This window comes from Sinocyclocheilus anshuiensis, unplaced genomic scaffold (assembly GCF_001515605.1).
Source record: "Sinocyclocheilus anshuiensis isolate Anshui unplaced genomic scaffold, SAMN03320099.WGS_v1.1 scaffold415, whole genome shotgun sequence".
In the NCBI taxonomy this organism is placed as follows: domain Eukaryota; kingdom Metazoa; phylum Chordata; class Actinopteri; order Cypriniformes; family Cyprinidae; genus Sinocyclocheilus; species Sinocyclocheilus anshuiensis.
The window spans coordinates 1,722,427-1,787,898 of record NW_015552655.1 but is presented as its reverse complement, the minus strand read 5'-3'; the positions used below and the strand labels follow the sequence as shown (position 1 = coordinate 1,787,898).

The following is a 65,472-nucleotide window of genomic DNA, read 5'->3' as shown; positions in this document are numbered from 1 at the left end:
ATATATATATATATATATATATTTATTTATTTATTTATATAATAATAATAATATAATAATTAAATATATAATAATTACAAGGGTTTTTATGGTTTTAGTTGAGGATAATAACCCTGATAAATACACACACATATACATGATATATTTTATAGTTAATATAATTTTAATTAAAGAAATACATATTAAAATGTTATATATAAGTTTTATATTGTTTTTAAATTTATTAATCATATAATTATTGTGTAACAGGGATATTATTAGGGTAAAATTTAATAACTTAAGTAAAGACAATTTAATAAATAAAGCAGATTTGTTCTTTAACACATCTTACTTGTTTGAAAGCTGCTGTTCAAATGCTCCACATTGTCTGAGTAGCTCACCACAGGTTGCAATGATTCTAGAAGAAACAAATAGAGGATTTATATACTTTTATATAACTGTACTGTACATGCATCTATAAACATAACTTTAAACTCATACTAATCACCATTAATGGCAAAAAAAAAACACCCACCTGACAGAGTTCTGGAAAGCCGTCCAATCCTCAGTGAACACCTCAGAAGTGGGCGTGTCCTCTAACTTATACTTCTTCCTGATTGATTGAAGCGTGACAGAGAAGTCTGACACGTACCTGAGAGAGAAAAGAGACAATCCGCTAGAGAGCGCAGCTGACCTGTGGGCTGTGTGTTTGTCTCTGTGTGCAAGCGTAGTAAATGAAGCGTGTATGATTCATACTTGCTGAAAAGCGCTCGCAGGGCTTTGATGAGCCCACACATGCCGAGACCATCCGTGAACTTCACACAGCGATCCACAGCAGCCGCCGCCAAACCAAACACCTTCTGAACAGAGTGTGTGAGCTCTAACACGCAGTCCAGAACCTCACCACGCTCCTAACACACACACAAATACTCAATAAAAAACACATGGCGAATGCTGTAGGGAAAAAAAAACATAGCATTTATACAATAAAACTTTTGTGAATATGTATCATTAACTACAAACTCTTATCAGCATCTGTTACAGCAGGTAATTTAGTAACTGCACAGACAGATTCAGTGAGCAATAGGTTAGATTGAGTCAGTCTGAGAATGATTCACTAAAAAGAATCACTCATAAGCTTCACTTGTTTGCAAATCACATTGAAGACAATGCTACAGAAAAAGTGTTGTTTATATACTGTCTTGGTAATATTTCTCAGTATGCTGCTTTTTATGCCTCATAGGGGTTGCACCGACTAGTCGACTTCAATGCTCTGTATATATATTATATATTTTAATGCATTCATATGAATGTAATCTTTACTGTGCTGCTTTATCTGTATCTGATTAAGAACGAGCAAAAATCTGTGAGAAACATAACGACTCAAAGACAAAAGAACTGTTAAAAATGAGCTGTTATAGGAGCAATAGCCATGTGGGCAGCGCTGTGTCATATGCCATAGCTGTGCACAAGGTGTTTATCACAGCTGCAGATTTATTTGTTCATTAATGACATCATCAGCGACTAGTCGACTTCGACTTTCATCACATAAGTCGATTTTAAAAAATCAGAAGTCGTTCAACCCCTAATGCTTCAGCTCATTTAGTTCAGATAATAAAATCACAATGCAATTAAAAAAATAATCGGAAGCCAAAGGTTCAATGCAAGATCAAAAATGAAAGCTTCTGTTTACTCACCAGAGGAACAGCACTGAGCTGGATCAGTAAGTTTGTCTCCTCTAGTTCTCCGTACTGCATCTGATAAGTCTTATAAGGCGAATAAACACATGATACCAGCTCTGCCACCTTCAAGAGGTTACACTCACCTGAAACATACACATGAAGACAAGAAAATGAGAAGAAATTAAATCTCACTCATTCACAAAAAGCATATACAAAGACTGATGACTTTCATGTTCATGTTTGTAATATTATTTAATAGTATTTATTGTTGGCCCTTACAAAATATATATATGTATTTTTTTTTATGTGTATTTATTTTTATTATAAATGATCTTTTTTAATAAATATATAAGAAAATTATGCATATTTTTACTGAAAATATATTTTTAATAAAATAAATTTGAAAAAATAACTAATTACTGTAAATATGTACTCTTGCGATTATTCTCTACAACTTCAGTCATATAACAAATGTTTAGTATATTTTTTTGAATTACAGTAATGAGGAGAAAAAAATGTATTACAGTAAACTACTGAGAATAGCAGGAATGTGCATTATAAATAATGTCATAATCCATATATATGTATATATCTATATCTATATAAAAAATGGGTCATAGACAAGATGTCCCATTTTAGTATCAAATTAACAAAAGTGATTTTAAATACATATAAAGCATAATAAATGCAAATAAAGTGTCTAACGTTTAAAATAACTTTTAAATAAATAAAATAACTAAATAATTAAATAAAATAACTTTTGTGAAAATGTCAAATTGAGAGAAATAATTTTCCATCGTCTTTTAGCGTAACAGATATATTTATGTAAAAATGAAACAACAAACTTACTCTGACCTGTACTTACTAAGATATATAAAATATACAAAACAGAATAAGGGATAATAAATGTTATAAAATTTTACATGATTAAAACTTTTTGCTGAAAAATCTGTAAAACCTAGCAGTTTGAAGGAGAGTGGCAAAGACTGGTAGAGATTTAAAATGACTATTAATTAGTTTTCGGGGCTGCACTGAGATACTTAAATAGAGTCTTTTAATGTCATCTAATGATTCTTGCTCTAAATATGCTTGACGGGGTTTTTTTGGTGAACACGCACCGAGCTGCGGCTGCATTGCTGCCTCCAGGCTGCGACTGAAGTTCGCCGCCGTCTGATGGAGCTCCAACAGCACATCCACACGACAATCGCCAGTGTAACGCTTCAGTGCCACAGCAATGCAGTCTGGGATAGTCGGCACCATCGCCCCCAACGTCTGGATCATCAGCACGGTGAGCACTTCACAGGGGTTTTTAAAGACCTGCACACACATGCACACACGTCTTAGTGTGTGTGACAGTAAGAGCATGAACGCTGTACTGCGGTGCGGATGAGAGTGTGTGTACCTGACTGCTCCACTGGAGCTGTGTGTGCCACGTAGACAGAAGTGTGTCGTAAAACTCAGAGAGCTGCTGCTTCAGAGGCGCGTCTGACTGACAGATGCTTTCCCACACGCTCAACAGTTGTGCCTAAACACACACAAGTTTATTTATTTGGAAAATTTTTATAATGCCACATCAGCAGCTAGGCAATTTTATGGTGGGAACAAAGGGACTAAAAAAAGTTGGAAAAAAACTTGATAGCACTTTATTTTACAGTCCTGTTCATACTACTATGTACTTATATTGTAATTGCATATTATAACTGGGTACTAACCCTGAACCTACACCTAAACCTAACCTTATATTGCAAGTACTTTCTTAGGTACTTTCTTAAGCACACTGTAAGTACATGTACCGTAAAATAGAGTGCAACCAAAAACATATAAAACCTTTAATGCTTAATTCAAGTTGAAAATGCATTCAGGTGATACTTTTTCAAAAACAGCAATACGTAAAACATAAAAACATCTCCAAACATAAAACTTTTGTCTTTTTACCTTAAAACCTGTGCAGTGCAGGTATAAAAATCTATTTAAAAGCCGTTTAAATATAGGTAATTTCATGATAACTCTAAAGCAATATTGTTTTTTTTTTTAAAGTTTCAAATTAAAATGTTGTACCTTGTGGCATTTATAGTAGTAAGCCAGTAACTGCGGCATTCTGTCCATTTCGGTAAAAACTCGTACAAAAAGCTTTGCTTGATCTGAAACGGATTATACAAATAAATATTAGCATCTTGGCATATTAAAGCATATTATTCTGTAAGATGATTTTTTTATTTTTGAAAGAAGTCTCTTATGCTCACTAATGTTGCATTATTTATTTGATCAAAAATACAGTAAAAACTGTAATATTGTAAAATATTATTGCAATTTGAAACAATTGTTTTCTACGTGAATTTATTTTAAAATGTAATTTATGCCTGTGATGTAAAGCTGAATTTTCAGCATCATTACTCCAGTCTTCAGTGTCACATGATCCTTCAGAAATCATTCTAACATGCTGATTTGCTGCTCAAGAAACTTTATTATTAATAGTTGTGCTGCTTCATATTTTTGTGGAAACTGTGATGTTTTTTTCCAGAATTCTTTGATGAATAGAAAGTTCAAACAGCAGTTATGAAAAACAGGAATCTTTAATAACATTATACATGTTTTTACTGTCCCTTTTGATCAATTTAATGCATCTTTGCTGAAGAAAAATATGAATTTCTTTCAAAACTAAAATCTTACTGACTCCAATTCTTTGATAAATGCGATCCCATTTAAAATGTATCTCTTTTACACATAAACCTGATGTATAACAGCACCTGTAGCCAGCGAGTTGAACGTGGAGACGATCTGTGTGCTGGTCAGAGCTTCCAGACGGTTCTTCAGAGCCTCCAGCTGAACACACTTCTCACTGTAGTCTGGTGTGTCCACCAGCATCGCCAAACTACCCTGCATGGCGGTCAGTTTACCGCTGATCACAGCCACGTCCTGCAGACAAACACATATGAACATTTCAGACTGACATCCGCCCTCGTGTGAAGTGCGTGAAGAGAAGACAGACGTGTCATACATCACCTGTGTCTTAAAAGTCTCCTCGATGTCTGCGCTGAGAGTGCTCCATTTATCAGCTTCCTGTAGCGCTTCTGCTGCTAACTGCATACGAGACTTCACCTGATCAATCTCCACCAACACCTGCCACACATCAATATAAAAAACAAACAACGGTCTACAGTACACCATAAAAAGTTAACATTTGCATAAAGCAAAAATCAGTAGGGGCTGAACTATTATATCTATATAACTATTACTATTTTTTGCTGTGAAATCTTTAATGGTTTTTATAAAGTAAACATTAATAACTGTCATATTGCTAGTAATATTTCAAGATGAACACTTACTGGACTGGAGCAACTTGATTATCCATACATTATTTTTTAGAAATGCCATGTTGAAATTTGAGTATCAAATATGATCCATCAGGCTTTTGAGGAACGTTTATCTGTTCATCTCTCAATCATCATTGTATTGGATTGCATTATTAGTTTTGAAACTACAGACCTTTTATCATAAAACTAAGCATTGAAATATTATCTTATTAAGACATCATTGGGAGTGATAGAGAGGCAACTGATATTTCTATGCATTTTATGGAAGTAGTAGTTTTTTCACATGCAATTTGTTTTAGAATATTTTGTCTAAAGATTCAATAAACTGTTCAATTTAAAAAGAGTATTTCAGACATTACATGGTTAGAGTTGGACTTGTTTGCAAAATATTCTGAAATAATACGTGTATTAAATGTACTTTAAGCTAATAATAAAAAAATTAATGAAGTTAGATATTATAGAACAGCTGCACAGATCAAAAAGTGATTTGTGTGTGTATTTATTCTTACCTGCATAGACTGCACTGTGTCCTGTTCGAATTTCTTGATGTCCTCTTTAACCAGAATCATCTGATCCTTAAGGAAAGACGCCTCCTGTTTCAGAGCTTCGATATCTCTCAATACACGCGGCATATTCTGCAGGGCCTGACTGCTGCTCTCTGCAAACACACACAGAAAGACAATCAGAGACAGACCAAACAGATATAAACTACCATTCAAAAGTTAAGAGATCAATACTTTTATTCAGCGGTGATGCGTTAAATTGATCATAAAATGACAGTAAAGACATTCATAATGTTACAGAAATTTCCATTTCAAATGAATGCTGTTCTTTTAAACTTTCTATTCATCAAAGAATTCTGTAAAGTATCACGGTTTCCACAAAAATATGAAGCAGCACAGCTGTTTTCAACACTGATAATAAAAAAAAATATTCTTGAGCAGCAAATCAGTATATTAGAATGATTTCTGAAGATCATGTGACACTGAAGACTGGAGTAATGATGCTGAAAATTCAGCTTTACATCACAGGAATAAATTACGATTAAAAATATATTCACATAGAAAACAGTTATTTTAAATTTTAATAATATTTCACAATATTACTATTTTTACTGTATTTTGGATTAAATAAATGCAGCCTTGGTGAGAAGAAGAGACAAACGCTTACTACAGACTTTTTGAGAATGCAATGACATTCAGACATTTGAAAGACTGCTTCTCACCTTCTATAGAGTTATTGACCTCTTGAATGAACAGCTGCAGCTTCATGACCAGAGTAGAAGCGTGAGCGTCTGTTTTACCAGGTGCATCTTTCTGAACCACTTTAAAAGCTCCATTCACCCAGCCCTTCACATCAAAATCATCTGCCAGGAACTTGGAGAAGTCCATTTTCACGCCTTTAGTGAGCCTACAGAGCCAGCTTCACCATCTCAAAGAGTCAAACCCATCTGCAGAGAATAAAAACGACACGTTGAAAGTGTTTAGCGGTGCATATTTTGCTCTGTTTACTCAAATGAAATCTCTCCAGCAGACCTTCACCAATCTATTCCATAATTCTTGCCCACACCAGCCTTAGACACGAACATAAAATAAACAGCCCATGAGAAAGATATAATCATGACCACGAGATACAGCTCAAGCAGTGCGATCGCTTCCTCCAGCGTTACTTTAATAGAATAAAATTGATAAACAATTCCTGAGCGTAATGTTTTCAGTTTGCACTCTGCTTCCTGGTCGCGCTCGTCCTAATATGTACCGGCGGTGAAAAAATACGGCGAAGAAACATTCCGCTTTCGAAACGTTTACTAGATAAAACCCTTTTTAAATAACCTAGTAAACTGGAACAATTGTGTATAGACGTCAGTTACTAATGTAGACAACTATTATCGTTGTTAATGTACATAAACACATGCATTACGCTGAAGTTATTAAAATAGCTTTCGTTTGAGTGACGTGGCTGTGTTGCATCTCATGTAGTTCGGGTGGGTGACAAATAAAATGAAAAAAATAAAAAAAATAAAATACAATTGAAATCCTGCAAAAGATATTTTAAAAGGTGTTTTTTTTTTTTTTTACATTTTATAAATGAATGTAATGATTTGGTGCCTTATATTCATACTGCATTACACACAGATGAAGTTCACTGATTTTATACGAAGATTCTGTATCAGCTCACTGCAGCCACCTGTAGACAAAAGATTAAATTATACCCTCGTTTAAGGTCAAATCAGGGTTGCCAACTTTTAAGTTCATCCTTAAAATAAAGGATGTAAGTTATTAACTTTTTAAATTTCACATATAAAAATCTAGTGTTTAATCATGTCTAAATATTTATTCAAATTAAAATTGTAAAAATAGGTAACCTGCAATATTCTAGATACATATTAGTAAAGAGCCATACAGGTACCTAGTGGGTAAACCATGGCATTACAAATGAAAATGATTTTTTTCCGACCACAAAATGACTCTAATTTGCCTCTTTGCATTGGAATTTAAAACCCTTGCCTTTTCTCCATTTTATGCATAGTTAATAGATTACACTATTAAGCTACTTTGCCCATTGCCCATTATAGATCAACTACCATTATCTATAAAGGTGCAAAATGCATTTACTTACACATATTTGAGAATCGAGAATAAATGAGAATACATTTCATGATATAGTTAACATGTTTGGGAATATTTCGAATAAAACAAATAAATAAAACATAAGCCTATATCAGTTACAGTGCTATTGTGGCTGCTGTGTCACATGACAAGCATGACGAGACCCCCCCCTTCACTCGTGCCCCCTCAAAAATAATGAGTGCATGACGCCCCTGAGTGAAGCTGTCGTCTATCCTACTTAAACTCATTCAAATACTAAATAATCAAATACAGTCAACTCTGGTTTGTTTGGAGAGCTCCGTGAACCACGTGACCGCGAGATCAAAGCTTGTAGCTACTCTGTTTTTCAATGGCTCTGGCTTTAACTGAAGCGCTACATTTTACGATTTACGCCACATTAAGTGCGCCAAAGCTGTATTTATTGTTTGAATTTAGTATTAAAGCTTACAAAATTTGAAAGCTGATACTTTGTTTCATATCACAAGCAGGGTTGTCACATTGGCATGAGATTTACATGTGCAGAGTGAGAGCGTGAGACAGCCTGGCAGCCAAAGGTGTGAGACTTGGCAACCCTGGTCAAATGCTGCAAGATCATCTCTTAAAATGGCATTAAAGATTATGAATGTGCTTTTTAAAGCATTTTCTTTATGTGTTCACTTATAAATCATATTCTCTATGCTTGTTTCTGAAAAAAGACAGACATGTTGAAGAAACGTTACTAATCCTAGTGTCATTTTGTAAGCCTAATCAATTTTTAACATTTTGTTGATCCCCTTGTTTTATTTTCATGCTTTTATTTAGTTCCAATGTTCATATTTTTGTGTTAAGCATGTAATCCTTTTATTTTGCTTTGCTTTCCATTTAAATTTAGACGGTCAGTTACTTCGTTGTGTGATTTTGGGCCCTGTTGTAGTCCATATTTTCAAAATGAACAAAGTATGCACTAGGTGAAATAAAATATAGTCTCTCAGCGTGTTTTTATTCATTTCAGTATGTTTTGATACTTCCTGTCCTTATCTTCCCCAAAGTTCCTGTAGCGCAACACTCCCAGAACCTCATCAGATAACCCAGAGATGTTCATAAACACATCAAAAGACTCAACCATTTTCTGTAGAAGTGTTGATAACATCAGATTAGGTAATTTTAACCCACAATTACATACATAAGGAACTTTTTTTCCCCCCAGACCTCTTGCTGTTTGCGTTTCCATCGCGGTCTAAACTCCCACCTAAACCTACCCGTCTCCACCGCCTGATCCCTAAACCCACCCATCTCCAACCCTAAACCTACCCGTCTCCACCGCCTCATCCCTAAACCCACCCATCTCCAACCCTAAACCTACCCGTCTCCACCGCCTCATCCCTAAACCCACCCAACCACGCCCCCTGGATCTTTGTTCTGCAGTGAGGGGCTACTGCCTGCGGACGGGGCGACGCAAGTCCTGTAATTCTGCAAACAGCAGCGTACTTGATAACGTCAGTCAGCTCGCCTTGGTTACTGCAATTTTCCTCACTGTATTTACAATAAGACGAAATATGATATCAAACACCACTGCCTCTTTTCGCTTTTATTTAAACATATTAATAGCCGCAGAAATGTAGTTCAGGGAACATACATTACAATGAAACGAAATATTATATCAAACAGTATTGCCTTTTCATTTTCAATTGAACATATTAATAAATTAATAGAATAAAGACCAAAGATTATCTGTTAGATTTACCAAAAACATATTACATCTTATGTTAACCACTACAGAGACATCAGAGCCAGCAGCAATTGTCAGAAGGACTAGCCGAGTTGAAACATGAGCACTGAGCGCCCGCTGATCGCCTGGAGCTCACATCTCCAAAATCAGCGAAGCACATTTTCAAAGAGGCGCTGTCTTTATAAATAAACCACAGATTTTAGTTTTAAACAACTACATTCTCACCTGAAATACTTTTAAAACTACACTTCATGACACAATAACAGTAATATTATAAAAAAAAATTATGCAAATAAATGGTGGTTGAACTACAATGCTGCGTGAACTCAACCAATCAACATGTTCAGCGCCCAAGTCCCGCCCCCGAAAGTTCCGGACCTTTGAAAAAGTACATCCTCGCGAGCAGGGACTTTCTGAGGGGCACATTTTTACCCGGAACTTTATTTAGATCCTGGTTCCTGCGGTGGAAACACACCGAGTACCACCCTAAAGTCCCTAGTTCCTGCGGTGGAAACACACCGAGTACCACCCTAAAGTCCCTAGTTCCTGCGGTGGAAACACACCGAGTACCACCCTAAAGTCCCTAGTTCCTGCGGTGGAAACACACCGAGTACCACCCTAAAGTCCCTAGTTCCTGCGGTGGAAACACACCGAGTACCACCCTAAAGTCCCTAGTTCCTGCGGTGGAAACACACCGAGTACCACCCTAAAGTCCCTAGTTCCTGCGGTGGAAACACACCGAGTACCACCCTAAAGTCCCTAGTTCCTGCGGTGGAAACACACCGAGTACCACCCTAAAGTCCCTAGTTCCTGCGGTGGAAACACACCGAGTACCACCCTAAAGTCCCTAGTTCCTGCGGTGGAAACACACCGAGTACCACCCTAAAGTCCCTAGTTCCTGCGGTGGAAACACACCGAGTACCACCCTAAAGTCCCTAGTTCCTGCGGTGGAAACACACCGAGTACCACCCTAAAGTCCCTAGTTCCTGCGGTGGAAACACACCGAGTACCACCCTAAAGTCCCTAGTTCCTGCGGTGGAAACACACCGAGTACCACCCTAAAGTCCCTAGTTCCTGCGGTGGAAACACACCGAGTACCACCCTAAAGTCCCTAGTTCCTGCGGTGGAAACACACCGAGTACCACCCTAAAGTCCCTAGTTCCTGCGGTGGAAACACACCGAGTACCACCCTAAAGTCCCTAGTTCCTGCGGTGGAAACACACCGAGTACCACCCTAAAGTCCCTAGTTCCTGCGGTGGAAACACACCGAGTACCACCCTAAAGTCCCTAGTTCCTGCGGTGGAAACACACCGAGTACCACCCTAAAGTCCCTAGTTCCTGCGGTGGAAACACACCGAGTACCACCCTAAAGTCCCTAGTTCCTGCGGTGGAAACACACCGAGTACCACCCTAAAGTCCCTAGTTCCTGCGGTGGAAACACACCGAGTACCACCCTAAAGTCCCTAGTTCCTGCGGTGGAAACACACCGAGTACCACCCTAAAGTCCCTAGTTCCTGCGGTGGAAACACACCGAGTACCACCCTAAAGTCCCTAGTTCCTGCGGTGGAAACACACCGAGTACCACCCTAAAGTCCCTAGTTCCTGCGGTGGAAACACACCGAGTACCACCCTAAAGTCCCTAGTTCCTGCGGTGGAAACACACCGAGTACCACCCTAAAGTCCCTAGTTCCTGCGGTGGAAACACACCGAGTACCACCCTAAAGTCCCTAGTTCCTGCGGTGGAAACACACCGAGTACCACCCTAAAGTCCCTAGTTCCTGCGGTGGAAACACACCGAGTACCACCCTAAAGTCCCTAGTTCCTGCGGTGGAAACACACCGAGTACCACCCTAAAGTCCCTAGTTCCTGCGGTGGAAACACACCGAGTACCACCCTAAAGTCCCTAGTTCCTGCGGTGGAAACACACCGAGTACCACCCTAAAGTCCCTAGTTCCTGCGGTGGAAACACACCGAGTACCACCCTAAAGTCCCTAGTTCCTGCGGTGGAAACACACCGAGTACCACCCTAAAGTCCCTAGTTCCTGCGGTGGAAACACACCGAGTACCACCCTAAAGTCCCTAGTTCCTGCGGTGGAAACACACCGAGTACCACCCTAAAGTCCCTAGTTCCTGCGGTGGAAACACACCGAGTACCACCCTAAAGTCCCTAGTTCCTGCGGTGGAAACACACCGAGTACCACCCTAAAGTCCCTAGTTCCTGCGGTGGAAACACACCGAGTACCACCCTAAAGTCCCTAGTTCCTGCGGTGGAAACACACCGAGTACCACCCTAAAGTCCCTAGTTCCTGCGGTGGAAACACACCGAGTACCACCCTAAAGTCCCTAGTTCCTGCGGTGGAAACACACCGAGTACCACCCTAAAGTCCCTAGTTCCTGCGGTGGAAACACACCGAGTACCACCCTAAAGTCCCTAGTTCCTGCGGTGGAAACACACCGAGTACCACCCTAAAGTCCCTAGTTCCTGCGGTGGAAACACACCGAGTACCACCCTAAAGTCCCTAGTTCCTGCGGTGGAAACACACCGAGTACCACCCTAAAGTCCCTAGTTCCTGCGGTGGAAACACACCGAGTACCACCCTAAAGTCCCTAGTTCCTGCGGTGGAAACACACCGAGTACCACCCTAAAGTCCCTAGTTCCTGCGGTGGAAACACACCGAGTACCACCCTAAAGTCCCTAGTTCCTGCGGTGGAAACACACCGAGTACCACCCTAAAGTCCCTAGTTCCTGCGGTGGAAACACACCGAGTACCACCCTAAAGTCCCTAGTTCCTGCGGTGGAAACACACCGAGTACCACCCTAAAGTCCCTAGTTCCTGCGGTGGAAACACACCGAGTACCACCCTAAAGTCCCTAGTTCCTGCGGTGGAAACACACCGAGTACCACCCTAAAGTCCCTAGTTCCTGCGGTGGAAACACACCGAGTACCACCCTAAAGTCCCTAGTTCCTGCGGTGGAAACACACCGAGTACCACCCTAAAGTCCCTAGTTCCTGCGGTGGAAACACACCGAGTACCACCCTAAAGTCCCTAGTTCCTGCGGTGGAAACACACCGAGTACCACCCTAAAGTCCCTAGTTCCTGCGGTGGAAACACACCGAGTACCACCCTAAAGTCCCTAGTTCCTGCGGTGGAAACACACCGAGTACCACCCTAAAGTCCCTAGTTCCTGCGGTGGAAACACACCGAGTACCACCCTAAAGTCCCTAGTTCCTGCGGTGGAAACACACCGAGTACCACCCTAAAGTCCCTAGTTCCTGCGGTGGAAACACACCGAGTACCACCCTAAAGTCCCTAGTTCCTGCGGTGGAAACACACCGAGTACCACCCTAAAGTCCCTAGTTCCTGCGGTGGAAACACACCGAGTACCACCCTAAAGTCCCTAGTTCCTGCGGTGGAAACACACCGAGTACCACCCTAAAGTCCCTAGTTCCTGCGGTGGAAACACACCGAGTACCACCCTAAAGTCCCTAGTTCCTGCGGTGGAAACACACCGAGTACCACCCTAAAGTCCCTAGTTCCTGCGGTGGAAACACACCGAGTACCACCCTAAAGTCCCTAGTTCCTGCGGTGGAAACACACCGAGTACCACCCTAAAGTCCCTAGTTCCTGCGGTGGAAACACACCGAGTACCACCCTAAAGTCCCTAGTTCCTGCGGTGGAAACACACCGAGTACCACCCTAAAGTCCCTAGTTCCTGCGGTGGAAACACACCGAGTACCACCCTAAAGTCCCTAGTTCCTGCGGTGGAAACACACCGAGTACCACCCTAAAGTCCCTAGTTCCTGCGGTGGAAACACACCGAGTACCACCCTAAAGTCCCTAGTTCCTGCGGTGGAAACACACCGAGTACCACCCTAAAGTCCCTAGTTCCTGCGGTGGAAACACACCGAGTACCACCCTAAAGTCCCTAGTTCCTGCGGTGGAAACACACCGAGTACCACCCTAAAGTCCCTAGTTCCTGCGGTGGAAACACACCGAGTACCATATTTCAGTTATTTCAGTTAATTTTAATTTCATTTCAAGTAACAAAATGTTTATTTTTGTTTTATATGTTTATAATAACCGATTTATTGATATTTTTCAGTGTTGAAATAAAATCTAGACCTAACTAAATTTATATTTCACTCAAATCTTTCTGCCACTATGTATTATTTATTTATTTAACTGAACTTTTACTGAAGAGTCCCTTTTCTGCCAAGAATACATTCTGGATACAGATGCTGACTAAGCATATTACATAGTTTTACAGATGATAGTTGTTTGCATCTAAAAGTACTCAGCCCTTTAAATTAACTTTTTTTTAATGTTATTTGTATCATTATTCTTTGAAATGCTACAACAGAGATTTATTAGATCTGATATCTAAATGTTTAATGCAAAACTAGCATTTGTTCTGCACAAATGCATTCATATGATATTTTTGTTTTAAAATGATAAGATTTAGACATTTAAATCCAACAATTACCATATAAAAACAGGTGTTAAATATACAGTAAAATGGTGTGGAAAAAAGGCCTCCTGTAGCGAATCCATGTGTTTTTGTAAGAAAAATATCCATGTGTGCTTCTCAAATGGAAGGCTGCATCCTACCGAGGCTGCGTCCTTCCTAGCTCAGTCCTTCAGAGACTTGTAGGCTAGAGTCCTCCTCAGCATTAAACGCTATAATGAGACAGCCTAGTACAGGGATCCTCGAATCTGGCCCACGAGATCCACTTTCCTGCAGAGTTTAGCTCTAACCCTAATCAAACACACCTGAGCATGCTAATCAATGTCTTCAGGATCATTAGAAAATCACAGGTAAGTAAGTTTGATCAGGGTTGGAGCTAAACTCTGCAGCGCATTGGCCCTCCAAGGCAAGATTCGAGGAACCCTGGCCTAGTAAGTGCGCGTGGCCACGTCACATATGTTCCCACCCTCACTGCCACAGCACGAAAATACTAATAAAACGTAGTTTTAGAAAAATACTTTGTATTACAAATATTTATATTATTTTGTTTTCTATTAATGCAATACAATGAATCACAGTCGTCTAGTCTCCCCATGGCTTAAATTATTGGCAGTTTAGCGTTTAGTAAGTAATTTACACCAAAACAAAAGATAACATCTATCCTTTCATGTCCGAAAACATTATTTTTTTGTCTTACATTGCATAATAAATTCAGACAAGCTCAGTACTGACTCGTTTTTCGTCAGTTTACTTTCATGAAATGGAATGGTACAAAGGATTGTGGGTGACTGAAGGTCGCGGAGGATACATCCCATGCATCCTTCAAATTCTTGCTGAATGAAGAACGCAAAACGAAGGTTGCCTTCCAAGGATCCTTCCAATTGAGATGGCCTTCAGCGACGTTTGATGACATGGCAGCCGAGATATGCAACCTTCGTAGGATGCAGCCTTCCGTTTGAGAAGCACCACTGAGTACGGCCCAAATTAGCATTACATCACTTGCTCACCAAAGGATCCTCTGCAGTGAATGGGTGCCGTCAGAATGAGAGTCCAAACAGCTGATAAAAACTTCACAATAATCCACACCACTCCAGTCCATCAGTTAACATCTTGTGAAGTGAAATGCTGCGTGATAGTCCTCTATCGATAATTTTGCTTTCTCCAGTGAAAAATTTACTTCAAATCTTTTTATTGGTGTTTTGTGTGACAATTCAGATTGGAATAATGATAACAAGGTAAACAATAAGAAATTTTGTGAAAAATGTATCTCATCTGAATCAAGAGAGAAATTTGCACAGATCAAACAATGTTTACAAGACAAATCAGTCCAAATTGGTCCTAAACAAATATGTGGATATAGATTACAGGGATAAAGATGGTATCAGGGGATGGACTTTTTTACTTGTGTGATATTTTTATTACCTGTTTGGACTCTCATTCTGATGGCACCCATACACTGCAGAGGATCCATTGTTGAGAAAGTGATGCTAAATGCTAAATTTCTTTAAACCTGTTCTGATGAAGAAACAAACTCATCTACATCTTGGATGAACATAAAATACAATGGAACTCAGTGGGTACCGAAATGGTTTGGTTAGCAACATTCTATAAAATATCTTATTTTAGGTTCCACAGAAACTCATGCAGGTTTAAAACAACACAAGGGTGAGTAATTAATAACGATTATCATTTTTGGCTGAACTATCCCTTTAAGATACGTTTGACAAATAAAAATTTGTCTTGATAATGTGTTGGAATATTGCAATTCATATACAAATTGCAAATGTTCAATCACAAATAGAAAATCAATTCAATTTCAATATTCATTCAATATTTACAGCTTGTTCAATTGTGTATGAACACTGCAGATCCCATGTAAACCATCTGTTATTTTCATGTCTCAGTATCTGATTCTTAGATAAAAACCACAAACCCAAGCACATCATATCAAGTGATATTAAGCTCACTAAAGTGTTGGCACACTGGCACGATGCTTACTGAATACTGGCACCATCCATTTGCCATGTGTTTACTTACTTTGCGAGACTCATTTGTGAAGACATCTGTTACTTTGTAGGGCATGCTTGAAAGCAGAACGCCTGGGTAGCACTTATCATAAGGCAGCATTAGGTGTTGTCATCCATAGATGTTATTTAGGGCAACCAATCAGATTGAACACCTCAGGGCCTCAGAAAGACTCATCAGATATCATCATTGCAAAACTGCTGTTAATCGGAAAGCCACTTGACTCAATATGGAGAAAACAGCTCTTAATAAAAGCTTGTTTTGCGTGACCTTCTGCAAGAATGTGGGGTTAGAAGGCATAAAACATACAAACAAAACTAGCCATCACTAAGCTCCCCCAAAGCCGCATGAATAAATATAGGCCTCAGTCTGATTCTCATCAAGGTATAGGCGTGGGTTTAAGAAGTGTGTAGTTTCACATTTAACCTCAACTTTAACTATCACATCAATCATAATAATATAAACCATACACTTGTATTTGTGTTTAAAACGGAACTATAGACTCACAACAATTATTTTAAAAGCTCACTGCACAACTGTACATAGTTTTTGCATTAGCTAACATGTCAAGTCAAATGTAGTGCTTTTGACAGTGCATGTTGTTTCAAAGCAGGTTTTAATGTTTATAATATCTTTATAGGTCTATCTTCATGTCTTTATTCGCATTTAGCACATTTTGCAACGATATAAACAATGAAGCCCTTGAGATTTGCTGTTTTGATCAGGTTTTGATATGCTAGTTGACATATATCAACCTATACAAGTATATTGTATTAAAATTAGATATGCGTCTATATCCAACTTTCTTTAATGACTTGGAAGATAGTTGCATTTTGCGACGATATAAATATGTAAACAATGAAGCAGGTGAGATTTGCTAGTTGAGATCTCGCATGCAGTATGTGGATAAAGTTGGATATACTTAAATATCCAACTTTTTATACAAAATAATATAGTTACATTTCGTAATAAAAATAAGAAATCTGCCAGTTTAGGCTAGTATATATCGTGCAATTTACGCGAGTGTTTGTGGATAAAGTTAGACATAATATTAGACTATGCGCATGCATCCGTATGATCCATTACACACTTGCCAGATGTTCATAATTCAATTTAAAAATGAAGGAATCTGCTACAACATGTTAACATAATTAAATATGGAGTTGTTTAGGCTTTCAAAGCAGTTAAAGCATCCAGCAGAAGTGTGATGATGTCGGTTGGTAAACGCCTGAAACGTGTCAGAGAATTTGCTGATCTGAATGCCAAAGTGTGAAAAGATTGGAGATGATGACAGAGATGCAATCTGATAAGAGATATGATGACTGATAGAGAGAGAGAGAGAGAGAGAGAGAGAGAGAGAGAGATGCGCAACTGAAGCTTTCTTTCATGTGCGTGTGAAACCAGAAACAACAACAGTCTGCGACTAGCTACAGGTAATATAAGCTTTCAATCACTTTTCTTATATTTGATTAGCACGTAACATGCTTTTATTTCTGCCAAGTGTGTTTGCTTAAGTTTTCTTTGTAGTTTTCGTTAAGCAATTTGGTTTAAAAAAAAAAAATTCTGTGGTTTCTTTTGTAATATCTCATGTACTTTCCGTACTAATTAAGTTCATAGCACTAAAGTAAAAGAAATCCCATTCTCAGTAGAAGGTGAGAGTTTAGTAGCATGTAAATGTAGTTTTATGTTCACAGACTCTTTGTAAACATAAATTATTTGGTGAATTGACAGTCATCTCAGTGTCTAATAATGGCCTCAGATATGTTCTGTTCAATGCTTTGTTAAATTAATTATAATTTAAAATTCACAGTGAAGTAATGTTGTGTGGAAGCTGCAAGAATAAACGTGACTTTTTATTGCTATTATAGTCACTGTGCAAGCTTCAGAAAATGTCAAATCAACATCACAATTAATATTCTGTGTGTGTGTGTGTGTGTGTGTGTGTGTGTGTGTGTGTGTGTACACATAAGATCTGTCACTTTTTATTGATATATATTTGTTTATTTGTTACAGGGTAAAGAGAACATGCATTGCTCTTCTTTTATCCTCACATTGGTTTGTTTCTCTCATATTCCGGTGAATTTTATAACTTGGGGTAAGATTTTCTACAATGTAATCCATTACATTACACATTTCAGGTAATATTATCAGACTACTTTTAGATTACCTTTGATCTAACTTGTTTATTATATTGATTTAAATAGAATAATCTTGTTCCATATTGATAAAAAATACATAAATATAGAGTATATATACAGTATATATATATATATATATATATATGCATATCTGCATATATATTTGAACTGCGTTTATTGTGATGTATTACATGTCGCCTATAAAAATGTGTTCAGGTGAACAGTACAGTCTGGAGTGTCTCAGTTATATATATATATACGCACTGCGTTTATTGTGATTACATGTCGCCTATAAAAATGTTTTCAGGTGATCAGTATAGTCTGGAGTGTCTCAGTAATTATTTATCCAATATCACCTGCTCTCTGAACATCTCGGCTGAGTCTCTGGGCAATGAATCGTCCTACTGGCTGCATTTCAGCACTTATGAGTGAGAATACTGCACTGAATCACAATCACATGTCAGTCAAATCACGAACATACTACCAAGCAGTCGCGTGCATGCTTGCTTGTGGTAAATGACTCTGTTTTTGTGTAGCGAAAACCATGACTGCACACTGAAGATGGGAGCACAGTCATTACTGTGCGAGTTGGATTTATCACCGCATGTGACTTTCACCGATGTGGACAGCTACAGGATCTCCCTCTATTCTGGTTACCATGGCAACAACTTCTCCGTTATACTAGATGCTGACTTCATGCCTAGTAAACACAGTAAGAGCAAGTAGCTACATGCATTTCAGAGGCACATGTGACCACAGTTCTGCTCACTGATGTTTGTGTGTGTACCTACTTAACCATATTTTGGGGACAAATTTGTACCCAAAAGTGAGCTAAACCTGACAAAATCTCCAAAAACCTCCCTTTGGGGACGTCCTCATTTGTAAAACTGGTATAACAATAAAGTAAACAAACTTTAAAAAGTTTTTTAAAATTGTAAAAATGCAGAAAGTTTCCTGTAAGGGGTAAGTTTAAGTGTAGGGTTGGTGTAGGACGATAGAATATACAGTTTGTACAGTATAAAAACCATTACGCCTATGGAATGTCCCCATTTAGATAGCTAAGTAAACGTGTGTGTGTGTGTGTGTGTGTGTGTTGTAGTTCGTCCGGTCCCTCCGTCGAACCTGTCGCTGCTCTGGGAGAAAGACAGGGCTCTTTTCCAGTGGCAGAGCGGATATGACGCAGACAGACTCCTCGTATCCCACTTACAGTACCAGCTCAGCATTTACAGTCAACACAAGGTGTGCGCTCGCTTTAAAAGTATTGATGTTGAAATTTTGGTCAAACTATTTCAGTGTTTCTGGTGCTATTGTACATGATTCACCAGCACATGTTTTATATATATATATATATATATATATATATAAAACATATATATATATATACAGTATACTGCCATTCAAAAGTTTGGGATCAGTAAGATTTTTAATATTTTTTAAAGAAGTTTCTTATGCTTATCAAGGCTGCATCCATTTGATCAAAAATACAGAATAAATGTAATTTTGTGAAATATTATTGCAATTTAAAATAAGAGTTTTCTATTTTAATATACTTTAAAATATAATTTATTCCTGTGATCACAGCTGAATTTTCAGCATCATTACTCCAGTCTTCAGTGTCACATGATCCTTCAGAAATCACTCTAATATGCTGATTTATAATTAATGTTGGAAACAGCTGTGCTGCTTAATATTTTTTGGGACCTGTAATACTTTTTATAGGATTCTTTGACAAATAAAAAGTTAAAAGGAACAGTGTTTATTCAAAATAGAAATGTTGTGTTACAATATACACTACTATTCATTTTTTCTTTCCTTTCTTTTTTTTTTTTAAAGAAATTAATACTTTTATTCAGCAAGGATGTGTTAAATGGATAAAAATTGGTAGTAAAGACTTATATTGTTAGAAAAGATTTCTATTTTGCATTAATGCTGTTCTTTTCAACGTTTTATTAATCAAAGAATCAAATAAAGTATCACAGGTTCCAAAAAGTATTAAGCAGCACAACAGTTTCAACACTGATAATAAATCAGCATATCAGAATGATTTCTGAAGGATCATGTGACACTGAAGACCGGAGGAATGGCTGATGAAAATTCAGCACTGCATCACAGAAATAAATTACATTTTAAAGTATTTATGTAATTCTTACAACTTTTGTTGTTGTTGTTCTTTCTTTAATTTTTGGCTGAACTGTTTCTTTGAAATCAACGTGAAACCACTTTATTAAAATGTTCCTGGTCATGTGCACAATTCACAAATGCTGGTTATTAAAAGAGTAGTATCTATAGTCATCAAATTCTTTTTCTCACGCTGATTTGTTTTTCTGATCTAATTTTGCTACGTGTATAGACACAACCACACAAGTTTGTTCCTCTTCTGAAATTACTTATTACAAATTAATAGACATATTTAAAACAGTTACTTTGTGTCACATTACAGAAGTGAAACAGGATGTGAACATCATTTCACATTACATGGCTACAACAATGATGAGACTTTCTATTAATTTCTATTAACACCTCTTTCTCACAAGTGTTTGTTTTACACCATGGGAGTAGTACGCAATACGTAGTACGAGTAGCACCCAGTTTCATGGTCAAGCTACACATGTTTTGCACCTGTTGACCTCATTTGTCACTCATTTCTGAGGTTCCTCTTTGAAAGTGCTCTTAAGTGACAGATGTTTGAGTTTCAGCTGTATGAGGTAGAAGCTGTTGACCAGAAGATGTATGTGGATGAGTCTAGATTTGAGCCTCACACAAATTACACAGTACGCGTGAGATCGAGGCCAGATCAAGTGGATTACAAAGGCATGTGGAGCCTGTGGGCCCCTGCGTTACACTGGAGATCAGGGGACATTCACAGTGAGTCAGTTCACAGAACACTCAAACAACTGCAAAGAAACTGTTAGTAAAATAATCCATGTGACATCAGGGGTTCAACCGTAAATTTACGAAGCTACGAGAATACTTTTTGTGCGCAAAGAAAACAATAATAACATAACTTATTCAACAGTTCTTCTCCCCGAGTTACAGAGTACCCCAGAACGTAATCAGCTTTGTTTACGTTCAGGATAAAGCGCGCGCATGCTGAACGTAAACAACGCTGATTACGTTCTGGGGTACTCTCCAAAATGGCAGAAGACGGTAACTCAGGGAGAAGAACTGTTGAATAAATTGTTATTTTTGTTTTCTTTGCACACAAAAAGTATTCTCGTAGCTTCGTAAATTTACGGTTGAACCCCTGATGTCACATGGACTATATTACCGATGTCCTTGCTATGTTTTTGTGCGTTGATCGTGGTAGTACCCTTGCTGTCTATGGGAGGGTCAGAGAGCTCTCAGATTCCATCAAAAATATCTTAATTTGTGTTCCAAAGATGAACAAAGGTCTTACGGGTTTGGAACGACATGAGGGTGAGTAATTAATGACAGAATTTTCATTTTTGGGTGAACTATCCCTTTAATATTACATACTGTGATTAAGATTCTTCTCCCATTGTGTGTTTAAGAAGAGACTCCAGGAGGATCTTTCCATATTGCCTGGTATCTACTGCTATTGCCATTGCCACTGGTCCTTCTGTCCTGTATCCCATATTCTAGGTTAGAAACATCATCTGCAGCATCCTGAAATGTTCTGATTTCTTTTGTCTGTAAATAAATGACAGGATATTTGTGTTGTAGATGGAGGAAGAATGATTATATACCATCACCAGCCCCTTATTTCAGAGAATGGGATGTAGATGTTCAGGTAACTTCCAAAAAACGAAGAAAAAACGGAATCATTCACATTCGTTAAAAGTGCTTATGCATGAAGTGCGGTTTATGAGTGTCACTGAATCATTCTCTCAACCAGTTTGTTTAAATATGCAGACTCATTCAAGAACGAAACCATTGAATCTCTTTATAAATAAATCACTGAATCATTTAGGAACGAAAAACACCACTATTGTTGTTTTGTATTGGCATTGTTCAGAACAATTTTCATTGGCACAATATTATGTCTAAAATGTAATTTACATAATATTAAGTTCTTGTTTACTGAATTATTCTATGAACTGCTGGTTTTTTTATTTTCTGATGAGCACAGGTTTAATAGTTTAAAGTTTTCAAAAAGCACCTAACTAAATTGTAAGCAATAATATTAGTGATGCTTGACTTATTCAATTTAGATGGCAAATTAATGAATAAATCAGTAAGTAATACACAAACTCTAGCAAGTTCTTATCACTTTTTTCCATACATGAAGATACATAGAAAGTCTTTTAGATTTACATGCCAAGAAATCTGTCTGGACCAATGATGTTGTTGTTAACTAAAACTATAACTAATTGAAATAAAATAAAATATAATACAAATGTTAGATGAAAAAAGGAAATTAAATTAAGTACTAAAATTCCTCAAATTAAAACTGAACAAAATTACTAAAACTTTAATTTAACATGAAAACTGAAAATGTAATAATAAAAGCTCATCCAAAACTTAATAAATACTATAAGAGTTTATAAATAATGCTAAAATATCACTAGTCTTGGCTTTTCATCATTGTCTATAAATGATTATAGGAAACCTTACAGATCAGATATGAGAAAGATATCAAATATGGTTTTGCGGTCTTACCAGATAAAAGATATCAAACCTGTTTCTGACTTTGCAAACCCATTTGGGAATTTGAAGACCACAGAATTAATTTAGAAAACAATTGTAGAATGTTATTCTTAAATGCAGGCACACATTAGAAACACATGCTATTTTATGTTTTTCAAACGAAAGAGCATTTTGTGGGCATCTAAATTTAAGTCTTCATTCTTGCACTGTTTGGCATGAGCTTTGATAATTAGCTTAATGATGATTTCTAGTGTTAGAATGAAGAAGATCTAAAGATTTGCATGGGTGCAAACAGTTATTCTCGGTTCTGACCGAAACAAACTATCATTCTACTAATACATGACTGTTAATAGTCTGATTGTGTTTGTATTTTCAGATCCGTTCAATGCTGTCAGGTAAGATGAGAGATATGATGCACGGGGAGGAGTCTCTCCAGATTGACATTCTGACAGAGAGCACAGACACGCCCCCTCAGCCCACCAGCTTAAACTATGAGAATATGCGAGAGATCGACGAGCGTGAGTCTCCCAGCATGCCGCAGTCTCCTGTGGGTTCAGACGTCGACTCAGGCTGCTGGATTCGCGATTTTGTCACAACCGAGAGAGGAAGCATCACATGCAGTGAGGACTACTGCACACTCTCCAATTCACACACTTATGCAGTCTAACATGTGCATGCAAGCTACTGTTCAAAAGTTTGGGGTCAATAAGATTTTTTAAAGAAATTAGCTTTATTCAGCAAGGACACTAACATTAATCAGAAGTGACATTACAGGCATTTATGTTCAAATATTTCAAATAAACTACCTAGTCAATAAAGAAGTCTGAAAAAAGTATGAAGCAGCACAACTGATTTCAGCTTTGATAAAAGTAAGAAATGTTTCTTGAGCAGCAAATCAAGCATATTAGAATGACTTCATGTGACACTGAAGACTGGAGTAATGATGCTGAAAATTCAGCTTTGATCACAGCAATAAATTATATTTTAAAATATATTAAAATAGAAAAGTTATTTTAATTTGTAATAATATCTCACAACATTAAATGAAGCCTTGGTGAGCATAAAAGTCTCAAAAACATTTAAAATCTTACCAACCCCTTTTTGAGCAGTAGTGTACATGTGGCACAAGTTTGGAAACGAGGCTAAATTTGAACAATATGGAATGTATTTTCATTTTTACATAATTACGTAATGTGCTTATATACTACATGTGCTTTTGCTCTTTGCACAAAAGCATAAAAATAAATGTATCCACACATGCTTACCTGCTTTTTGCTTTAATAAACAAATCCTGCTAAATAGCTGAATCATAGCAGTTTATTTAACACAAATTACATAAAGCAATCAAGTAAACACAGTATATAATCAGACATTTGAAAAGACAAAGCTTAGGCATTTTAAGGCAAAAACTAAATAAAAAAAGAAGTAAACAAAGTACTTGTTTGCAAAGTTTAAAAATTAATTTTTTTTATGTACTAAGCGTACTTTTTTGAATTATATTTTTATGTTTAAAGGTGTTCTACAATGCTTTCAGTTCAATGCTATAGTTTTTTGTAAATATGAATGTTTAAATGACCATTAAAGCTATATAAATAAAAATGCAATATGTATGATTTCTGATATATCAACATTCACTATCAAGGATGGCTTTGGCCGTCACATCTCACCCTTTTTCTGTTTTTAGCGAGTCATGAGCATTAAGTCGCTGTGCCAATTTTAAACACCCCTCCATCAAGCTGTTTTTAAACAACGCATCCGATATATAAGAAACACATCTGATCAGGATACACACACACACACACAGTCTGCAAACACATTTTGTAGAAAGAGCTTTATTAAACATACAGACACAATCAGTGTGAACGCAGGACACGTTCCCATCAAACAAACAAGAACCCATGTACAGCATGTTTAAGAGAATTGGACTCTGGTTCTGCTGCTCACGGGAGCATTTATTCTGGACTTTATTCGACGAATCAGCATTAGACAATCCTAGACAGATCTAAGACCACGTGGCTGGTCAAATACAAACACGTCCAATGGAGAAGAAACTGGTCCTAGATCGGCATTCTGGGGGGAAACTTCACCATGAGGCACTATCCCACACACGTAACGTAATAAACCAACCTAAACCAGAGCCACGCGGGACACACGCACTCGCTCACTCACTCACTCAAGGGCAAACGAAGCCTCACGAACATAATAAAATGACGAGTGTATACAAGCGCACGCAGACAGACACGCCAAATGAATAAAGAGCTAAAATCCCAACAGTCCGCTTTTGATCGAAGACTGAAGTTGTGAATGTGATTTCGTACGAGCCGGTTTGAAACGCAACAAGATCTGTGGATACTGAATCAGTGACTGCGTTCTAAAGGGAACGGAGAGCAAATTACATTAAAAGGGAAGAGGAGTGTGGAAGAGTGTGATGTTTTGTGGTGGAGGGGAAGGGGTCGGGGTCCATGGCACATGTTTTTAAGTCCTTTTAGTCCCGATGAGAGGATAGCATGAGTATTCACATATTCCCTCTCTCCATTCATCCATCCCTCCGTCTCGCTTACGACGGGGAGAATTTTTTGGCCTGTGCACGAACTCTCTTCTCGTACTCCACTCTATTCTGACTGTAAACGCAAACAGACAGAGCGATCAATACAAGAAATCTCACATTCAGTGTCATGAAACTAGTGAGCTGCCTACCTAGGGAACATTATAAGGTGTCATAGGTGTGCTTTCAAAGTGAAGGATGTTCCAAACACTAGGTAGCAAAATAATGCTTCCTTACGAATCTAAGACAGATCTGCACTCATCCTTTGTGTATTAGGCAAATCCCAGAATGCACTGCAATGGTATGCATGTTAATACTCAATTAAGTATTAATAAAAAATTGTTCTATTCATAAAAAGATGCAAGTCCATTTCCTCCACATTTTGAAAAAATATGCTTTAGTAAATCAATTACGTCATAGATCTAAATTTAGAGATAAAAGTATATCATCATTTTGTCTTTTTATATCATAATTACTTAGTATCCCATCTCCCAAAGTCAATAATTGAAAGTCCTAATTATGACATTAAAATCGACAGTCGATTATGAGTTAAATTATGAGATAAAAAGTAAAAAGGCCAAAATTATGAGATACTAATCCACAATTATGACATCGAGTCATAATTTAGATTAAAAACTCAAAATTATGATTTAAGTAAAAATTGAGTTGATTATGATAAAGATTCATAATTCAAATAAAATTAAAAATGATATAAAAAGACAATTATGATGACATACTAATCTATACTTATGAGAGTCACAATTAAGATAAAAACTCTTAGATAAAAACAATTATAAGTCAAAACTGAGAGTAAATTTTGAGATAAAGGTTCATAATTGAGATAAAACTAAATGTTATTATATAAAAAGACCAAATTTTGACATACTAATCCATAATTTTGAGATAAAAAAAGTCAAAAGTAATAGTCAAAATTACAATATAAAAAGTAAAGATTATGATTAAAAAGTCAAATGTGGTCAGCGCCGATGGCCTCGTGGGCAGCGCGCCGACATGTAGCTCCTTTGCGCTTCGGGCGTCCCGAGTTCGAGTCCCGGCTCGTGGACCTTTCCCGATCCCACCCCCTCTCTCTCTCACCCACTTCACTTCCTGTCGACCTACTGTCCTATCTAAATAAAAGGCATAAAACGCTAAAAATAAATCGTAAAAAAAAAAAAAAAAAAAAAGTCAAATGTGACAAAGTTGTAATTAAGACATAAAAAGTCAAAATTAAATTAAATAGCATAATTATGACACAAGGTAATTATAAACAAAAGAGAAAAAAAAAAAACTCAATGACCTTCTATCAAATTTGACTGTTGCATAATTTGTACTTTTTAATCTCAAGATGACTGCTAAATTCTACGTTCGACACAAAGTAGACATAAAAGCAGAAATTATGATATTTAACCAATATAATATTTTTCATATTAACTCAAGTGGTGGAAATGGGGTTTAATATTCTATTTTTTTGTTATGGAATCCCAACATTTTTATGTGCATCCTTGTGCTTACCATATTGTTATCTTAGCAACATGCTAACCTGCACTTTCTTGTGTGTGTTTCTCATACGGCTGACATTATGAGTGCTATTTCTGTGAGAAGCATTTCAAATTGACCACTTGTGAGGTTCTATTTTATCTTAAAATAGAACCTCACAAGTGGTCCATTGGAAATCTCAAATTTGGAACTACGCAACACTTATGTTCTATAACTCTTAGCTTGAGCTTATCATACCAGTATATAGTGTACGCCTCTGCCTGAGCCGGATCCTGTATGTTCGGTTCATTTAGCAACTCCTGAATCCCTAACAGGATCTGAAGGAAGAAAAACAGCAAGATGAGCTTTTATAAAAGAGCACTGTAGAACACAAAGCACTAGAATAGAACCGACTAGACTTTCAATGGACCTGTTTAATGGTAATGGCAGGTCTCCAGTCTTTATCCTCCTCTAGGATGGAAAGACACACTGTTCCTGAAGGATACACATTCGGATGGAACAGCGGAGGCTCAAATTTACCTTCGGAAAAGAAGCAAGCATTCGTGAGGTGTGATCCAGGCAGCAAGGACTGGATATGTTTGTGCAAAACTCACATTTTGGGGGTGATGAGGGGTAGTCATCTTTAAACAGCATCCTTAACTTAAACAGACCTCCTTCCCATGGAGTCTAGAGAGAGATGGAGAGAGATCTCACATGATGCTACAGCGGATTAATCGAATTAAAGCTTAAAGGAGCCGTCTTACCCCCTTCTTTCCTGGAATAGCACATTCCCAGTTCATAAGATTCATGGTACCGTCAGGGTTTTTCGTCGGCACAGCAACAAAGCCCTGGGGACATTTGGCCGAGACAAAAGCACTAAGTGAGCACCAGAGGATACAATGCTCATGTGTTACAGGGTTCATAATAAAACAAAGGTTTATTTTGTAGTATATATCCAGAAGTGAACAGATGTGCATGGGATTACACTGATTGTTGTGTGGACTGCAAGTCAATTTAATAAAAAAAAATAAGGGTTACTCACGAATGGATGGTCTTTCCGCCATGCTTTGCGCTCTTGCGCAAGTCGACTCAGAGCAATGCCAGACATGACCACTGAACCTATGGAGAAATGCACATTTATCTGAGTATATGCTAAATAAATAAACGAGAAAGCAAGTGCAATATATTTAGAAACTAGAATATTTGTAGTTCTTATAAAAGATTTATATTATGGAATATTTGTAGATCATTTATAGAATATTTAATATTTAGAATATTTATAGTACCCATCATATAAACCTGCCTGTGACAGATTCACTTGAGAAAAGTTCTAAGGATTTTTAAACTAATTGTGTTGTTTTTTTTTTGCATGCCAAAGCAATTTTTAGCAGCCAGGCAAAATGAATATTCAAAGATTTTTTTTTAATTTTTTACCAGTAATAAAACTTCACACACATTTTGGTGAATATAAAATCATGTAAACTAAATCGTTATAGTTCATCATGAGTTAATAAGTGAATCATTCTAATATGGTAGCTTCAGGGTAAACTTTTTTTTGTAGGTTGTTAATTTTTGACTGGGAACACAACAGGAGTAACTAATTATGGATTAGTATTCCCAAAAAAGAAAAAGTAAATAAAGTAAGTAAAATAATAATAGAGAAGTTGTGAGAAAAGCCAGGCTGTTTTAGTCCAATTCAATAACAACAACTAGCATTTCTGGGAAAAAAAATAAAATTAACTTAATTTATATACTTTATTTGGTTTATCATAATCAAGATTTCTTAAATGTTATGAAATCCACAGTATGACATAATCAAGATTTGACGTCACACTATGCACTTAAGCAAATTTTCATTACACCACAATCAAAACTGAGGTTGTTAACTTGCTATTACGACGATATAATAAAGGTTGTTAACTACAGATTATATTGTATGATAGATTATGTCATAATATTAAGTTTACAAGCTTGATTAAGCAGTCACATCTCAGGTTAAGTCCTCATAATGGCATCATAATAGAAGTTCGTCCTACACTATGACATAATGGAATTTTAACTCCACGTTATGACTCCATAATCAAGGAAAGTTTAGACTTAACATTATGACTTCATAAAATGTCAATAAATATGGAGTCGAGCGCTGGAACGCTGTTCAAGAGCGCGCGGGACAAAGAAACTCGACTTCCTTTGACGCGAGCTCGCGTTCACACAGCAACCATGCCAAACAAAACCGATGCGAGCGTCTACCGGCCAGCAAAAACACAATAATACATCGACCGTACCGACAGAACCGCCTTACCTTGTGAATCCCAGTGTTATTCGACTTCTGGGCCCGCGTATTCGAATCGTGTTGGACTCGGAACCAAAGCTGTGAAGTTTCCCTCGCGAAAACACATTCGGTTCTGAAGCAGTCTAATCAGGACCCACGGCACGACGCGCAGATCGCCTGCAGGAAAATTCTGTGTCGGTCGAGATGACGCGAATGCTGTCCGTTCAACAGATAGAATTGTTTAAATATTTTAGCGTTGACATACAGGCGCCATGTGTTTAGGAAAATTAGACGTTGTATTTTTACCCCGGTGGAAACAATTTAGGGCAGGCATTCCTTTAGACGGCTAACATTTAAAGGTACAGTACCAGAATAAAAAAAATCCATCCATCCATCTATCCATCTATCTATCCATCCATCCATCCATCTATCAGTCTATCTATCTATCCATCCATCCATCCATCCATCAGGGCAAATGTATAAATTCATAAATAAAATGCCGAATATATTATATTAACTGTATACACTTTCAAAGAAATCGGCAGGTTTACTAACCATAAATATAAAATAAATAAATAAATAAATAAAAACGTAATAAAGTAGTTGTTTTGTCCTGGATGTTCAAAAAGCCACAGGAATAAAATGGAGAATATAAATAGAGTCCTTGAGCTTTCAAAGAAAGTCAAATGACGTTTTCTGCTAATATTAAAGGGATAGTTCACCCAAAAATAAAAACTCTGTCCTTTTTAATTTACCCTCAAGTTGTTCCAGACATGTATGAATGTTCTGTAGAAATATCTTTGTACCGCTCGGAGACAGGTGCAGGTTGTGCTTTGATTGCTTTCTTCACAGAGTTTGCTGAAGTGAACATACAGTGTAAACCATAAGTGAGGCCTAATTTTCATGGTTTCGTTTATACAGCTTTCCAGTTATAAAAATATACCTTAGTTCCTATTGACTTCTATGTTATTTTTTTCCCATACTATGGAATCAATAGGGACCAGCAACTGTTTGGTTACAACATTTTTATGTATTTATTTTTAATTTATTTACTTTTGTAAACTGATTTTTTATCACCACACGGTGGAGCTGTGAATGTAGAATTGAGTGAGCTTGATTAATTCTAGAATATTTTAAATGAAATGAGAGAAAACGCCTAATGTATGTAAATATATTGGCCTCATGAATTTCCAATCAGTGTTATTTCAGTATTATTTATATGCTATTATACTATTTGTTAATATTTTGAATTAGCTTTTATTTTTATTTCATTTCAGTTTTAGGCATTTTGCTAAATTCTTGTCCTTTTTATTAGTTGTTAATATTTCTATTTAGCTTTATTTTTATTTCCGTTTTAGTTTGAGTAATTTTAGTGCTTCAGCTTATGTTCAGTTAGTTGCTAAAGCAACATTGCTAATTCAAATTTGAAAGTTATTTTATTTTTAATATATAGCTTTATTTTTTATTTTTTTCCAAAATGGCAGTAAAAAGCACACAGACATGTGACTATTTGTTGAAATTGCTTATATATTTTAAAAGTGTGTGGATGTGTGTCGCTACATTCAACTACTTGAATTTTACAGTGACGTGATTTTGCAGAACAGGTTTACATGTTAGCATTTTCAAAAGTCATACAAATGCATACGCTGCTACCTTATAGGATATATAGTATATACCAAAATGTGCAAGATCAGGACAGGCAAAGTGTCATTTAAATGCTTCACATATCCTGTCTCTCCTCTTGGCTGACAAGACAGAAAAGCTCCTTTCCTTTAAGGTCCAGCCAAGTATTCAGTAATAATATACACTAACACATTTCTTAAAGGGGTCATATGATGCGATTTCAATTTTTTTTTTTAACCTTAAACCGCATAAACACATTTCATTACACCAAATACACAAAATAATGTTCTTTTTTAGCAACATCATAGGACCCCTTTAACAGCAGTTCACCGATACCTCTGAAATATTGGCTGGATAATAATAATAATAGCAGTAGTGCAAAAGCGAGAATTTTCACATTAAAAGGAGTAAAAAATCATTCAAAAGTTTGGGCTCAGTAAGATTTTTTTTTTTCAAGAAAATATTTTTATTCAGCAAGGACACATTAAATTGATCAAAAGCAACAGTAAAGACATTTCTAATGTTATAAAATATTTCTATCTCAATTAAATGCTGTTTTAAACTTTCTATTTATCAAACTGAACAAATCAGCATATTAGAATGGTTTCTGAAGGATCATGTGACAGTTAATTGTAATAAAATTTCACCATATTACTGCTTTTACTGCATTTTGATCAAATTAATGCAGAGACTATACTTATACAAAAATATTTAAAAATCTTACCAACCCCAGACTTTTGAATGGTAGTGTAGCTAAAATCTCAACACCAAGAAATATTTCTCAGCACTAAAATCTTGCATTTAAATGTGTGCTCAAACATGGTGCTATTGCCAAATTTTTGACTGATTTTCAAAATCACTTTTGTTGCATATATAAATCATAGGACAGTAGGGTCCAAAAGTCTGAGACCACAAAAAGGGATTTTTTTTTTAAACCTTTACAAAAAGAGTTAAAATAATTTCTCTTTTGAAGCAGTGTTAAATAAAGACCGTACTATATCTGTGTCTAATCAAATGACATTGATCATGTGACTCTTTGTACAGATGCTCAGATTTTCCTGCTTCCATTGAAGCTCAAGATGCTCTTTGAAACATTGCAAATCATGCAGGAGTACATGACCATCAGGTTTTGTTCATGTTATTGATTAAAGCAAAAGGGAGACAAACCAAAAAGTTGGGCAGTGATTCAGTGACCTGTCCATTTCCTTTTGTTCCCTGAGATTGACATTGGTCCAGCTCTCCAGATCCTGTCTCTGAATCCATGAAGATCAAAACAAACAAGCACCATACAGACTGGATTGCAGTGGACATGCTCTTCACGTGCGTCAGGTGTCCAGTGAACAAGCTCATGGAATGTTCTAGAAAGAGCTGATGTGTCTCAAAACGCAGGAGCTCTAGATGATCATATTCTAGAACCACGTTCCTGTAGAATCTGAGGGAAAACAGCAGAAGATTTACATAATACCACAAAAGATTACTAATCTGCACTAATCTACTGTCACCAATACCCTAAAACACAGCAGCCATATTTTGAATAACATACTATGCATACTATTGCTGAATAATTCTAGTATGTACACTACAGACTTTTAAATGGGTCTTCTGCTCACCAAAGCTGCATTTATTTGATAAAAAATACACTAAATTCAGTAATATTGTGAAATAGTATTACAATTTAAAATGACTGTTTTCTATTTGAATATGTTGTAAAATGTAATTTATTGCTGTGATGCAAAGCTGAATTTTCAGCATCATTACTCCAGTCTTCAGTGTCACATGATCTTCAGAAATCATTCTAATATGCTGATTTGCTGCTCAAGAAACATTTCTGATTATTATCAATGTTGAAAACAGTAGCGCTGCTTCATATTTTTATGGAAACTGTGATACACTTTTTTTTTAAATATTCTTTGATAAATGGAAACTTCAAAAGAACAGCATTTATTGGAAATAGAAAAAAATTGTAACATTATGAATGTATTTTACTGTCACTTTGATCAATTTAACATGACTTTGCTAAATAAAAGTATTAATTTCTTTAGCAAACATTTTACTGATGCCCAGAATTTTGAACGGTAGTATGTAGTATGCTAGTACACACACATGCCGCTTACCTTGGCTTTCTCACTGGGTTGAGTGTAGCTGCTGTATGATTGGTTGTGCAGTTCCTTAGAAACAACACACAAGAACTCCGCCTGATCTTCATTACCATAGTTATAGGAGGATCCGATATTGACCAACTACACAAAACATGAATGAGAGAGAAAATTGAGAGAAACAGACAGAGTTTAGCAACTGTTCTCAGTGAGTGACTATAGATGGTTAAAGGAATAGTTCACCCAAAAATGAAAATCTACTGAATGCTTACTTACCCTCAATCCATCCAAGACGTAGATGAGTTTGTTTCCTCATCAGAACAGATTTGGAAAAATTTGTCATTTCACACACCAATGGATGCTCTGCAGTGAATGGGTGCCGTCAGAATGAGAGTCCAAACAGCTGATAAAAACATCACAATAATCCACAAGTAATCCACATGACTCCAGTCCATCAGTTAATGTCTTGTGAAATGAAAAGCTGCATGTTTGTCTGAAACAAATCTATCATTAAGTTTAGACAGTTGCTTCTAACTAAAATATGAATCTTCTATACATAATATTGCTTTCTCCGGTGAAAAGGTAATCTCGTCTGAATCAGGAGAGAAATATGCAAGCACCATTTACAAGGGAAAACAGTCCAAAACAGTCTAAACAATATGTGGGTGGATTTTGATGTGAGAGAATAACAGGGGATGGCCTTTTTCACTGGAGGAAGCGTATGGACTCCTTTATTTAGCCAGAAAAAGTTCAAGTCAACGTTTAAAGTTAAAAGTGTCTTGAATTTGTTTCTTACAAACATGCAGCTTTCTGCTTCACAATAATTGATGGAATGTTGTGGAGTGGATTATTGTAATGTTTTTATCAGCTGTTTGGACTCTCATTCTGACGGCACCCATTCACTGCTGAACATCCATTGGTGAGCAAGTGATGAAATGCTACATTTCTACAAATCTGTTCTGATGAATAAACAAACTCATCTACTTCTTGGATGACCAGTGTACATGTTTAGTACATTTTGGGGTGAACTATTCTTTTAAAGCGACAGTCCACCTTAAAATGCTGATGATTGTGCGTCACTGGAAACATTTCCCCTGCCTTAACTCAGGTTTGACTTCAGTGACAACTGGTCATGGAAACAAACAATTTGGCATATTTTAAATATTAACAAGAATGTGATTGTAGAGCTATTTGTGATTCTAATTTAATTGCGATTTCACACTTTTTTCTACTTTTTTCCCTCATTTTGAAGCTTGACTGTATTGGTTGCCATTCACTTTCATTGCACAGGAACCATGTGAAAATTGTGCAAAATATCTTAACAATGAAGTACATAACAAAGGGTTTTGAAATGGTCATTTTAGGTGAACAATCCCTTTAACAAAAATACAATAGGGTGCACATAAATTGTCAACATGCTCGGGAATGCAATTGAATGCAAAGACTCGGCCCTTGTTAAAAACATGTGAACACAATTATAAACATGCAGAACATGTGTGAATCACCAACATCCACGCAGGCGACAGCATTCACTGTGACCATTGCAATGAAAATCAGCATGCAGTGGTTAGTGGGAGGACGGGGGATCGTTGGACACACCTCTCCACTGTGGGCGGGGTGAGTTTGGCTTGACTCCTCCCCCTTCACCTCTCGAGACACAATCAGGAAAAACTCTGACTTCTGGGCCCGCCCATAACCTACACTGATAAGCTGCAACAACCAATCAGAGCGTAAGGCAGGGCCTGCATCACACACCGCAGGTCAGCTGAACCGGCGGGAGCGATTCTGATTGTTGTGGAGCTGGAATGATCAGATGAACTAAAGCCGGGTTCGATTTACTTGCTCAAACTTCCATCCGTCTGACATGGTCGAGACCATCTGAGTAAGTTCTTCCTCTTGACACTGCAACACTCTGTAAACATGCTTGACCGGCGACTGAAAACAGAGACAAGGATGGTGAAATATGTAAAGCATCTGTCTTTCATTTACACGCTACATGTAAATAAAGAACATGTCATTTAAATATAAATGAATTTAATTTATATGTGTGCCATGTGTGCCATTCTGCCTGTTTATGCCTGAATGAAACTTTATTTCCACAGATGTAGCTCATCACATTAACTATAGATGAGTTTAACGGACTTTTGACAACCACAAAGTGTCACAATCATTTTCATCTTCATTTTGAACAATATATCTAGATTAGATAGATAGACAGACAGACAGACAGACAGACAGACAGATAGATAGATAGATTGATAGATTGATTGATTGATGCTTGTGCTAGCTCTTTTTAATATAATGTTATATGTTTATTCATATAACATTCCTACATTTTTAAGTCCATTATAAATTTTTAAGTGTCTTAAGGTTTTAAATATTATCCAAGACCTCTGTATATTGAATATTTTGAGTTAAATGTAATTTTATGTGTAATGTAGTTTATGATTCACCTGGGTTTTAATCGTTAACTAAAACTAAAACTATTAAATACATTTTCGTTCACTGAAATAAAATAAAATATAAATATTAGATGGAGAAAATATTAGATAAAAATTTAGAAATGTTGGTAATGACCTGAAATAAGTTTAGGTTGAAGCACTAAAATTGATAAATGGAAATAAATACTAAAACTGAACTTAAAAAAGTACAAATAAATTAAACATAAATAGCAACATTCCTACAAAAAAATAAAAATGTCAAAAGCACTTAATAAAATCACTGAAAACCAGACTAAAATAAGTATTAAAATTATACTAAAAATAACACTGTGAATCGCCTACAGTAGCATATCTCAGTTTAAAGTCTGTTTTGACAAAAGGATCTATAAATAAATCTTAAAGGATTTCAGTGTAAGTGTCAGAGTGAATTGCGTGTTCCTGCTTTCTTACGTCTGTCGTCTTGGCTTCTCTTTCACTGATCTTTTCTTTGATGAGTTTTATTAATGATGTGATGTTGTAAAACTCGGCCTCTTCAAGAGCTCCTGAGACACCAACACACACACACACACACACACACACACACACACACGCAAACAGAATGAAAGCTACACAGCAGCAATCGCAGTCTCAGTCGTGTCAGTTTGACTGTGGATGTGTGCCGTACCCTCCTCCGTCAGGTTCTTGTCGAGGACCAGCTTCCCATGTCTCAGGTAATTCAGCACAGGCCCGAAATACATGGGATCCCTATCAATCAAATACGCCCCGGACTCATCCTACAGTAGAAATCAACAGACAGAGAAAGACAACGTTTTATATATACATATGGGCCATTCTACAGACTTGGTCCAAACTGCTGTCCCACAATCAAAAAACATTCATAAAGCATTTAAATATTCAAATCTATATATATATTATATTTTCTTTGTAAATTATGAAAATTTGTGTAAAAAACTGTTCCACATTTTTCAGGTCACTACCAAAACAGTCTATGTTTTAGACCATTGGCCGAAACTGATTTTTACTACACCCCTACAATTATGATCTGGAAATATATATTCCTGTGTCCCCCTCTCTCATAGCTACAAGGTGTCAATAGATAGGTCTCTTCATTTTGAGGTAAACTGTTTTCAAAAGTCTGAAAATCTATGTGTAACTTTAAGGAACGTCACTACCGAACACCTTTTTTCTGCAATTAAGCACACCTTTTGGGAGTTATTCCCTAACATTTAGTTTTTATAATTGTACAACTGTTCAGAACTGTGCTAGCTAACCATGTGCTGATTAGCATCTTTGAGCTAGGTTCAAAAGTATCTAAAATTGTCACTACCAAAACAGTCACTACTGAAACAATTTGTAGAGTTTCGGTAGCGACATCTTTGTTTTTTTTGTTGGTATTATCCCATTAAATTGGCACTACTGAAACAGTCACAATCGAAACATGTCATAATTGTTTCGGTAGTGACAAAAGGGAACACATAATCCTCATATTTGGAGGAAATAAAATTTTAGTACAGGTATGCAGTTTTTTTGTATTTTAGTATGTTTTAGTAGTATCTTAGTATGTGAGTTAAAATTCTGTAATGTGATGTGATCGCTATCAAAGCATTACTGTCACTACCGAAAATGTGCAGTCACTACCGAAACATGGGATGTTTTGTCAAAACTGAATTATCAGCTAAGATGTTATGATAGTTTTTGGTTCAATGTATATTTCAGACTAATGAATCCTTAACTTTGAAATCGGTATGATCAACTTTTTGCCTTTTACAAAGAAAAATAAGATTTAAAATACAACAAATCTCATTAATTACATTTGAAATATTGTTAAAAATGTAATTTTTATTGATTTACCTCTGGAAAAAAATTTATAAAATAGCAAAAATTATATATTTACAATGTAGATGCATGCAAAATCTTAATAGGTCAATATAACCCTTCTAATGAAATTATTATTACTGTGTTTCGGTAGTGACAAATTTGGCGCGAGGACAAATATTCCAAAACATTCTGAAAATACAATATGAGAATTAACTGCACAATTACTAGAAATGTGTACCTTGGATATCATACAAACATATAAGTGAAAATCAAGTTCTCGCTATTATTCCAAAAACAGCGTGTTTTTATTTCAGTATAGCGTGCGAGTGAAGAGAAGTATTAGAGGAAAGTGAGTTTAAACATTAATGTGTTGTGCGCGTGTAAGTGCGCTTATTGGACTCGGCATCTGTCTGTAATGGCACGCAGGCCACAGTCATAAAAAATAAATGCACGGCCTTCAACCAGGACGATTCAAACCAAACCTGGAACAGTGTGTGAGTCTGAAATCACCCTTTTATCAAAACTGGGGCACAAACGGCGTGGAGTGATTTCCCAGAGCCTTAGAGACTCCTGCTCTTTACAGGGTTAAAGCCCCTAGAGAGCAGGATTATTCTGGATTAGGGTTATTTTGAGATTACCGCCTGAGATTTGAGAGATGAGAGGAGGAGAGACAGCCGGAGCTGCACGAGCCCGAAACAATGTGACATGCGCTGTGCAAATGACAGAATGATTTTATTTTTGCTACAGTAAAATGATATCACAAATGTGCACTTTAACTAATCATTATATGACAAGGTTTAAAGAGGAAGTGCGTAAGGTGTGTCGCCTTCTAAATCCAAACAATATAACACAAAAATAATTACTGTTTCAAACAAGTTTCCCAAACACTGCCCCGCCCCTATCTGGCATTGGTTGAACTAACATGTGGCCCCGCCCCCAAGCCAACGCCATTGGTGGAGACAATAATCTGGTCTGGTCGGTGCATACTTTTACTTTTACAAAAGAATCAAAATACAAATATTTAATTCATAATTATCTCTGGATATTATTATGAGATCATTTCTAAGATAAAGTATTTTAACAAAAAATGATAAATTCTATTATTAGGCAGTAAGATTTCATAGAGTTTAGGAAGTTATCTTATATTACATCATCTTTATTTCATCTCAGTTTTAATTTTTTTATACTTTTTAAAAGTTTTTGATGTATTTTATCAGTTTCTGATTTAAAGTGGTTTTTAAACCTGTTTATAACATTAGAAAAAAATCCAAAACACTTTGAATATCACTTAAGCTTTAATGTAAATTCAAATAATAGGCCATATTTAATAATCATGTAGACTACAGACAATTATTTCATTTTTATATTACAAAATATGTATTTCATCCATTCAACATGTCACAATAATGCTGTTTCCTACTCAGTATTCAATTTTAAAAATATTTTGAAATAAAATGTTTGATATATTTGATCAGTTTTCCGATTCAAAGTGGTTGGATAAAGAACAAAGAATTTACAACCATAAGTTGTCACTTGATTTTAGACTGAAAAACTGCAATTTTGTGGAGCTGGTGTAGTCAGGCTGATTCATACTGAAGTCTGTCATATTAAATAATACTATTACTTCTACTACTATTTTTTTTACCGATTAATTTAGCTGTAACCACATTGTAAAAAACGATTTTTTAAAACTGAAAATAAAACAGAGAAAATACTATTTCAGTTTTTCTACTTGAAAATTTCACAATTAATTTAGTGCATTAACTTGTAATTTATTGGGAAATTTACTAGCAATTTCTGAGTGAAAATTGATTTACACCAGATTTTTCTCAGTGCACATAATGCACATTTTTAGGTTATTTAGCAATTTCTTTACAGTGCAGTGTTTTTTTGGCAGCAAAATTCAGATTCAAAACAGATTCTAATATTTTTGGGAACAATTTAAGACATCAGAAGCCTTCACTTGAAACCTCCGCCAGTGATCTTTGCCTGATCCGACCCGTGCAGCGTAACCTTTCCACCCTGATCTCCGACACAGCTCAGGCATCATAAGCGGGATTGTGTCCAGATTACAAGGCAGAACTGGGGCAGATGTGCTGATGATGTCATCGCAAGGCCACCCCAGGATGCCACAGACAAACAAGGTGCCACCATCCACCGCATGTCTTCCCAGCCATGAGCACTCAGAGCAAAACAGAAGAGACCTTGTTCTGGGACTGGGAGCGGAGTGGAGTGGAGTGGCAGAGCGGACGGTAAAAGTGTGCTTGTTCGTGTCCATCCGACAGGAAAACAACCATCTGGACAAGCCCCAAACTACCATAGAAACAATACAAATAACTCTATACAACAATATAAGCCATTATGAACTTATGAAGCCAAATACCCATGACCCATTTTAAAGAAACTCCTCAAAATTGAGAAGAGATCTTTTGTCTTGTGAATAATAATAATAATGAAATAAATGGTCTGTTAGTATTTTTAAAAAAAACTATTTATGTACAGCTTTCATCTTTGGTTTTGTTTACATCACAGCTTCTTTACATTGTTTAGAAATGATGATCTGTAGATGCACTTTCCTATTAATGTTCATATATGAGTTATAACAGTATCTCACATTGGCTAACAATAGGTTTGTATAAATAAAATTACATAATATTTTCACAATCAACTTGCCTAAATAATGTCAGTAGTATTATAATATTATTTAAACTTAAAATGAAATAGGTTTTACAGAGGCTTTCAGACTTCTGCACTCTCTAACCTACTTTTCCCAGCCATACTTTATAAATTACTTGTACATTAAATAAATAAATAAATAAATGGTCTGTCTAACATATTAGGCTATGTTATCCACCACAGTAGAACTAGCGAAATGGTCTCTAAATGAAATAAATCAAACTGTAGTTACCTTATCAGAATCGAGGTCTGGCTCCGTTTGGCACAGACGGAACAGGAACGATTTGGGATCCCGGCAGAGCGTCTGTCTGGTGGTCAGAAAATACGTGCCACCGACGTTCAAACGGACCCACTTAGAGGATCTGTGGTTAAAGGTCTGTACCGGAGCCGGTCGCCGGCAGACGTGGCCGCTGATCTCGCCGTGAGTCTCGGCCATCCTGCGCTCGGTGTTCAGCTGAAATGCGTAACGGTGACCGCGCGCCTCTCCAGTGGCCAACAGACGGCGCAGAGAAACACCCCTCACTTTTGTTTTTAGGCTCAAGACACTGAAAAGCCACGGGCTGTTGTTATTTGCGACATCTAGACCCACTGTAGCGTTTTGCGATCGAATTTCTAGAGATTCGAAAACGAATCATTCTGTTGAATCGATACTTTTTTAAATGATTCGACCGAAGCGCTTTTAGCAAAGTGTTCGGGAATCACTCACCTGTAACAAAAAAATAGTTTAGCAGTAAAATTGTTAGACGGGAACAGTATAATTAATTATAATGAAAATAACTAATTTAATTATAAACATTATTAAAATAAAGATAATTTATAATATTAAAAAAGAACGCCGTTATTAAAAATATTTCTGTCAGCAGTAATGTTAGTACAATAAACATCAACAAAGTAACTTATGAAACCTAATAGTGAAAACGGTGAAAAATAGCAGTTTTAACACAAAATGAACGTAGAATAAAGCGCAAAGTATTCTTACGCGGTTGTGACTAGGTTGAAGCGAATCGTCCGAACGAACCGATTCGACACAAAGATTCTGATTTATCAATACCGCAGATTTCAAAAAGAATATCTGGATTTGAACCCGCGTGAGCAGCCTGTCTATACAGCCTTTTTTCTTGATCATACGATGCCTTTGATTCGCAAATGCCCAAAGCCCATATATATTGGTCTGGAAGCTGCACGAACAAATGTGAAATTCCGTATGTTTACTATAGAGGGCGGTAAATTCATATCTTATGTGGGTCTAATTGATTTCCCTATTTGTAAATAATACATATAACTATAAATGTGTATATATGTATGTATTTTGTATATTTATTTAAAATGTTTTAATGTTACATTAATATTATAAAAAAATAAAATTGCTTCATTTTTCTTCATGCAAGAAATAATTTTTCTTTTGACTATCAGGGGAAAAACAAATAATAAAATAACGAAATAACAGAAATACTATATTTACAAAATAAAAAGACAACTGTTCAAACAGATGGAGAAAAACAGATGTGTGTGTTGGCCTAAAACCCTACATGCTTTATTTCAGTTCTAGGTTTTGCCAAGCGCAAAAGGCCGACAAGAAGAATACACACATTGCTTACAAGGGCCCAACACACACACACACACACACACACACAGACACAGACACACACACACCGTATCACACACACAGACACACACTCACGCGCACACACACAGACAAGCGGGGCCGTGCGCACACAGGCATTAAATTATCAGAAATGAGCCAATCATTGCGCAAATAGAAAATGTATATGATATAGTAAGAAAACAAAAGCAGTAAAATATCATAGTTTACAATAATTCTTCACATTCAAAGGCTTTACATATTCAATACATACACAGCAAGGCCCTGGAACATGACTACAATCCAAATATGCTTTCATATATTAGAATTTAAATAACACAGAAGCCAGGCCAGAACGGAGTGGCCCAATAACCTTATACAAGAATAAAAATACAAAACCTGGATCCTAGAGTCACCTCTTTAATCACCTCCCATTTGCAATATTACATCAACTGTACATCACAGTCATCTGTTACCGATCAGGAAGACACGCACGCACGCACACACTCAGTCTGTCGTCTCACTCACTCCACAAACTTCCTGTTAAAAACGGCCAAATGAGAGGAGCCAAACACACACTCACGCACACACACGATCAGATTGCCCCTCCGTCACAAGCCTCCAATCAGCAACGCATACCGTCACAATGCAAGCGCTTTAAAGGAAAACAGCTAAACTCAGTCGGGGCCGAAGGGGTGACGAATTACCCTCTCAAACCACATTACCCATGTGGCTTTTGTGGCGGTGTGGTGCTGTCTCCCGGTGCGATTTGAAGGTAACGTGAACATGCTGAGGAGACGTTCGACACCACATCCTCGAATCGGAATCAGCAAGACCAGCTACTGCAGCCAATAAGGGTAAAAGGACCCGCCTTAACTCTAAACGCAGACTAAAGCAACACACTCCCATTTAGATATCTGAAAAAGTAAAGAGCCGAGCGTGTGTGAGCGTCGAGCGAGAAAAGAACAGAACATGTGCGCTTGTTTCGCAACAGACAGGTGGAGATTGCACGATTTTGAGTGTTCGTTACCAGCTTCGCTTGAAATCGATGGAAAGACTTGCGTAAACGTCTAAACGTGTGGTTTTCTATGGCTTGCCTGCACGACATGCTGACTACGGCCTTGCTGCTTTTGGTTGTAAAGACTCCACCCTCGGCGCGCGAAGCAACTGAATCCGAACAGAGAAGGTACCTGGGAGTGACGGGACTGATATATGAAGAGACAGAAAGACAATATATAGCTGGAGAGAGATGTCTCTACAGGGGCGTGTCCCTGTTCTGTGATTGGTTGGATGGCTGTGGGGGGTGTGGCCAAAGGGGGAGCACTGCAGTCCTATAGGCTGGGGCTCTGGTGTTTGTGGTAGAACTTCCTCCAAACTTCCTGGATTTTCTTGCACCATTTGTCAGCGTTGCCGCTTGGGTCCATTAGATAGTACGTCCGGTTTGGCTAAGGGAACAAAGCGTGGTCGTTAAATATCTGGTTTAAAACATGCAAACGTGGTATGAGAAGATAATTGGGATTGCGGCTACCGTGTGAACAAAGAAGGTTTTAAAGTTCTTCGCTTCAGGCCGTAGTTCAGGTGACCAAGGAATCTCCCCTTTCAGAACTTTATTGACCGGATCCACATAGTACAAGTGAGGACCCTCAGTCAGTAGCAACTGCCTCCGCCGTGCAAACAGACCCTACACATGTACACAAAAGGAAACATTATGAAACACAAAAAACATCAAGTCTTTTACTAAAGTAAGCTGATAAAACTGATAGTTCTGGTCCTGGATGCTGATTGATCAATAGTGTTCCAACAGTATTCGATTAACTGAAAAGTGCCAGTTCATAAGAGTTGGGAATTAGACTACACTGGTCGTGCTGTGTGATTTGATTCGCTAAAAATATCCAAATCATACGAGTCATTCGTTGGGGAACTGGGTGGAATACTATGATCATGCGGTGTGGTTTTAATTCAAATAGAAAACTCTTGTCCCATGTTTTTTTATTTACTAAAGAGTACCAAGTTGTAAAAGTGATTCTTTCAGGAACTGGTGAAACTACATTGGTTGTTCTGTATAGTTTTGATTCACTAAAACAAATAAATTCATAAGAGTCAGGAACTGAATAGAACACTAAAACCACTCAGGATGATCATAATTGACTAAAAGGAACCAAATCTTAAGAATCAGGAACTGAATGGACTACACTGGTTTGCTGTATAGTTTTTTTGTTTTTTACTTTTATTTTTATTGAAAACAAGGAACAAAAGGTCATCATGGGTATTACAAAGTCAAGACAATACAATTTCCATACACTCTTTGGAGTAATTTATCACACTTATCCTCAATGGTATTTGTACACAATCCATTTATCCCAATACTTAATACATTTGTCCAAATTATGTCTAAGAGTAAATGTAAGTCTCTCCATACAGAATATTTAGTTTACAATTCCCATCCACTGATCTCATGTTGGAGGGTCAACCTGCAACTGAGTTATAGCTTTCCGACTGCTTGCTAAAAGTATTTTTAATAGGTATTTATCGCTGTCTGAAACTGTTTTAGGTATTTTTCCTAGGTACAGTGTAAAGAATGAAAAGTCCAACTTCTCCCCTATTATTTTTCCAATTTCAGCTGCTACTTCATGCCAGTAAGGTTGTATTTTTGAACATGCCCAGAAAATATGGAAATGATTAGCCATTGGGGTTCCACATTGCCTCCAACAAAGGCCCTGACTCTGTTCACTTGTACGTATTGCTGTTAATTTGGGAGTTATAAAAAATCTTATTAAAATCTTCCATCCAAACTCCCGCCAGGATCTTGAGTTCGTTGTATTTGTCTGTTACACAGATATCTCTCCAGTCTTCCTCTGTTATTTGAGAGTCTGATTCTTTCTCCCATTTTTGTTTTACATAATTTGACGTATGATTTTTACTGCTTTGTATATATCCATATAATTTCGATACCAACTTCTTATTATCTTCTTTTAAATTATCCTGTGCCTGTCTATTTTGTATAAATCCAGTTTGATCTAGATCCACCAACTCAGAAATAATGCCCTCCAATCTATTAGATAAGATAGAAGCAAATAATTTATAGTCCACATTTAAGACTGATATCGGCCTATATGAGCTACAATCATCTGCATCCTTTCCTTCCTTTGGGATGATTGAGATGACTGATTCTTTCCAAGACTGTGGGATTTTCCCACCTTTTAGTATATAATTAAAGCAGTTAAGCAAGAATGGGTATTATTTGGGATCTGAAAGTTTTATAAAATTCAGGCGGATAACCATCTGTGCCCGGAGCTTTATTAGTTTTCAACTTTGAAATTGCGCTATCTAGTTGTTCCATCGTTATTTCCTGCTGTATAGTTTTGATTCACTTAAAAGAAATAATTTATTCTGGAGTTAAACGGAGTGCAGTTTTGATTGACTAAAAAGAACCAAATCATTAGAGTCATTCGTTAGGGAATTTGATTCACTAAAAAGAACTGAATCAAGAGTTATTCAATAGGACTACACTGGGCATGCGTGCTGTATGTTTTTAATTTACTAAAAAGAACCAAACCATAAGAGTCATTCACTTGGAAATTGAATGGAATACACTGAAGGCATAGTTTAGATTAACTACAAAGAACTGAATCAAAAGAGTCATTAATTTAGGAACTGGTTGGACTACACTCGTTGTTCTGCTTTACTAATAAAACTCAAATAATAGGAGTCATTAATTTGGGAATTGGATGGACTACACTGGACATGCTGTGTAGTTTTGATTCACTCAAAAGAACCAAATCATGAAAGACATTCATTCTGGAGTTGGATGGAATGCATTGGCTGCAGTATTTTGATTAACTAAAAACAACCAAATCATAACAGTCATTCATTCAGGAATTGGTCAGACTACACTGAGGGTGCTGTATAGTTTTAACTCTCTAAAACAATAATTTGTTCGGAAATTAAATGCGATACTCCCACCGTTCTGATTCACTCATTGAAAAAAAAAGAAAAAGAGAGAGAGAGAGAGAATTGAATCTGCAAATTGGATGGATTACACTGGTCATCCTGTATGGTTTTGATTCACTAAAAAGAACCAAATCATAAGAGTCATTTGTTCAAGAACTAGGGCTGTGCGAGTTGGGGGAAAATATCAAATTGCAAAGGAGACTTGCGGAGCCGGGTGCGAGTATAAACGAGCATTACGAGACAGGCTGCGTGAGTGCAGCAAGCATTAACAGCCCGTCCGTGACGCGGGATTCGCGCCGTTAGGAAATCGCAACGTCTCAAATCGCGATTTCGATTAATCGCACAGCCCTATCAAGAACTAGATCTAAATCTAGCTGATTACATTCTCTTACAAACAAACAGATTACCAACAGTGACTCACTTTGCGTTTGTCCACTGGGCCCATTTTTAAGATGAGGTTATTCTCCACAAACTGGTGCCTATTAAAAACAAAAGGACAGAATGCTTACAGAAAGCATATAAGGATAGAAAGTCACATAAAAAGACTGTATTTGTGTACCATGGGTTTGCAGCACTCTGCTTGTCCAGTAGGATGCGTTTCTCCTCTTCGCTGTATTGTAGGTCGAGCTCCATGCTATTACTGTCCAGCTCATGAATATGTATAAACTGATCCACACTAGGGGAGGGGTTATATGTAGGTTGACTTGTCTCTCCTGTGAAGGGAACTAAAGGGGCGTGGCCAGGCTGTGCCACCTGCATACAACTGAACTGGCTCAGGAGATCATCATACTGAAAACGAACGAGAAAATGAGATTAAGAATAATCCCAATTTCATATTTTCTGAGGAACAATCTACATTTCATATTTTCTGTTGACTCACGTTTCCATAGCAGTCCTCATCATCCTCAGACATGGCAGGCAGATACGCCGTTAGTTTGGGTGGAGTTTGCAGATGGATACCATCCCAGCCAACTGTCTCAAAGAAAGGGTGGGACTTCAGCGGTCCGTAGCCGCCCATCTCCTCACAGCCAATCCGCTTGCACTGCTCCAGTGACTGTGAAAACAAGACACCAATGAGTGCACAGCAGATCCACACCTACACTATCAACAAAGATTTATAATTCAATAAGGCTGACCAGAAGTTGTTCAACAAGGTCCTTAGCTTTGGGGAAAAATTTCTCAGGAAACTCGTACTCGAGTTTTATAATCTTCTGAAATATTAGATACTCATTCCTGTGATGGATTAAAAGAAAGCAATGATTAGTGACTGGAGGCATACACTTCATCACATGGACAAAGTAGATGTTAGGGATGGATTATGATCGTCCAATAACCAACTAGTCAATTAGTGACACAACTATCAAAATATTATCACACTAATAAAACACTTTACAACATGGTTTCATTTGTTAATATTAATGCATTAGCTAATATGAACAACAATAAACAAGCATTTATTAACTACATACATAAGTTATATTAATTAAATGACACTTGAATTAAACACGATCATGAAAATAATAACGAACAAAAGGATTGAATTACCATTTACCTGAATTATTGTTAGTCATTGATAGTTCATAAGGCATTAACTAACAAACAAATGGAATCTTATTAAAAGTGTTACTAGCACAATAAAATTGCAACTTTAATTCTATGCTGCTCATCTAGCTGTTTATGAACACTGTATGTAAACACACCATAAGAAACCAAAATGCAGTTTTACACATCTGAAAAGTAACTAACCCAGCTCTGAAGGGCGGCAAACCAGCAACAAGCTGGTAGATGATGCAGCCTAATGCCCAGAGATCCGAACTGCAACAAGAAATAAGACAGTTAGGATAAGTATCTTTAGCCAAACCCTCAAATAAACCTCTTTTCTTGGTCTTGCTTAGTTATTGCACAAAATGTCACCTGCATTCAGAAGAAAAACCACTAAATAAACACAGTGACAAACAGCATCTCTGAATTAGGCCCGGTTCATTACTGATGAAAGCATTTCAACTGCACACCATTAAATATTCATCAGCCGTGTTTACCTCTTGCAGGCAGATTTCTCAGTCAGTAATTCAGGAGAGACATACTGAGCCGTACCAACAAATGAGTTTGCTCTTGCTGCAGGGGAGACATCAGAATGACAATATCACTTAGTAAAAGCACTGTCATAAGAGGATACTTCTGTATAAATGTTTACACTGTCAGAGGACGATTGTTATGCAGTGTATGTGTGTTTTACCCAGTTTGCTGTCAGAGGACAGTTGTTTGGCTGTGCCAAAGTCTGTTATTTGAATGTGCATCTCCTCACTGAGCAGAATATTCTCTGGCTTCAGATCCCTGTAACAAAAGCACAATAACACATAACTCAACGTCACACGATAAAAAAAAGAAAATGGAACAAATAAAATGATTGATACGGACACCTTGAAGACAAACCTACTGACCTGTGGATGATGCCCTTCTGATGCAAGTACTCAAGAGCACAAACTATCTCAGCTGAGTAGAAACGCGTGCAGGTCTCATCAAACGAGCCTATTTTTCGAATGTATTTGAGCAGTTCGCCATTTTTAGCATAGCTCAATCCAAAATCTGACAGTGCATTCAGGAAAGCATTCGATTAAATGCAGTGTTGACATTATACAGGTCTTGTGTAGTAATCTATCAATATCAGCAAAGCCAATTAATTGGTAAACATTGCGAGATTAATGCCATATATTATGTAATATATAATGAAAAATGTTTATATATATATATATATATATATATATATATGTATGTAATTTAAATGCAAAATAAAATAAATTAAAACTTGTATATACATTTATTTATATAAATCTGAAATATTTGTATGTATTTTTTAAATAAGTATAAGAAATAATTAAATGAGTGCATAAATAGAATAAAATACATATAATCACAGTTATTAATCATGATTATCGTCATTTACATTTATTTTATTTTTTTTACATTTCATAGAATTATTGCACTTTCACGTAAGCACAAATCAAGAGAACGTCAAATTGCACGGTTTGCTCACAGCAAATGATCATGTGAAAGAAAACATATTGGCTGGATTACACTTTTATTTGAGCAGAATATCTCCAATGTCTCACTAATTTCCCAAAGACATGCCAGTATTTTCAGCTCATCTGGGCTTTTTCTGTAATGTAGAGACAGTGCATGCACATGATTGCCAGGTAGTGAAAAAAAAAAAAACTTAAACTGGGGTACTTAAACTCTTGAAATCTGGCAACAGCAACCATGAAAGTTTGTGGAGGCTTGTTCAAAATGCAAGAGAATGCGAAATTAAACAAACTTTTTCAGGATAAATAACCAGGGGGCAAATATCACAAACGATTATGCTTAATAAATCAATAGAATCAGAAATCGTGATTAAAATACAATTTATCATGCAGCCCTAAAATATATTGCACAATAAAAATATACGTATTTAAATGGTTTAGCAAATTTTCATGTAAATATGATACCCTGCTGCGCTCTCTAGATATGATCACTGGAAATCTATATTGCTCAACCACTAGTTATGTGAAGGATACACAGCTTCTCTTCATCCTGAAAAGTAAAGTAGAGCTTGACGAAGAACGGATGATCCAGGTGTGACATGATGTCTCGTTCTCTCTTGACATATTGCGCTTTGTTCTCCTTCATTATATGGCGCTTTTCCAGGATCTTAACTGTTGAAACACACTTTTCAGTACAGGCTCACATCTAGTAGTTCATGTCAAAAGTAATACAGATAAACCGAATGCGTATGAACCACAGGCTGATGGTATAATGACTTACTTGCATATTCCTTCCCCGTCGAGTGCTCCTTTGCTAAGACAACCTGTAAGTAGCAAAGATAGCAAAGGTTAGTACATTAAATGAGTAATACTAGCTAAGGTACATCAGATGTGCATCGATGTGTGCGTGTCATACGGTTGAGAAAGAGCCTTCTCCCAATATTTTGCCGAAGCGGAAATCCTCGGGTCTCTTCTTGCGAGGCTGGGTGGGTGGTGCCTGTCCCTCCATGGTGTTGCCGTGGAGACGGGGCGTGTCCTGCTGGCCTCTTACCATGGATGGACAGGAGATGAGAACAGAGGAGTGGAGGGATGCAACATCATACTGATCAGAGAGAGACAGAGACCAAGTCAGTGTACTTCTCACATTACTCAACTACTGCCTCTGATGAAATTACTACTATTTTATTTTTTTTCTAAATATTTCAATATTTTAGTTTATATATATAAAACATTTTAATTATAATTATATAAAAAATGTTGAGTCAATATATATTCATATTCTATAAACTATATTAATTTTGCTTTAAGATACTTAACAAATAATACATAAAATAATATTAAATGCTAAAATGCTTTTTATGTTAATAATGTTAATTTAAATATATATATATATATATACTTAAAAACTTCAAAATAAAAAATAAATAAATAAAAATCATATACAATTTTTTTCTCAACATTAACATATAGCTCGTAGAATATGTAGAACACAAAATCTATAAACTTCTCATTTCTATCAACTACTCAATTTACTCATCTATAAACTCATATTTTTTAAGTATTAAAAAAATATATATTAAATTTGATGTAATGCTTGTATGCGTGATGTGATTACTGTAAATTCATGTTAAGTGCAATGACATCACTCAGATTTGATAGCAAACCACCTAATTTAAGCAGGACAAGAGCATATGGTTTATGTATCAACACTCTAGATATTGATAATTAACAATTCTAGGCTCACCTAGAACACAAATGATTACCCCTAAAGCTTTTGATAAATGAAAACAGTGTCATCCTGACTGTAGATTTTGAGTTCAAGAGCATCCAAACACAGCTATCACAATATATAATTATTTTAAACAACTTAAATTTTTGTCTCTGCTTAAATTACACTGGATATAATAGTTAAAATTCTTAAAAAGGGAACTAATACACAATACAAATCCATATGCAAGGTCTTTCTCACACACTGTTGGATATAATATTCAGTAGTTTCCTGTAACTACATCTCACATTATTCATAATCAGCATTCCTACGCTAACGATCTTCAAAACACCTCTATAAAACATGAGTCACATGTCAACAAGAACTTTAGTCAAACCTCCAGCAATAATCAGGTAACTACCCTTACCTCCTTTTTGCAACCTATGCAACACAATATTAATTCATAGCACTCACTGAAGCTCATGCAATATTGATAATTACAGAAATAACAGACCAAAGTTACTTTGCTAGATTAAAGCATGTTTACATCATGTTTACAATATTGATGTTTACATTAGGGGTGTGCGATATTGACAAAAAATAATATCTCGATATTTTATGAAGTGGTATAAATATATACATTTTCTGCCATCATGTCTTGTGATCATTCTAAATGCATTTTAATAGACTGAATCATGCAGTGAAAGAAAACACTAAATGCGCACACGCACTAGTCTAGACTTCACGTAATGTATGCGTGCGCTCTGTAGGGATGTTTTGAATGGTTTTTGCAAAATACTCGATAATGTCAAATCGCACATCGTTAAAACAACAATTACGATATTATCGCAGACGATATATATCGCACACCCCTAGTTTACACTTCTATAAATCTATACCAGCTACATACACAGTTTAATATGTTGTGCCTCAAAATGACCACCTATGAGCCTGATAATTCACTAATCATATTTATAAGGGGTTTCTCAGAGTATAGTAATATATATAACGTTATACATGATAACAAACAACTGTCAAAAGCACCTGAGAAGGTGAAACCTTAAAAATCTCCAAGCCACTTTATAGGCCGCAACTCTGAGTCGGTTTATTTCAATAGAAATAACACACTTAAATATACCAATGATAACACAGACATGTTAATAAACTGCTACATATATATATAATACTGCTAATATTCCTTAATTATAGATTATAATGACAAACTAACAGCAAACGTAGACGCAAATGAGGCAAAATAACCTGAGGCGACTTGTGCTAGAAGCGCTACTGACTCAAAAACCTGGTTTTAGTTTGTCAGAGACTCAAGAACAAGCCCTGGACGTTCATTTAATTAATACTTGGAGACAAAAATGATTTGCGTAACGTACATTTACAGCAGGTTTAAGACGAGCAGAAGCAAACGCCTATGTCGTGAGTTAGCGGTCAGGCTAACGGCTAAGAAAACAAGCAACTTCATTTGTTGACAGAATTAGCTCGCAGAGCTAACACACAACACTGTGAGCATTTTCCCCACACTGTTCTTTTAAAAAATATCAACATCGAGCCTAATAATTCATTCAGAAATCCCTGTATAAATTACAAGAAGAAACAAAAGTTGACACTTCCTGGTTAATAGACTGGCGCTTGTTTTGAGGACTAGCGGGCTAATGACGCTAACATGCTAAGCTAAAGCCTCGGGTCGCGCCACCCCCCTAAAAACGCCGTTACAAGCAACGCGCGCGAGGCGGCTTCGAACCCGCGCTCCCCAGACGCTGGCGGTACTCACGATCTGACTCGTGGCTCTTGCCATGGAAGTTTTCCGTGGGTAATTTATTTGGGATTAAATAATTGTGGAGACTGGAGTCATGGCCGCCCGCTCTCTGCGCCTTCGTTTCACGGCTGTGACGTCACGCCACAACAACATTACTGCAGTCGAGAGAAGAAGAAATACCGCGCGCCCCCAAAAATCCACGGATCTATGTGATGTTATTTAAGTGTTATGGAAGTGGTTTTGCAACTGTGGATCTGCAGATCTGTCTCACCACATTCAGTTTTGGGGAGTAACTTTACATGCAACCAAATTACGTAGGCCTAATTTAATTACAAAATAAGGTAACGCTTTATTTTAAGGCCTCCTTGTTACACGTTACAAGTACTTAACAATATATTATGCATGCAAGTAACCCTTAGTCAAACCCTAATCCTAACACCATATAGGCCTAGTTAGTACATGTAGTTAATTAATATTACTCAGTAGGCAACTTAAATGTATAATTATACTGTAACATTCAGTGTTGGGGAGTAAGTAGTCATATGTAACTAAATTAGCCTACATAATTTAAATACAAAAACGTAATTGTACTCAGTTACAGTTACTTAGAATAAATGTGTAATTAAATTAGTTACTTATGAAAATGTTAACGATTACAAAGGCGGTTACATCTGAATATTTTTTCACACATGCACACCCACATACAGATTTTCCTTCATAAGTTGCCATGACTGCTCAAAAATATGAGACATCTTTGTTTCAGGAGTTTAGTACACGGAATAGGACTCTTCGATAACTGTTTTATGTCCTGTTTGGGTTTATGCATAGGATTTCTTTTTTTAAGATCAACTGTTTTTCCAAGCCATTGTTAGATGCCAGTGTTTCCTGTCATAGCTATGCATAGATTTGATTTCAAAAACAGTATCATAGCATAATTGACATGTTTGAAAATGATTAACAGTTGAAAACATTTAGAAAAGTAATCAAATGTAATCAGTTACATTACTTTAATAAAGTAATTGAAATAGTTACACTACTTATTACATTTTAGATAGGGGAACTTGTAATCTGTAACCTATTACATTTCCAAAGTAACCTTCCCAACACTGCCCACATTTGAATTACTATCACATTCCCATAACACAACATACTTAGCGTGGTGTTTTTGGACACCATGGTAATATCATGGTCTTGGAAATAAACCATGGTAATGTCATGATTTTCTGGGAAGTCTAGGGAAAATATAGAGAAAAACTGTGTAAAAATGTGAATAAATAAATAAACAAAATAGAATTAAAATAATTAAAAAATAAAAATACATTAATTATATAAATAACAAAAATGAATGAACAACATAGTAATATAAAAAAAATAATATTTAATTATATACAATTCAACTAAATTATCTAAAAATAATACAAATAACATTAAAATAAATGAATAAAATCTAAATAAATGTGATCAATTTAAATACAGTATAAAGAATAAGCTATAGTTAGTAGAAAATTATTAAAATATTGAATACTAAATATTTTCAAAATATATTTTAAACATATGTGTAATACAATATACATGAAAACATGAAATATGTTAGGATGGGGTCCCTCGCACAGGGATGATCATATTTGGGTCCATGACATCTAAAATATTGAAAATCCTTGCCTTAGAGTAGTATATACAATAATGTATGCATGTGGTAATCAGCCCCAATAGATATACATGTAAATAAATAAAATACGCAGACTGGATTGAAAATGGCACTCCAATTAATAAAACAGCTAGTAAACCATACTCGAATGCAGCAAATGCCATTTAATATTTATTTAAACATTTCATTCTGCTTATAAACAAGTCAACCTTTTTTTGCAATAATAAATGTTATTACAGTTTGGGAAGATTCTTCTCGTGAACAAATAGTACATTTTGCGCATTATAAAACGTCTTTGGGGAAGTTGCTTTTTGAAATCATGACTACAGCACCTGATTACTCTGGTTTAGTTAACTTACAAGTTCCATATCTGCAACCATCTGCAAACACGCAGAAAACAGAAGTTTGCTCAAGTGAAGGTCAGTGTTACTAAATCAGTGACTAAACATCCTTCTTCCCCAAATGTTACATTTTAAGATTACACAACTCAAGAGTCCTCATCTCTTTCATCATCATCTTCCTCTTTACTCTTCTGTTCTTCCTCCTCACCATCATCTTCCTCCTCTGACGTCTCGTCACTGTCATCGTCCTCAGCCCTGAGTGTACAAACACACACGGGTTACTTCAGCTGACTTTCATTTGAATGGAAATTAAGTATTTTAATATTCAAACATAAATTTTTAACAGAATAAGAAAAAAAAACAGAGTCTCACTGGACTGGTCTGTTGAGATTCACAAAGTCTCTTCCTGAGTCCACATCGAAAGGATCTGGACAAATTTTAAATAAACACACACACACACACACACACACACACACACACACACAACTTCAAAGTTAATATTTTCAAAACACTTACAGTACATTTGACTATTTTAAATCATCAAACCGTACCTAAATCCTCTTCCTGAGGGGCGGCACTGAGAAACTCTTTCTCCACAGCCAGTAGTTCCTCTTCTGATTGGCTGGAAGCGTAACGCTCTAGAAGAGTCTTATTCAGCTCCAAAAATCCCAAGCCCCACTTAAACTTCCTCAGCAGGAGCACAGCAAGGTCACGAAATCCTGATGCATTATCACAGAGAAACAAATTCACATGTTGACATGTTGCTGTCATTTAACTGCACTACCGTTCAAAAATTTGGGGTTAAAATAGTAATATTGTGAAATATTATTATAATTTCAAACAACTGTGTTCTATGTGAATATATTTTAAAATGTAATTTATTTCTGTGATCAAAGCTGAATTTTCAGCATCATTACTCCAGTCTTCAGTGTCACATGATCTTCAGAAATCATTCTAATATGCTGATTTGCTGCTCAAGAAACATTTCTGATGATTATCAATGTGGAAAACAGTCGTGCTGCTTCATATTTTTGTGAAAGAAGTTAAATTTTTTAACGATTCTTTGATAAATAGAAAGTTCAGCATACAGCATACAGCATACAGACCTACAAAACCCATAATACACAAAAACAGCAATAGAGAAATCTATAGCTGGGAGCTGCTTACCCACAATGCAGAAGGTGGCGGCATAAGCCTCGACGCAGGACAGCTTGCACGGCTTTCCGTAGTTTACAGGATTTGCTGCGACCAAGTATGGCAAAAGCCTCGGATGTGAGCCAATCATTTTGCTGAAAGGTGTGTCTTCGAGTCGCGCCCATGAACAGTCAATCACGGCTAGACCACCCCGTGCCACAATCTCCCTAGAAATGAAGAATATTATAAACTAAATACTGAGACAAATGTTTGTGTTTTTTAATTTTTATCTACACTACCGAAAGTTTAGGGTCGATAAGATTTCTTAATGTTTGTGAAATAAACAGTTCTGTTTACCAGGCTGTATTCATTTGATCAAAAATACTGTAAAAATGTGAAATATTATTACAAATTAAAATAACTCTCTTCTATCTGAATATACTTTAAAATGTAATTTATTCCTGTGATCAAAGCTGAATTTTCAGCATCATTACTCCAGTCTTCAGTGTCACGTGATCCTTCAGAAATCATTCTAATATGCTGATTTGCTGCTCAAGAAACATTTTGTATTAGTATCAATGTTGTAAACAGATTCTTTGATGAATAGAATGTTAAAAAAAAATTCAAAAATACTTGAAATTGCAACTTTTCTGTCACTTTTGGTGAATTTAATCCGTCCTTGCTGATTAAAAATAGTAAGATTTAATGCCTCTCTTTATCTCCCTGCACTGGCTGTTGGTTGCAGCTCACATCAAGCTCAAGACATTGATGCTTGCGTACAGAACAGGCTCAGCACCCGCCTACTTCCACTCACTATTACGATTCTTTCTTTAATCTTTGCCTGTCTAGCTTGTACTAATTTGAACAAAGCTTGAAACTTGGTATTAAGAGCACTTTCTGTGTCTATTTGCCTCTTTAAGATGAATCGCTTGATGTATTCCCCAATTGTAAGTCACTTTGGATAAGTGTCTGCTAAATGAATACATGTAAATGTTAAAAAAGCCTTCTGAACAGTAGTGTACATAATGGTTGGGATGAGATTCACTATTGAACATTACTATAAAATTGTTATACTTCCAGACCTCTAAAATGTTGGGTTTCATATTGATGCTTGTTTGTGTGAATGGATTTTAAAGTGTGAATGGTAAGTGTGAATGGATTTAAAAAAACAATTAAAGGGGTCATATGATGCGATTTCAAGTTTTCCTTTCTCGTTGGAGTGTTACAAGCTGATTGTGCATAGCTAAGATCCCTGAAGTTGCAAAGACTAAAGTCTCAAAACCAAAGAGATATTCTTTATCAAAGTTAAGACTCTGCCACGCCCCCTAAAACGGCTCGTTCTAACACGCCCCCACATATCTACCTCACTATGTGGAAATATTAGCATAATGCCGCCCAAATGTTCATGCAAAGAAAGAAGGCGTGGTTTCAGTAACCGCAGTTAGTGTTGAAGCAGCCATGTCAGGGAGACGCTGTGTGTTTCTAGGCGAAAGCAAAAGCACTTTATTTGGCCTTCCGAAAGTAGATGCATTTAGGAATCTTTAAGATTACTGACAACAGAACAGCAATGCATTTTATGGACGACTGTTTCGTGAACCTAGGAGAGGAGGTAATTCTGACTTTGCTATGACAATGTGGCGCTTCTGAATCAGCTACTGTTTTTTTGTTATTAGTTTAAGTATTTGCTATTGACTGTTCAAATGCGGAGTTTTGCGCATCGTGTGTGTGTGTGTGTGTGTGCGCGAGCAGCGAGAGCAAGAGAGAGAGAGAGAGAGAGAGAGAGAGCGTGAGAGAGCGAGCGAGCGAGAGGGAGAGAGAGAGCGGGAGAGCGAGAGAGGGGGTCACATCACAGTGGAGCCAGCTGTCTTAACCGTGGCTTGTGTACTGCAAACACATACCAGCTTCATCGCTGTGTCTGTCACGCGACTCTGTTCCCCTTTCGGGCTTGAACTGATGGTAAAACTAATGACATTATTTACTGTCTTTACATTTATTTTGAAAGATGAAGCTCGCGATTATGGTAAGGGGCGTTACATTTCCGACGAGTGCGTGCGGTGTTCGGCCAATCACAATGCACTGGGTCAGCTGGCCAATCAGAGCAGACTGCGCTTGTCAGAAGGAGGGACTTTGTAGAAAACGAAGCGTTTGATAGAGGCGGGGCATAGAGGACCTACAATAATGTACAGTATTTGAAAAATAATGTGTTTTTTGAACATTAAAGCATGTCAACATATTCTGTTACACCATTATTTACACAAAATAATGATCTTTAAAAAAGCATCATATGACCCCTTTAATGATTCCTGTGGCCCACACCTGTCTGCGGGTGTAACGTATTTGGCTCCCATCGGACTGAGTATCAGGCCATTGAAGCGCTGGTTGAGTCGCAGGCAGCGCACAAAACCTTTCCTGACCAGCTTGCGTCCTGTACACCGTTTCGGGTCACAGTGACCCAGATCCCACATGGCCAACTGACAGGGCAACTTCACACCTCCTGCCGCCTCTGAATCCGCATCCTCACTGGCTGAAACACAGGCACAACTTCATTATACATAACTCATGTCTGTCAAGCTTTATTACAAAAAAAAATTAAGAGAGTAATTCACTTTATGTCATGAACCTAATCTGATATGTTTAAAAAAGATGACAACATTACATGCATTTCCTCTACATTCATCCATATGATAATCCACAACTATAACAGACCTTGCAGAGCCTCATGCATCTCCTCTGTGAAAGTTTCTAGTGACTTCCCCTTCATCCTGTGTCGTCTGTCTTTGCCCTTGTGAACCGGTCGCTCGCATTTACCCTGTTTCTTACGTCCCATGTCTGAAACCCTCCTTACTTTTGTTTTTAGGAGCAACTTTCACGCGTGTGTAATGGATTGATTGTATTATACCCTATTTAACCGCCTTACACCTTACAGCACACCAGTAATGCACCTACTTTACACTAAACCATGGCATAAATTCTAATGTTTATATTCTTTTAGGTCAAATCCTAAGGATTTATTCTGACACGCTGTTTCGTGAGGCCAAAACACGGTGACGTAATCAAACATGGCTGTTATTAGAACCAAGCACAAAAAACGCTAATGTAGTTAAATTATATACAAGCTAATATTATCTTGCTTCAGTTTAGGCTATAGAATTTAAATGTAAATTTTAAGCTAAACATTATGAACCAGTTATACAAAGCAGACACATAATTATCGATAAAGTAAAAACGGAAGAAGACTTTTATTTTAGACAGAATTAAACCCGGAAATGCAGCATAATATCTTTTGGTTTACTGCTATCGCCGCCCTTCCGATATTCTCGAACGTTTTAATGAATATTTCGTCTTTGTGTTTAAATTAAACCGCAAAAAGGGACACGTTTAGGTCAATTAATTGTGATTATGTCGCATATCTGTTAAATGTAAGATATTTTCTCTATAATTGATGCATTTCGCAAGCAACACGTTCCTGAAACATAACATCTTCCCATCAGTAATGCTTTCAGTTCTGTCACATGACAGAACAGAGATAAAAAAAAAACAAGAAATGTAGTTTTTCCTCACAAACCCCACTATTTGAAGAGTTATGGAGTGTGTATATTTAAAACTGCCTGTATCTGACAGCACTGGGTAAGTGTTATAGATGGAGACTTGTTTTATTGCATGATTAGATCATCAGATCAACACAGCTAAAACTGTTCAGTGTGTTAGTTCTAAAAAGCCTCTTTAAGGCTTTACATACAGGGTTTGTGTTGTTTTTAGGGGGTTTAGTTAATAATAATAATAATAATGTCAGTATCCCCTTTGTGGTGTTTTTTGCTGTTCCAGTGACTGTCACATCAGGAGGGAAGATGAAGATAGTGGAGGAACCTAATACATTTGGGTGAGGTGTCCAGCAGTACAATTTTAGATTAAACATAAGATGTATTCATACAACAGACTCTGAATCTTCATATTCTTCTCACTTTGGTTTCTCAGGCTGAATAATCAGCTTGTGTCTCAGAATAATCGACTGCAGGCGAAGATCAGCCCGTCTCCAGTGTCTGGACCTCCACATCTGCACAGACTGGCAGGGAAGTGTTACAACTACATTGAAGCCATGTCAGTAACATCTGCACAACTTTAAGAACTATCGAAAAAGCATATTTGCTGAAAATACATACATACCTTTATTCTATACTTGTGTTCACTTACATATAGGAGAGACTGGGGCTAGTTGTCAAAGAGGCTGTATCTCAGTAACTATGAGGTTTTGAGTCCAACATTTAAAGACAAAAATGTTTGTTTTCAAGTTGTCACATGTGTTTTAAATGTAAAATTAAAATGTAAAGATTTATACAATTTATTTTTTGGTCAAAACAATAATTAGATACTTTTGTTACGGTTTCATGATTTATTTTGCATTTCATATTTGTTTTACTGCTTAAATTTTACTGGAAGTTTCTATTGTGACAACATGACCTGCTAAAGAGCAACATTAGTTAGTTTTTTTTGTCCTGCAATTATTGTGGAAATGTTCGCAATATTTACTGAAGTGAAGTGACAACTAGCCCGTGTCTTGAGCTATACAGGTTCAACAATGTTGTTGATTGTATTATATGGCTTTGTTTTTTTGTTTTTGTTTTTTACTTTGTCATGAAAGAATTTGTATAGAAGCTTGTTTCTGCCATTGGATCAAAAAAAAAAGTAATTGCAACTTTTTATCTCACAATTCAGATTTTTTTTTTCTTTTCAAAATTGCGAGATGTGAACTCGCAATTAATGCACAATTGAAAAAAAAACAAAAGTCTGAATTGTGGGATAAAAAGTCACAATGACCTTTTTTTATTTGTATTTTTTTTTATACCATGGCAGAAACCAACTTCCATAAAAGTAATTGTGTGCAGTTAAAAGAAACTGATTTTTTTTTCTTTTTCTTTTTTTAGATACAAATACGTATTTTGTCCATTTCATAATGTGACTCAGCATGAACAGAGCTTCAGATGGAATGCATACAGCGGTATACTAGGGTAGTGCTTTTTATACAAGTTGTTATTATGCTTTCTTCTATATAGTTTAGCTTAAAACTGTATATGTGAAATCTCTGCTGTGCGTGTGTAGTATTTGGCAAGAATGGGAGATTCAGAATAACACGTTTACTGGCATGTGGATGCGAGAAGGAGATAAATGCGGCAACAAGAACAGACAGACCAAGGTCTGTATTACATGAACACACTGTCTTTGTGTTAATTGTAATGTGAGTTTATGGATAAGTTTTGAATGTAGCTGCATCTGTATGCATATTTTCTGCCAGTAAAATGTGATGAATGTTGAGATGTCTCTATTCAAGGTTCTCCTGGTTTGTGGGAATAGCAGTAAACTAGTGAGTGTTTCAGAGCCTCAGACGTGTGTTTATTCACTGATATTTGAGACGCCACTAGTTTGCCATTCACACTCCCTCTTGGGTGAGTTAATGTCATGTGATTTAAAAAAATTAATAAACTAACCCACTAGTTAGTTGAACACCTATCTACAATAAACCATGTCTGATTGTTCGCTTGTCTTTCAGTGTATCCGGTTTTGAGTGAGGCATTGCAGAAGGAGTGGGATGAAATTGCTCAAGCTCGATATGAAGATCTCATCACAGAACAGGTGACACACAATGTTCTAATCTTCATGCATCTGGGAACATTATAATAATAGGCATTTGTGTGTGTTCAGGGTTATAATAAGCTGCTGAAGGAGCTGTTTGAAGAGGCTGGTTTCCTGAGAAAAGCTCAACAGCCGAAAGCAGAGGAGAGCGCGACGTCTCTCACACATCAGAGTCTGGAGCAGTGCACACAGGTCAGACAGACAAATATTTAGTCTTAAATTTAAGATTTATGTATTGCATATAACATGTCCATCCATTTGGATTTCAGTTTTAAACAAACTAATAAACGTAATGAGATGCATATTTGTCAAAAATGAAACCGGTAGCACTCACCTCAAGCAATCAAAATATCATAGAGTAGTTTATTATTAACTATTTGCATTTATTTAATTATCATATTTTTAATTGCATTAATTCACATTGCTTAGAATCAGTTCTTTGTCAAAAAAGAGTTAAAAAGTATGAACGGTTAAAATATGGCTAACTGTGGAACAAGCAATATTCAGTTAAAATGTTGTTGTTTGGAACAAATTAGATGTTCATTTTCATGTATGAATGACAAATATGCATCATATTTTGTTTATTAGTTTATTTTAACCATGTAATACAAAATAAATGGACATTTCGAATGCAAAATTTTATAATTGAAAATATATCCAAATTTGATCAAATTCATAAATGTTAAATGTAGGACTAAATATTTTGTGCAGGACACATGCAATGCGCTCAGCTTTAGATTTGCTTGTGAATTCAACTTTTTGTTTCCCACAGGATTTTGAAAAGCAGCGAGCAGAGATAGAGCGGCTACGATCACTCCTAACACAACATAACATCTCCTACCAGATGACAACAGGTGAGACATTTATGCACTTCTCATCTAATGACTCAGTGAACACCAAAAAGTCACTTAAAATGACTGCTCTTAAAATGACTGAATGCATCAAATCTTTTCTTTATATATATATATATATATATATATATATATAAAAAAATAACTAAACATTTCACAAAAAGAAGTTTGTTGATGACCTTACTGTGCATTGCTGGTGCTCAAACAGGTTAAGTGCACCAACTAAATTCTTCCTGCTCTTTCAGACAGGACACGGGATCAGGGTCCCTCACCCTTCCAGGACCAGCACCTCCGCAGCGACACCGGCTTTATCGCTGATCTGCACTAACATGCCCAGCAGGATCACAAAACATACAGCTAATCGTTCAGGAAAAAAATGCTACCGTGAGAGAATGGTATTTTATAATGTTTAAATATTTGACATGATTAAGCATAAGTTGACCATGTATTATGAAAAATAAAGTTTTTATGACATGACAATGAAAGAGTTGTGCTACCATTTCTTAAAGGTGACGTCGTAAAAACTTTGTCTCTGTGGTGCAATGAAAGCATTGTGCTCCATTGTTTAAACATCAAGAGCAGCCTGAGGGGCCATTCACACAGAATGTGTTTTTGCATTTATAAAACATGAGACGCAGGACAGTGGAATGAAAAGATAATGGTGTAGAGACCTAGACGTGTCGTCTTACAAGTTTTACTTTTTGCAACTTGGGCGCTGCATCTTTATAATGCAGTTTCATGTGCGAGACGCTAAAAAAGACACAAGCGCAAGTGTCATAACATATCTGTCTAGTGCGTGTTTACACAGAAAAACTGCATGAACAGCCCCTGAACAACGTTGGCTCAGCCAATGGTGAGTGTATTTTTCTGCAAGCAACTTTTATTATCCAGACTTCTATGTTAACGTCAAATATTATATTTGCTGCCATAATATTACATATTTCTGGGTGACTCAGGATATTCAATGAAGAAAAAAGTTGGGTGGGATTTTATTTTATATTTTAGTTGGATTGTGGATATTGCGTTTGTTTTACTGATCAGTAAAACAGTGTCTTGGACTGGACTGACACCTATTGGCATGGAATGGATGTAGCTTCATGCAAAAAATGTTGATGCTATGGTAGAAATAGTCTAGCCTAATCACAAGTGTACTTGTCACAAATAATTTATTCTGCAATAAAGTTTCAATAACAGTATCAACATGGCAGCCGCCATGAGGGCTGACCACCCTTCATGTAGATTAAACCAGCTTTTTCAAGACCACAAATGTGAATGGAGTACTTCATCTCATGTGTGTGCTTGTGTTATTACAATATTATTATACTTTTTATCCATTTCTGAGTGGAAAAAAAAAAAATTGCTGTACCTTTAAAAGGTATTAAAATTAACTGTTCGAACGAACCGATTCGCTACCATGACTCGAACGTCTACTTGTGATTTGAAATACTCTTTCTGAACCACTAGATGGCAGCATCCAAAGCTTTATCGTTTTTTTTACACATTTCAGCACAGTTTTCTGCTTTGTGTAAACAAGCCAAGCATTTTAGCCAATATAGCTCTGTCATTTACACAGAAATACCCTTCTCTCACACTCCAAGCTATTATTTGCTATTGTCCAACTCTCCCTTTCCTCTGCTCTGACCATCACTAGACAGTATTAGCAGAACAAACAGCCCACATCCAGCTCAAACTGCAGATCACAGACAAAACCCTCAAGCAATCCGTGTCAGGCCTGCAGTTTCTCTTTGGTAGTAAATAAGATGTAATATCTGAGGATAGTAGTAACCACTGTCTGCAGAGACGCATCTTGTTAGAAGCCGACAGAGGCAGAGAAGACCTTCAGAGAGTTCAGCTGAAAATGACCAGACCGTGAAAAAGAAAATCCAATTACACAGAGACAGCCGAGCCCACCCGAGAGCAAAAACAACTCGATTTTTACTTCTCCTTCAGCGTCTGCCCATGCTAAACGCACCACCGTGATTGCTATGCAGTTCCTAAGGTGTTCTGGTTTTAACCCTGTGTGGTATTATGTTCAGTTTCCCTGGTATGATCGTTATGTTCTGGGTCTAATTGAACCTAATTGGATTCAATACAATTCACCAAAAATCTTCAAAGAATAAATAAATAAATAAACAAAATAAACCTTTAACATTAATACTTCTCACACATTACAAAAGAGCAAAATAAGGACATGTATTATAAATGAATATTGTAAATAGTATTTTAATATATATGTTCATATGATTTTTTTGTTTTTAATAGTTTTTTTAAGCTCAAAAAATAAAATTATTATTTTTTTTTATAATAAAAGTGTCTGCCAAATGCATAAATGTAAATCCCCTCAGAGGGTAGAGAAAATGACAAAATACATAAAAAGTTTAATATATATATACTGTATACATACATATTGATTTTTCACCTTCATATACCAAACTATACTATAAAATATATATTTAAATATATTTCAGAGGCAAGAAAATACATTTACAATCTTATGGATTTATAATGACTTCATAATGTTCAACTTTTTAATATATTGTAATATTGTAATTTTTTGGAACATTTTGAAGTATGTTTTTCCCCCACACTCCACAACACATTGCAGGCACATTCACGACTCTCAAAAATGTTTTACATAATAACAAAAACAACACATCATAATAACTATTATTATTTTTATTTAGATTTTAAAAATCACATTATATTAATAATTATTATACTAACTATTTTACTACTAATAATAGTTAGTATCTCTATTTATAATAATTGTAATAATTTTTGATGATTTGTAATAATTTATCATTATTATATATATATATATATATTATTATTTTTTTATTTTTTTTTTGGCCACTTTCCACACTTTGCAGGCACGTTCATGACCCTAAATGAGAAATAGTCACACAATTTCAAGATAACCATCTTAGCTTAACCAATATTTCGGTCAGCTCAAAAATGTGTTGCAGGTCAAATTGACCAGAAATATTATATAAGGGTCAAACATGTCGATGTGTGGTTATTAGGTGCTTTTTCTTATTGGCAGGTTGGATTTGGATCTGTTTTATTACCATCAAGGTGATAAATCTCAGAATCAGAATCAGAATCAGAATGAGCTTTATTGCCAGGTATGTTTACACATACGAGGAATTTGTTTTCATGACAGAAGCTTCCACAGTGTAACAGAATGACAGCGACAGAACAAAAACACAGATAATAAAAAATAGAACAAGTAAATAAGGAATAAAAATATATAAATTGACAGTTGTATGTGCAGGTATATTACAATAGACAGTTTTTGTATGTACAGGTACTGTATATTATGTGCAATCTGAGTCACACCTGACCTGCAAAACTACAGAAAGACAGAGCCAGTGACCTTATTACAAAGCCCTCTCTCTCCTACCTGCAGGACATCCGCTGCCTCACAATGACACACTGAAAGGGTGAAAGCGGCTGGAGATATTTATATCTGGGTTGTGTACATTAGATCATCAGTCTCTTCAGAATTTCAGATGACTCATAAAACTCCCTAGTTCATATCGGACTGCTCTGAATGGCTGTTTAGCAATCAAACAAGTACTTTTCCTTCTAAACAAGCTGTTCAGATTGATTTTTGAGGACAACATTTAAAGCTGACGAACACAGAAAGGTCAGCGCTGACGCTCCCATTTGAGCCTGTCACTCACACCTCAGGTGGGTAATTAAGGCTTTCATCGAACTAAATCCAAGCAACAAAATACAGCAATGACATTCAGCGTGAAATCCCTGAACTTCACAGTTGTCTTCTGGTGATTTCATGACGTCGCAGGAGATGAAGAAGACAACAAACATGCTGGAGGCATGTCTCTGCAGAAATGCCAGGAGATTTTGTTCTCAAGGGATCCGTGACCTGCTGAAGGCACTTGGATATTCAGGGATATTCAGCGATTACAGGACTGGGAAGATCCTCAAAGACCTGCTGAGCACAGCTGAGAGCGCGAGGTGCAGTTCTTAATGATTTCATAAAAGCAGGTCTACACACCAGACGCCTTCCTTCATATTTCTTCGGATTTGTTTTTTGAGGAGGGACGACAGGCAGTACAACAGAGATGCAAAACATCTGAGCAGTGTGAGCAGTACAGTTCAACACACTGTAACCGTGATGCTCTTTCAGTTTCTGAATCCCTGAGCACACTGACAAAACAGCCACCGAGAAAGGCATTTTTATGTTTACATAAGATTATTATATATAATAATACTATATAATATATAATAATTACTATAATAATAATTATGTTCCACATTTATAATAATAATCATTTCTATAATGAGTTCAGATTTAATATAATAAAAATAACAATAAACATTATAATAATAATTAC

The 65,472-nt window shown here is 36.5% G+C and overlaps 7 protein-coding genes across 7 annotated transcripts in view; 2 read left to right on the top strand and 5 right to left on the bottom strand.

Moving 5' to 3' along the window:
* LOC107667164 (conserved oligomeric Golgi complex subunit 7-like) overlaps positions 1-6,930 on the bottom strand; it is a 10,756-nt gene extending 3,826 nt beyond the window's left edge. The window contains 11 exon segments of the mRNA XM_016458758.1: positions 332-397; positions 515-631; positions 736-890; positions 1,677-1,804; positions 2,780-2,978; positions 3,064-3,186; positions 3,720-3,802; positions 4,409-4,577; positions 4,665-4,781; positions 5,485-5,633; positions 6,201-6,930. Of these exon segments, the coding sequence (XP_016314244.1) occupies positions 332-397; positions 515-631; positions 736-890; positions 1,677-1,804; positions 2,780-2,978; positions 3,064-3,186; positions 3,720-3,802; positions 4,409-4,577; positions 4,665-4,781; positions 5,485-5,633; positions 6,201-6,366 (1,472 nt within the window). The 5' untranslated portion in view covers positions 6,367-6,930.
* Positions 6,931-17,178: 10,248 nt separating this feature from the next.
* LOC107667180 (interleukin-9 receptor-like) lies at positions 17,179-23,370 on the top strand. The gene is made up of 9 exons (XM_016458781.1): positions 17,179-17,217; positions 17,798-17,879; positions 18,230-18,350; positions 18,459-18,634; positions 19,022-19,161; positions 20,619-20,787; positions 21,435-21,525; positions 21,607-21,673; positions 22,907-23,370. The coding sequence occupies exons 2-9, from the start codon at positions 17,810-17,812 to the stop codon at positions 23,195-23,197; spliced, it is 1,125 nt and encodes a 374-aa protein (XP_016314267.1). The 5' UTR covers positions 17,179-17,217; positions 17,798-17,809; the 3' UTR covers positions 23,198-23,370.
* Positions 23,371-24,342: 972 nt separating this feature from the next.
* LOC107667192 (SUMO-conjugating enzyme UBC9-B-like) lies at positions 24,343-29,089 on the bottom strand. The gene is made up of 7 exons (XM_016458794.1): positions 28,854-29,089; positions 27,594-27,670; positions 27,316-27,399; positions 27,166-27,238; positions 26,982-27,091; positions 26,810-26,889; positions 24,343-25,151 (listed from the first exon to the last, which is right to left on the bottom strand). Exons 2-7 carry the CDS (start codon positions 27,657-27,659, stop codon positions 25,088-25,090), a joined length of 477 nt encoding a protein of 158 aa, XP_016314280.1. The 5' UTR covers positions 27,660-27,670; positions 28,854-29,089; the 3' UTR covers positions 24,343-25,087.
* Positions 29,090-31,180: 2,091 nt separating this feature from the next.
* On the bottom strand, positions 31,181-39,952 carry LOC107667189 (BTB/POZ domain-containing protein KCTD5-like). The gene is made up of 6 exons (XM_016458792.1): positions 39,710-39,952; positions 35,648-35,756; positions 35,434-35,525; positions 34,382-34,477; positions 32,561-32,686; positions 31,181-31,878 (listed from the first exon to the last, which is right to left on the bottom strand). Exons 1-6 carry the CDS (start codon positions 39,911-39,913, stop codon positions 31,849-31,851), a joined length of 657 nt encoding a protein of 218 aa, XP_016314278.1. The 5' UTR covers positions 39,914-39,952; the 3' UTR covers positions 31,181-31,848.
* Positions 39,953-41,428: 1,476 nt separating this feature from the next.
* On the bottom strand, positions 41,429-51,676 carry LOC107667172 (3-phosphoinositide-dependent protein kinase 1-like). The gene is made up of 14 exons (XM_016458771.1): positions 51,525-51,676; positions 48,947-49,132; positions 48,812-48,854; positions 48,565-48,702; positions 47,452-47,596; positions 47,247-47,344; positions 47,050-47,125; positions 46,757-46,825; positions 46,147-46,243; positions 45,891-46,064; positions 45,570-45,799; positions 45,432-45,489; positions 42,588-42,740; positions 41,429-42,504 (listed from the first exon to the last, which is right to left on the bottom strand). The coding sequence occupies exons 1-14, from the start codon at positions 51,546-51,548 to the stop codon at positions 42,391-42,393; spliced, it is 1,605 nt and encodes a 534-aa protein (XP_016314257.1). The 5' UTR covers positions 51,549-51,676; the 3' UTR covers positions 41,429-42,390.
* Positions 51,677-53,082: 1,406 nt separating this feature from the next.
* On the bottom strand, positions 53,083-57,753 carry LOC107667183 (ribosome biogenesis protein TSR3 homolog). Its single transcript, XM_016458784.1, has 6 exons — positions 57,339-57,753; positions 56,949-57,156; positions 54,666-54,859; positions 54,050-54,217; positions 53,871-53,925; positions 53,083-53,753 (listed from the first exon to the last, which is right to left on the bottom strand). Exons 1-6 carry the CDS (start codon positions 57,457-57,459, stop codon positions 53,645-53,647), a joined length of 855 nt encoding a protein of 284 aa, XP_016314270.1. The 5' UTR covers positions 57,460-57,753; the 3' UTR covers positions 53,083-53,644.
* Positions 57,754-57,923: 170 nt separating this feature from the next.
* On the top strand, positions 57,924-61,574 carry LOC107667186 (N-acetylglucosamine-1-phosphotransferase subunit gamma-like). The gene is made up of 10 exons (XM_016458789.1): positions 57,924-58,259; positions 58,458-58,512; positions 58,608-58,730; positions 59,555-59,638; positions 59,730-59,823; positions 59,959-60,073; positions 60,178-60,260; positions 60,330-60,452; positions 61,033-61,114; positions 61,357-61,574. Exons 2-10 carry the CDS (start codon positions 58,481-58,483, stop codon positions 61,437-61,439), a joined length of 819 nt encoding a protein of 272 aa, XP_016314275.1. The 5' UTR covers positions 57,924-58,259; positions 58,458-58,480; the 3' UTR covers positions 61,440-61,574.
* The last annotated feature ends 3,898 nt before the right edge of the window (positions 61,575-65,472 follow it).

Coding starts and splice junctions, on each gene's coding strand:
- LOC107667180 (XM_016458781.1), top strand. CDS start 17,810: ATGCATTGCTCTTCTTTTATCCTCACATTGGTTTGTTTCTCTCATATT. Junction 17,880..18,229: donor GGTGAATTTTATAACTTGGG/GTAAGATTTTCT, acceptor AAATGTTTTCAG/GTGATCAGTATAGTCTGGAG. Junction 21,674..22,906: donor AATGGGATGTAGATGTTCAG/GTAACTTCCAAA, acceptor TTGTATTTTCAG/ATCCGTTCAATGCTGTCAGG.
- LOC107667192 (XM_016458794.1), bottom strand. CDS start 27,659: ATGTCTGGCATTGCTCTGAGTCGACTTGCGCAAGAGCGCAAAGCATGG. Junction 27,239..27,315: donor CTATTCCAGGAAAGAAGGGG/GTAAGACGGCTC, acceptor ATCTCTCTCTAG/ACTCCATGGGAAGGAGGTCT. Junction 25,152..26,809: donor GAGGCGTACACTATATACTG/GTATGATAAGCT, acceptor TTGCGTTTACAG/TCAGAATAGAGTGGAGTACG.
- LOC107667189 (XM_016458792.1), bottom strand. CDS start 39,913: ATGGCCGAGACTCACGGCGAGATCAGCGGCCACGTCTGCCGGCGACCG. Junction 35,526..35,647: donor CAAGAACCTGACGGAGGAGG/GTACGGCACACA, acceptor TTGGTGTCTCAG/GAGCTCTTGAAGAGGCCGAG. Junction 32,687..34,381: donor ACGGATGGAAGTTTGAGCAA/GTAAATCGAACC, acceptor TGTTTTGTGTAG/TTGGTCAATATCGGATCCTC.
- LOC107667172 (XM_016458771.1), bottom strand. CDS start 51,548: ATGGCAAGAGCCACGAGTCAGATC. Junction 48,703..48,811: donor GACGGGGAAGGAATATGCAA/GTAAGTCATTAT, acceptor GTGTTTCAACAG/TTAAGATCCTGGAAAAGCGC. Junction 42,741..45,431: donor GCCCAGTGGACAAACGCAAA/GTGAGTCACTGT, acceptor GTACATGTGTAG/GGTCTGTTTGCACGGCGGAG.
- LOC107667183 (XM_016458784.1), bottom strand. CDS start 57,459: ATGGGACGTAAGAAACAGGGTAAATGCGAGCGACCGGTTCACAAGGGC. Junction 54,218..54,665: donor CGCCACCTTCTGCATTGTGG/GTAAGCAGCTCC, acceptor ATAATGCATCAG/GATTTCGTGACCTTGCTGTG. Junction 53,926..54,049: donor CCCTCAGGAAGAGGATTTAG/GTACGGTTTGAT, acceptor AAATTTGTCCAG/ATCCTTTCGATGTGGACTCA.
- LOC107667186 (XM_016458789.1), top strand. CDS start 58,481: ATGAAGATAGTGGAGGAACCTAATACATTTGG. Junction 60,261..60,329: donor AAGATCTCATCACAGAACAG/GTGACACACAAT, acceptor GTGTGTGTTCAG/GGTTATAATAAGCTGCTGAA. Junction 61,115..61,356: donor CTCCTACCAGATGACAACAG/GTGAGACATTTA, acceptor CTGCTCTTTCAG/ACAGGACACGGGATCAGGGT.